Source organism: Macaca nemestrina, chromosome 8 (genome assembly GCF_043159975.1).
Source record: "Macaca nemestrina isolate mMacNem1 chromosome 8, mMacNem.hap1, whole genome shotgun sequence".
In the NCBI taxonomy this organism is placed as follows: Eukaryota; Metazoa; Chordata; class Mammalia; order Primates; family Cercopithecidae; genus Macaca; species Macaca nemestrina.
This window is the reverse complement of record NC_092132.1, coordinates 96,105,158-96,166,105: the sequence shown is the minus strand read 5'-3', so window position 1 is coordinate 96,166,105 and position 60,948 is coordinate 96,105,158. Positions and strand designations below refer to the sequence as shown.

Genomic DNA, 60,948 nt, shown 5'->3' with positions numbered 1-60,948 from the left:
CATGAAACAGAAGCTACTCCATGTATTTGAACACAGTTAAGACACAGGGAAATTTATACAGAGAATTAGTTTCGCTGGTAATGTAAGAAGTGAGAAGCCAAGCAGGGGATGCAGAGCTCAGCAACCTCACGCTGAAGTGACATAGGAAAGAGTCCCTGTCTGCAGCACCCAGGATTGGGGTCGCCTAGCAAAAATCAGGAACATAGAAGGCCTGTCAGAAGATTTGCAGGCATGGAGGGCACTCTCACATGGCAGGTTTTGCCATCTGTGACAGCGAGAGAGAAAGGAGACATGGCCTGGATTCTCCCTGTCCTTACCCTCCATTCAAACATTCTACTATGTAATAGAATGACAGAACTAGAATCTTACTGACTTAGGAGACAAGCAAACACAAGACTCAAAATAAGCCCTCAGAGATGCAGAGCAGGGCGGCAGAAGGACAAGCAAGATCTAAGGAAAGAGACCTAAGACCAGCAATACAAAGGGAATGCAAAAAATAGAGTGAATGCTTGATGGCAGGCTGCAATGCACACACCTGGACACTTGCTTGCGTGTGCCTGTAAGATGATTGGAGAACAAAATTCTAAGTGGTAGATTATTCAAAAGTGATTTAACTTTATGGGAACTTTAACTTTGCAAGTTTGACTTCCAAAATCTTAACATAATTGTTGATATTGATGAACTTCCTTTGATAAGACAAGATTTCACTAGACCATTTTTTATAAATTCTCATCACAGAAAAAAAAGACAAAATTTTCACTTAAAATATATTGTTGATACATAATAATTGTATATATCTATGGGGTAAAATGGGACATGTTGATGCATGTATGCATTGTGTAATTATCAACTTTAGGTAATTAACATATCCATCAGCTTAAAAATGATCATTTCTTTGCGATGAGAACATTCAAAGCCTCTCTTCTAGCTATTCTGAAATATATAATGCGTTAGTTTTAACTCTAGTAATCCTACTATGTCATACAATGACAGAACTTATTCTTCCTTGTCAACTGTACCTTTGGACCTATTGACTAATCTCTCCCCCGCTCCACTCTTCCCTCCCTTTCCCATCCTCTGGGAACCATTATTCTACTCTCTACTTCTATAAGACCAACTTTTAGATTCCACATAGGAATGGGATCATGCAGTGTTTGTCCTTCTGTTCCTGGATTATTTCACTCTCAGTAGGGGCTCTCCACTCCTAGAGGCCTCTTTCCACTCCTAGAGGCTGCCCTTCACTCCTACAGGTCACTCTCCACTCCAAGAGGCCACTCTTCATTCCTAGAGGTTGCCCTACACTACCAGAGGCCACCCTCCACTTCTGAAGGCCACCCTCCACTCTTAGAGGCCATAATTCATTTCTGGAGGCCTCCCTCCACTTGTAGAGGCCGCCCTTCACTCTTGGAGGCCACTCTCCATTCTTAGAGTTCATTCCAAGAGGTTGCCCTTCACACTTCATGGCTTTTCTCAACTACCAAAGGTTGCCCTTCTGTCCTTGCCACATAACTTTCTTAGCTGTTACCAACCTCACTGAGCCAGTAAGAAAGATCTCCAGACTTGGTGTTCTACAAGATGGAGTCTTATATAGGAACGTAATTCTGAGAGTGACATCTCACCTTTGCTGTATTCTCTTGGTAGGAAGCATGCACTCAAAGAGAGTAGATCCTACAAAGGTGTGAAAACTGGGAGCTGTGGATCATTCGGGGGTCAACTTAAAGTCTGTCTGCAATAGATCCCGTGGGTAAGATCTATATACACTATTTATGGCACAACTGTATAGCTAAAAAGGAAATTTATTCAAAATAGGTAGTCCTGAAAATAGAAAACCATAAGTAAGAACTTTTAAATATTTTGTCCTATGGCCCAAATGAACATCCCTCCGAGCCATATTAACTTAGAGTATTTTTTGGGAGGGTATTCTTAATTATAGCAGTAATCTAAAATAAAGTAATCTAAAATAAATAATTGACAGATAAAACAAAAACAAGTACCCCTCAACAAAATCCAACATTATTCCTCTCTCTCTCTCTCTCTTTTTCTTTTTTCTTTTTTCTTTTTTTTTTTTTTTTAGATAGAGTCTCGCTCTCTCACCCAGGCTGGAGAGCAGTGGGGCAATCTTGGCTCACTGCAACCTCCACCTCCTGGGTTCGAGCAATTTTCCTGCCTCAGTCTCCCGAGTAATTGGGATTACAGGCACATACCACCACACTTGACTAATTTTTGTATTTTTAGTAGAGACTGGGTTTCACCATGTTGGCCAGGCTGGCCTCAAATTCTTGACCTCAGGTGGTCCAGGCACCTCGGCCTTCAAAAGTGCTGGGATTTCAGGCGTGAGCCACCATGCCCAGCCTATTATTTCTCTTTTGACACACAGATATATTCCAAACTATGTAAGCATTTGCATAATTGCTGTAACAATTTCACAGTTATTTATTATGAAGTTAATGTTAATTAATTTATTCTGCCGTACCTATCTACATGATGCATCCACGAAGGGAAGAAAACCAAACAATTATCACACCAACCTTGACCACTTGTTATTTTAAATTTGTAATTGATTTTATTTTTTAGAGCAGTTGTAGATGCACAGGAAAATTAGGAGGAAATGCAGAGTTCTCACATGTCTCCAGCCCCACATGTGCATAGCCTTTCCAATAGTCAACTTCTCCCACAAAGGGGCACATTTGTCCCAGTCAATGTAACACATCATTATTACTCAGAGGCTGTAGTTTACATTTGAATTCACTCTTGGTGTTGTACATCCTATGGGTTTGGACAAATTACAATGCATAAAGACAATGCATAAATCATATGTTGACTTTTTCTTACCAAAAAAAATCCATAAAATGAATGCAGAAACTAAAAGGAAATGTTTTTGACTTACTATTATTATAATTTGCTTGCTTTTGATCCTTGAAAGAGAAAACACAATGTCAGGATCTTGAAAAAAATTGGCAGCTAAGAAGCTGTGTCCTTGGAACAGGAAGTGAACATTTATGAAGGAAAAAATAAAGAATAGTTATTTTTGTTAGTTATACTTTATCCTTGGAAATTAATCTATCATGTGTTTCATTTCTTCTTTATCTGTCCTTTTTTTATTTGACAAGTGTTCAGTTTTCTGTTGGTTGTTGTCATTTTTGCTGTTAGAATTGCAAATGCAAACAATTTTAATATTATATATATGTATATACATGTATGTCTGTGTGCATGTGTGTGCATGTCCTTGTATTCAAATGTTGGTAGAATCACCTTAAAAGAAGGGGGGATGTGTTAACCAAGCTAATAAAATTGAGAAACACAACTGAGTTTCTTGTATTTTTTTAATTCGGGAAATTTTGGTAATTTCCTTGTTAGTATTACTAGTTATTAAAAACATCAGCAACAGGGGGGCGGAGCAAGATGGCCACATAGGAACAGCTCCAGTCTCCAACTCCCAGCGCGAGCGACACAGAAGACCGGTGATTTCTGCATTTTCAACTGAGGTACTGGGTTCATCTCACTGGGGAGTGCCGGACGATCAGTGCTGGTCAGCTGCTGCAGCCCGACCAGCGAGAGCTGAAGCAGGGCGAGGCATTGCCTCACCTGGGAAGCGCAAGGGGGAAGGGAATCCCTTTTCCTAGCCAGGGGAACTGAGACACACAACACCTGGAAAATCGGGTAACTCCCACCCCAATACTGCGCTTTAAGCAAACAGGCACACCAGGAGATCACATCCCACACCTGGCCGGGAGGGTCCCACACCCACGGAGCCTCCCTCATTGCTAGCACAGTAGTCTGTGATCTACCGGCAAGGCAGCAGCGAGGCTGGGGGAGGGGCGCCTGCCATTGCTGAGGCTTAAGTAGGTAAACAAAGCTGCTGGGAAGCTCGAACTGGGTGGAGCTCACAGCAGCTCAAGGAAACCTGCCTGTCTCTGTAGACTCCACCTCTGGGGACAGGGCAATAACAAACACAGCCGAAACCTCTGCAGACGCAAACGACTCTGTCTGACAGCTTTGAAGAGAGCAGTGGATCTCCCAACACGGAGGCTGAGATCTGAGAAGGGACAGACTCCCTGCTCAAGTGGGTCCCTGACCCCTGAGTAGCCTAACTGGGAGACATCCCCCACTAGGGGCAGTCTGACACCCCACACCTCACAGGGTGGAGTACACCCCTGAGAGGAAGCTTCCAAAGCAAGAATCAGACAGGTACACTCGCTGTTCAGAAATATTCTATCTTCTGCAGCCTCTGCTGCTGATACCCAGGCAAACAGGGTCTGGAGTGGACCTCAAGCAATCTCCAACAGACCTACAGCTGAGGGTCCTGACTGTTAGAAGGAAAACTATCAAACAGGAAGGACACCTACACCAAAACCCCATCAGTACATCACCATCATCAAAGACCAGAGGCAGATAAAACCACAAAAATGGGGAAAAAGCAGGGCAGAAAAGCTGGAAATTCCAAAAATAAGAGCGCATCTCCCCCGGCAAAGGAGCGCAGCCCATCGCCAGCAACGGATCAAAGCTGGACGGAGAATGACTTTGACGAGATGAGAGAAGAAGGCTTCAGTCCATCAAACTTCTCAGAGCTAAAGGAGGAATTACGTACCCAGCGCAAAGAAACTAAAAATCTTGAAAAAAAAGTGGAAGAATTGATGGCTAGAGTAATTAATGCAGAGAAGGTCATAAACGAAATGAAAGAGATGAAAACCATGACACGAGAAATACGTGACAAATGCACAAGCTTCAGTAACCGACTCGATCAACTGGAAGAAAGAGTATCTGCGATTGAGGATCAAATGAATGAAATGAAGCGAGAAGAGAAACCAAAAGAAAAAAGAAGAAAAAGAAATGAACAAAGCCTGCAAGAAGTATGGGATTATGTAAAAAGACCAAATCTACGTCTGATTGGGGTGCCTGAAAGTGAAGAGGAAAATGGCACCAAGTTGGAAAACACTCTTCAGGATATCATCCAGGAGAACTTCCCCAACCTAGTAGGGCAGGCCAACATTCAAATCCAGGAAATACAGAGAACGCCACAAAGATACTCCTCAAGAAGAGCAACTCCAAGACACATAATTGCCAGATTCACCAAAGTTGAAATGAAGGAAAAAATCTTAAGGGCAGCCAGAGAGAAAGGTTGGGTTACCCACAAAGGGAAGCCCATCAGACTAACAGCAGATCTCTCGGCAGAAACTCTCCAAGCCAGAAGAGAGTGGGGGCCAATATTCAACATTCTTAAAGAAAAGAATTTTAAACCCAGAATTTCATATCCAGCCAAACTAAGTTTCATAAGTGAAGGAGAAATAAAATCCTTTACAGATAAGCAAATGCTTAGAGATTTTGTCACCACTAGGCCTGCCTTACAAGAGACCCTGAAGGAAGCACTCAACATGGAAAGGAACAACCAGTACCAGCCATTGCAAAAACATGCCAAAATGTAAAGACCATCGAGGCTAGGAAGAAACTGCATCAACTAACGAGCAAAATAACCAGTTAATATCATAATGACAGGATCAAGTTCACACATAACAATCTTAACCTTAAATGTAAATGGACTAAATGCTCCAATTAAAAGACACAGACTGGCAAACTGGATAAAGAGTCAAGACCCATCAGTCTGCTGTATTCAGGAGACCCATCTCACACGCAGAGACATACATAGGCTCAAAATAAAGGGATGGAGGAAGATTTACCAAGCAAATGGAGAACAAAAAAAAGCGGGGGTTGCAATACTAGTCTCTGATAAAACAGACTTTAAACCATCAAAGATCAAAAGAGACAAAGAAGGCCATTACATAATGGTAAAGGGATCAACACAACAGGAAGAGCTAACTATCCTAAACATATATGCACCCAATACAGGAGCACCCAGATTCATCAAGCAAGTCCTTAGAGACTTACAAAGAGACTTAGACTCCCATACAATAATAATGGGAGACTTCAACACTCCACTGTCAACATTAGACAGATCAACGAGACAGAAAGTTAACAAGGATATCCAGGAATTGAACTCATCTCTGCAGCAAGCAGACCTAATAGATATCTATAGAACTCTCCACCCCAAATCAACAGAATATACATTCTTCTCAGCACCACATCGTACTTACTCCAAAATCGACCACGTAATTGGAAGTAAAGCACTCCTGAGCAAATGTACAAGAACAGAAATTATAACAAACTGTCTCTCAGACCACAGTGCAATCAAACTACTACTCAGGACTAAGAAACTCAATCAAAACCGCTCAACTACATGGAAACTGAACAACCTGCTCCTGAATGACTACTGGGTACATAACGAAATGAAGGCAGAAATAAAGATGTTCTTTGAAACCAATGAGAACAAAGATACAACATACCAGAATCTCTGGGACACATTTAAAGCAGTGTGTAGAGGGAAATTTATAGCACTAAATGCCCACAAGAGAAAGCAGGAAAGATCTAAAATTGACACTCTAACATCACAATTAAAAGAACTAGAGAAGCAAGAGCAAACACATTCGAAAGCAAGCAGAAGGCAAGAAATAACTAAGATCAGAGCAGAACTGAAGGAGATAGAGACACAAAAAACTCTCCAAAAAATCAATGAATCCAGGAGTTGGTTTTTTGAAAAGATCAACAAAATTGACAGACCACTAGCAAGACTAATAAAGAAGAAAAGAGAGAAGAATCAAATCGACGCAATTAAAAATGATAAAGGGGATATCACCACCGACCCCACAGAAATACAAACTATCATCAGAGAATACTATAAACACCTCTACACAAATAAACTGGAAAATCTAGAAGAAATGGGTAATTTCCTGGACACTTACACTCTTCCAAGACTAAACCAGGAAGAAGTTGAATCCCTGAATAGACCAATAGTAGGCTCTGAAATTGAGGCAATAATTAATAGCCTACCAACCAAAAAAAGTCCAGGACCAGATGGATTCACAGCTGAATTCTACCAGAGGTACAAGGAGGAGTTGGTACCATTCCTTCTGAAACTATTCCAATCCATAGAAAAAGAGGGAATCCTCCCTAACTCATTTTATGAGGCCAACATCATCCTGATACCAAAGCCTGGCAGAGACACAACAAAAAAAGAGAATTTTAGACCAATATCCCTGATGAACATCGATGCAAAAATCCTCAATAAAATACTGGCAAACCGGATTCAGCAACACATCAAAAAGCTTATCCACCATGATCAAGTGGGCTTCATCCCTGGGATGCAAGGCTGGTTCAACATTCGCAAATCAATAAACATAATCCAGCATATAAACAGAACCAAAGACAAGAACCACATGATTATCTCAATTGATGCAGAAAAGGCTTTTGACAAAAGTCAACAGCCCTTCATGCTAAAAACGCTCAATAAATTCGGTATTGATGGAACGTACCTCAAAATAATAAGAGCTATTTATGACAAACCCACAGCCAATATCATACTGAATGGGCAAAAACTGGAAAAATTCCCTTTGAAAACTGGCACAAGACAGGGATGCCCTCTCTCACCACTCCTATTCAACATAGTGTTGGAAGTTCTGGCTAGGGCAATCAGGCAAGAGAAAGAAATCAAGGGTATTCAGTTAGGAAAAGAAGAAGTCAAACTGTCACTGTTTGCAGATGACATGATTGTATATTTAGACAACCCCATTGTCTCAGCCCAAAATCTCCTTAAGCTGATAAGCAACTTCAGCAAAGTCTCAGGATACAAAATTAATGTGCAAAAATCACAAGCATTCTTATACACCAGTAACAGACAAACAGAGAGCCAAATCAGGAATGAACTTCCATTCACAATTGCTTCAAAGAGAATAAAATACCTAGGAATCCAACTTACAAGGGATGTAAAGGACCTCTTCAAGGAGAACTACAAACCACTGCTCAGTGAAATAAAAGAGGACACAAACAAATGGAAGAACATACCATGCTCATGGATAGGAAGAATCAATATCGTGAAAATGGCCATACTGCCCAAGGTAATTTATAGATTCAATGCCATCCCCATCAAGCTACCAATGAGTTTCTTCACAGAATTGGAAAAAACTGCTTTAAAGTTCATATGGAACCAAAAAAGAGCCCGCATCTCCAAGACAATCCTAAGTCAAAAGAACAAAGCTGGAGGCATCACGCTACCTGACTTCAAACTATACTACAAGGCTACAGTAACCAAAACAGCATGGTACTGGTACCAAAACAGAGATATAGACCAATGGAACAGAACAGAGTCCTCAGAAATAATACCACACATCTACAGCCATCTGATCTTTGACAAACCTGAGAGAAACAAGAAATGGGGAAAGGATTCCCTATTTAATAAATGGTGCTGGGAAAATTGGCTAGCCATAAGTAGAAAGCTGAAACTGGATCCTTTCCTTACTCCTTATACGAAAATTAATTCAAGATGGATTAGAGAGTTAAATGTTAGACCTAATACCATAAAAATCCTAGAGGAAAACCTAGGTAGTACCATTCAGGACATAGGCATGGGCAAAGACTTCATGTCTAAAACACCAAAAGCAACGGCAGCAAAAGCCAAAATTGACAAATGGGATCTCATTAAACTAAAGAGCTTCTGCACAGCAAAAGAAACTACCATCAGAGTGAACAGGCAACCTACAGAATGGGAGAAAATTTTTGCAATCTACTCATCTGACAAAGGGCTAATATCCAGAACCTACAAAGAACTCAAACAAATTTACAAGAAAAAAACAAACAACCCCATCAAAAAGTGGGCAAAGGATATGAACAGACATTTCTCAAAAGAAGACATTCATACAGCCAACAGACACATGAAAAAATGTTCATCATCACTGGCCATCAGAGAAATGCAAATCAAAACCACAATGAGATACCATCTCACACCAGTTAGAATGGCGATCATTAAAAAGTCAGGAAACAACAGGTGCTGGAGAGGATGTGGAGAAATAGGAACACTTTTACACTGTTGGTGGGATTGTAAACTAGTTCAACCATTATGGAAAACAGTATGGTGATTCCTCAAGGATCTAGAACTAGATGTACCATATGACCCAGCCATCCCATTACTGGGTATATACCCAAAGGATTATAAATTATGCTGCTATAAAGACACATGCACACGTATGTTTATTGCAGCACTATTCACAATAGCAAAGACTTGGAATCAACCCAAATGTCCATCAGTGACAGATTGGATTAAGAAAATGTGGCACATATACACCATGGAATACTATGCAGCCATCAAAAGGGATGAGTTTGCGTCCTTTGTAGGGACATGGATGCAGCTGGAAACCATCATTCTTAGCAAGCTATCACAGGAACAGAAAACCAAACACCGCATGTTCTCACTCATAGGTGGGAACTGAACAATGAGATCACTTGGACTCAGGAAGGGGAACATCACACACAGGGGCCTATCATGGGGAGGGGGGAGGGGGGAGGGATTGCATTGGGAGTTATACCTGATGTAAATGATGAGTTGATGGGTGCAGCACACCAACATGGCACAAGTATACATATGTAACAAACCTGCACGTTATGCACATGTACCCTACAACTTAAAGTATAATAATAATAAATAAATTAAAAAAATAAAAAATAAATAAAAAAAAAATCAGCAAAATCGGTACCCATCCAGAAGTATGCGTTGCTTTCTGTATTCAGGAAAAACAGATAACATTTTTACGAAGTGAAAAGAGTGAAGAGTGGACAAGTATAATCTTTTGCTGAAGAAATTAGAAATAATGGTAAGCGACCAGAATGGCAATATCTGAAAGATCTTGTTAGAAAATTCCACTTGCCCCATCTCCCAACCAGTCACATACTGTATTATTGTCAAATATGTATGTATTGTGAATTGAATAACCAATATGGTTTAAAAGTGAATGAATGTGTGTGTGTGTATATATATATATATATATATATTTTGAATTGTTTTGAACTAAAATGAAGGCTAAGTAAGATATTAATAATTTCGGAATTGAGTGTAAAACATTGAGGAAATGAACTTATTTTTCAACATTTTAAGAACAATTGCAACAATTTACTTTATTAGCAAAATCTAATAGCAATTAATAATACTAGATAATGTGGAAGTACAGTATAAGAGAAACACCAGAAGAATTAGTGAATATCAATAGGTTTTCATTTCTGACTATCTCAATTACTACACAATTTTTTGTAAGTTACGTAAGTTTTCCAACTCCCAATTTTCTCTTCTATAAGATAAGAATAAGACTTTTAAATTTGATTCCAATGAGAATGGAATGACATAGCATGAATCTAATCAGTTGCAGTGTATGATGGAAAAATAGTTTTTAGATAAATTTTAGTTCCCCTTTAAATAATCAAGGAAAAGTTGTTTTTGAATATCACAGCCTATGTAAGACTTTATCTCTCTACTGACTTTAACTTCATTTGTTAACATAAAAATTCAGTCTTAATTTATTTTAGAAACAATTATGTACTATTACATTCTACACTTATATTTTAGAACTTATACGCTGACTAATTGTTTTTATACTGATGAATGCCCATGACACCTTCTGAAGATGATTACTTCAGTTTTACTTTTCTTATGAACATTTTAATTTTAAAACAGTGATAATAGTAATAGCTAATGTAGTTACAGATATTCACGCATTACATTTATTATCCTGTTTAATCCTCACAACAACCCAAGCAAGTGTCATTATTATTTTAATTTTATAGATCAATTAACTAAGATTTATGGAGACAAAGTAATTTACATTATATCCACTCAATTAGTAAGTGATAGAGCTGTCTAGAATCATGTTACTTTCCACCATCTTTTTCAATAAGGTCATGTTTAATTTAAATAAAAATAAAGGGACTACTACATGAGTAGATATGTGTGGTAATTCATTTTTAAGGGTAAATGACTGTTGGGTAAAATGCATGTATACATAGATAATTGGATGCATTAATATGACACAATTATTTTCAAATTTAACTGAAGCCTACAGTTTAGGCATGGTAAGGAAAGAGAACCTTACAAAAATCCGAAGATGGAAACAGCTTTCATTGTGCTTGAGAAATTGGGATAAAGCCAGTGTGCTCAGAGCATAATGCCTAATATGCGGGAGGTATTTTTAAGGCAGCTGTATAATGAGGGGCTCATGCAGGCTATGGTCAGCCTACATAAAATTTTGTTTGGAGGGAATAATGTATAATTTCAGAGGTGAATGACGTTTCTAGGCCAATGACAATGTCTTTTCATCTTTCTAATGATTCATCTAAGTTTGGTGCTGATTGGAATGAGGTGGTAGAGAGGGAGAGAGGGAGGGTTAGAAGACAACAAGGAGAGTGAAAGCCAGAGAGTGCATGCAACTGATCAGGAGACAAAAAAGATCCACGAAAGCAAAGCTCTGCAAACACCAGAAAAATATTCAAGCATGAGAGGAAGGTAAGTGCCTGACAGGAGGAAAACAAACCCTTCACTCTTATGCCAGGGAAGATGAAGAAAGCTGACAGTGGTTCAGACGGATCTGTAGAGTGATGCTGAGAAAATGAAAGAGGAATCCCTTTCATTTTACTAAGTGGTATGCAGTTACCTGTACACAAAGAGAAAAAGAGAGACGAGGGGTTTGGGATGGTGAAGAGAGAGAGAGAGAGAGAGAGAGAGAGAGAGAGAGAAAGAGAGAAAGAGAGAGAGAGAGTATGGGGATATGAAGAGACAGGGAAGGTTAGAAAGATTTGTTTCAGAGTGAGAAAGATATGTAGAGAAACATTCCCGGAATGGCAGATCAAAGACTTTCAAAATTCACCTTTATGGAAAAAGCACTGAGAACATTGTCAAAAGTTGTCAAATTCAACATGTTCAAAAATATTGAAATTAAAAGCTTAAAACAATGCAAGAAGCCTTTATTTAAAAACAAACAAACATTGAATCCAGATAAAAACAGCAAATTCTGTAGCCTCTTAACTTGTCCTATTCCCATTCAGTCTTTCTGCATAACCACAATCAACTTGAAGACCAACCTTACATTGACAGTAGCTGTGAAAACCAGCAGCCAGGGAAACACTGGAAGATGCACAATGAACTTGGAGCTTCCCAAAGGCTACACCTCACAGAATCTCAGGGCTTGTCTTTATTTGATGCAACTCAGAATTTAGTTTATGTAAACAAGTCTATCCTCAGAGCATTTGTCAAAAACAAGGAGTATCAAATGATTAATATTACAGATGCCTGAGGTGGCAATTCCAATTGGAGATACCAAAAGCCTGGCCAAAATCCTTTGGATGAAGACTAGGAATGAGATATCAATAGGATGCATGAAATAGGTCTGACATATTCATAGGACTCTAGAAAGTCATGTACACGTTGAGGGTTGTGAACATGTTTAAAAAAGACCCAAAAAGTCCCTAAGCTCTCACCTCTGACTGACTTTAAGGTCCTGTACAAACGTACAATATGACAGAATTATAAACTGTTTACTATAAAGTATTGAAAAACCCACATAACACACATACACAAAGCTATTTGACAAAAGCTGGGAGACATATTGATTCAAAGTGTTTAAGGAAATTTTTGCATTGTGATTAGTTAATTCCTTAACTCACTAAGAGAATTTAACAACCATACTGGAAAAAAGAATAGACACCCTACAAAATTATTTCAGGAATATAACTAAAAACAGCAGCAGTAATGACAGCAGCAAGCAATAGCAATACTAACAAACAGTAGCAGGAGGGTTCATTTCAAATGATACCACATTACAATATTTACAATTTTTGGTTTTAATGACAAGAATTATGGTGCATACAAAGAAACAGGAAAGTTTATCCTGCATACAGAAAAATAAAAACAAGTCAATAGAAACTGTTCCTGAGGAAACTCAGACATTGGACTTACTAGATGAAAGCTTTAAATCAATTATTACAAATATGTTTAATGAAGAAAGGGAGAATATGTTTACAAAATTGGAAGAATGTATGAGAATGATGTATTCATTAAATAGATAATATTGCTAAAGAGAAATACAAAGAAATGAGTTTTAAATGAATCTAACAGATACTCTGGAGTTGAAAAGTACAATAACTGAAATTAAAAATTCACTAGGAAAGCTTAATAACATATTTTAAAAAGTAAAACAGTCAGGTAATTTGAATATAGATCAATTGAAATCATCTAGTCTGAAGAACAGAAAGAAAAGATGAAGAAAAGTGAACAGAGCCTCAGCGACCTGTGTACCATAATAGGAGTCCAGGAAGAAGAAGTAGAGAGAGAAAGGGGCAAAAAGATGGCTAAAAATTTCCAAAATTTATGAAAGATATTAATCTACACATCAAAGAAGCTTAATTAACTCTAACTAGCACACATTCAAAGAGGTCCACATGCACATGTATCATAGTCAAACTGTTGAAATCCAAAGACAATAATAGAAGTGACTTACTGTGTAAAAGGGATTATCAGTAAAATTATCAGCTGAGTTCTCATCAGAAACCATGGAAATCATAAGGCAGAAAGATGACATGTTCAAAGTTCTAAATAATGTCAACCAATAACTTTACATCTAGTAAATCAATGCTTCAAAATGAATGATGTAGTAAGACATTCCCAGATAAACAAAAACAGGGAATTATCCCTGAGAAGACCTGGCAGATCTGTCATAAAAAACTTATAAAGGGAGTCCTTCATGCTGAAGTGAAAAGACACTAGACAATAATTAAAATCCACTTGATAAAATACAGAGTACCAGAAAGATAATCATGTAGGTAATTATTTTTTTAGGTACATTTTTGTTTGTAATTTTTTTCCTCTGCTATTTTTTTTAAAGCTGCACATGCGCCAAAAGGTGAAAATTCTCCCCCTCTACATGAAGCATCAGTGTTACCAAATCCGATAACATGCAAGCCATAAAGATATCCATATTGGGATGAATAAAGAGGTTCTGCTGGAAACCACTCCCCTGGAGAGCAGCAGGACAGGCATATTCTGTGGCCTGGAGATAGACAACCGTGTGTGTCTGAAAAGAAACTCATGAGCCCTGGGATAGAGGTGTGATAGGGAAACAGATAGTGCTCTGGTCTTTCTGGGAGGTGAAGCTAGTGCAGACCCCTTACCTCACCCAGAGACATAGGCCATTTCACCAGAAGCTGCCCGGGGCACTCTAGTCCATGCCTGTACCTGTGCTTGTCATTGAAATATCCATGGGCAAGCCAGGTGGTCCAGCTGTGCCCAGTTGTGTCTCACCTTCTCCTCTGCAAAAAGGAAGCTCAGGGCACTGGATGTTGTGCAGTCCAGCACATCATCTGAAATAGCAGAGAACACCTTACAATAAACAAAGATCAAGTACATACCCATCTGCTTTTGCCTCAGCTGTCTCTTACCCATAAGCGTCACCTACTGGCCTGTAGGTTAAACTGCACAACCCAATATAAAACTGGCTGATGGAAGAACACAGGGCTACAGAAGCAAAGCCAAAATACCCTCCATAAATCCTCTAGAGTAACACCCTTGTTAGGGGTTGAGGGCACAAGTAAATACATGAATAAAATTAGATAAAAAACCCAATCTAAATAAAAGTAAATTCTAAACCAAGAAGTGTCATCTTCTCCAGGTGACAAATAACTAGTGTCAGAATTCTGGTACAATGAAAAATCTGAATGTTGTGACACCACCAATGGATCACACTAGCTTTCTAGCAAAGAACTCTAACCAAAATGAAAACTCAGAAATGACAGATAAATAATTCAAAGTATAGATTGCAAGGAAGATCATTGAGATCCAAGAGAAGGTTGAAAGCCAACACAATGAACCACAGAAGCAATCCAGGAAATGAAGAAAGAGATAGATATATTTTTTAAAAAAAGAACTACTGGAAATAAAAAAATTCACTTAAGGAATTTAAAAATGCAGCTGAAAACTTTAGTAATAGAATAAACCAAGCAGAAGAAATAATTTCATAGCTTTAAGATCAGTCAGATCAGTCTTTCAAAGTAATCCAGTCAGACAAAACTAAAGAAAAAAATAAAACCACGCCTTTGAGAAATGTGAAATTATGTAAGTGATCAAACATATAATCTACAGAAATTCCTAAAGAAGAGGAAGAAAAATAAAGAAATTTGGAAAGCATACTTGAGGAAATAATGCAGGATTTTTTTTTTAAATTTTGCTAGAGATGTAGACATCCAGATACAATAAATTAGGCAACACCTGGGAGACACGACACAAAACAAATGTCAACAAGCATATAGACATCAGACTATCTTTCTCAGCTATGCCACTGAGAAGGAACATATCTTGAAATCATCTAGAGAAAAATGACAAATCTCCTATAAGTGGAATCCCATTATACTAACAGCAGACTTAACGGAAACCCTACAAGCCAGAAGAGACTGTGAGCCTGTTTTTTGCCCCCTTCAAAAAAAAATTGCCAGCCAAGAATTTTAAATCCTACCTAAGCTTCTTAATTGTAGGAGAGATAGTCTTTCCCAGACAAGCAAATACTAAGCAAATTTATCACCACCAAATTGGTCCTATAAGACATGCTCAAGGAAGTTCCGAACATGTAAGCAAGAGGATGCTACTCATCATCATAAAAAGACCTGCAAATAGAAAGCTCACAGATTTGACAAAGCAATTACACAACTGAAACTCCAGGGCAACCAGCTAACAACATTATGTCAGGAACAACACCTCACATATCAACACTAACCTTAAACATAAATGGCCTAAATGTTCCACTTAAAGCCCGCAGCTAAAAACATGCTTAATAGTGAAAGACTGAATGATTTCCCTTCAGATGAGGTAAAAGACAAGGAAGTCCACTCTCGCCATTTCTATTCAACATTTTACTGTAGTTTTTGCCAGAGTAATTAGGCAAGAGGAAAAAAAAGTTACCCAAATGGACAGAAAGAAGTAAAATTATCTCCATTCTCAAAGAACCTGATCTTGTACAGAGAAAACCTAAGAAATCTGAATTAAAACTATTGAGTTAGTAAATCAGTTCAGCAAAGTTGTGGGATACATAATCAACACACAAAAATAAAATGCATTTCTATACACTAACAATGTACAATGTGAAAATGAAGTTAAGAAAAACAATAGGATGAATACATAAATTTAACAATGAAGTACAGGACTTGTACACTGAATACTGTAAAGCATCATTGAAGAAAATTAAAACTTAAATAAATGTGAAGACACATTATGTTATCATATCAAAAGACTTAACATTGTTTCTGTGATGTTTTAGTCAGCTAGGTCAGCCATAAGAAAATATGATACACTTGATGTCTTAAACAACAGAAATTTATTTCTCACATATCTGGAGTCTTAGAAGTCCAAATTCAAGGGGCTGGCACAACAGGTTTCATTTGAGATCTCATCTATTGGCTTGTAGGTGACTGCCATTTCACTGTGTACTCTCAAGGTCTCTTCATTGTCCACCCAAGAGGAAAGTGAGTGATTTCTGTCTTTCTTCCTTTACTTATAGGACTATTAATCAGATCAAATTAGGGCTCCCATCCTTATGACTTCATTTAACCTTAATTACCTCCTTATAGACCCTATCTCCAAATAAGGGTCACACTGGGGATTAGGACTTCAACATGTGAATGGGGAGAGGTACATTTCTGTCCATAGCAGATGGCAATACTTCCTAATGAATCTACAGATCAGTGCAATTCACCTCAAATTTCCAGTTGCCTTTTTAAAGCTGTTTGTTTATTTTATTTCATCTTGCAGAAACTGGGAAATTGACCTAAAACTGTTTTGAAAATTAAAGGGACACAAAATAGCCAAAAAATCTTGAATAAAGAATAAGTCATAGAGGACTCAGAGTTTTTTATTTTAAAACTCACTGCAAGGCTTGAATGATCAAGACAACATAAGCGTAATATTGGCATAATAGACATATACATACACAATACAGGTAGGTCAGTGGAACAAAATTCAGAGTTCAGAAATAAATCCTTACATTTAGGGTCAATTGATTTCCAATAAGCATGTCATGGCAATTTACCCCTAAATAATAATACTTTAACAACACTTCTGGTTTCTTAAGGGAAATAAAAAATGTTCTAAAGTTAGTCATGATGGTTACACAATTGTGTGAATATATTAAATTACTGAATTGTACACTTTAAAAGAATGGATTTTAAGGTATGTGAATTATGTCATTAAATTGTTTTAGAAAGGAAGAAGGAAAGATACAAAAAAATCTATTAGTGAGATAAATAGTTCCAGACAATGTTAAATGTTTGATGTAATCTATCAGAAATTTAATACTAAGGGATTTGAAAAAGCTTCGTACTTTTTCAAAATATGTGTTCAAATATATTTGTGCTTCTTTGGAGAAGGCCACCTGCTGGGCTCAGCCACAATGTTCTTACATTTCATTTCTGGAAGTATAGCAAAATATAGGAAAAGTCTTCTGAGGTTATTTGCAAGCAATTTAGTGCAATAAAAACCATGACATCTAAGTAATTCTGGGAGAGAAAAGACAACAGGAAAGATTGCATGAATAATAGAAAAAGTTTGCATCAATGAACTAGAAATATGAAAGGAGGTGATGATTGGTTAGCAGAAGGGTTGGAATTGTGTTTTATTTTATTTTATTTTATTTTATTTTATTTTATTTTATTTTATTTTATTTTAAGACGGAGTCTCACACTGTCGCCAGGCTGGAGTGCAGTGGCATGATCTCAGCTTACTGCAACCTCCGTCTCCCAGGTTCAAGCAGTTCTCCTGCCTCGGCCTCCTGAGTAGCTGGGACTATAGGCACAAGCCACCACACCCAGCTAATTTTTGTATTTTTAGTAGAGATTGAGTTTCACCATGTTGGCCAGGATGGTATTTTAGTGCTGATGCCATTTCTGGCTGGTCTGTGTCCTGGATATGAGCATGAGAGTGGGTTTCTGATATAAAGTGAAGAGAAGACTACAGGGGATGAGAAAGCCAATGAACCAAGACACTGGGGTTTGGAATGGGTTGTCTTACGGCTGCGACTGATGACAATGTTGGCAGGAGTTGAAATGCAGTAGCCAGGTGCTAACATTTTTTAAAAAATAAAAAAGTGACAGTGATGAGTTATACAGATAGCAGCATGGGGAGCAAAGCATGACAGTAAGTTCTGAGAGAATGAGGCTGAAATAGCAGGTCATTTTGGAGGATTGTGGAGTGGGCAATGCTTCAAAGATATGGCAGGTAAATTTAAAAACAGAAAACAAAAAACAAAAAACACTATGTCACCTTAAGATCCTGAGATGAAAGGGCAATGAAGAGGGAAAGACTAAAGGTGTCTTGGGATAAGACCAGGTTTCCCACAAAGCAGTCGAGACAATGTTATGAGAAGGAGAGTAGATATAAGAGAGCTTGCAGTTTGTAAAGCGTGATTTCTGACAAATGTATCAAGATGTTTCTGATGAAAGAAGATGCAGTGGAGAATATCCAAAGGATTGTGTGTGGGCTGTAGGATGAAGCAGCACTATAGAAGATGAGCATGTGGATGATGATGGATGGCTACTGAGATTTGCACCTGAAGTATACAGAAGGTAAGGCATAATGCAATCATTCAGAAAATATCAACAGCAAAGTGAAACTCTAGTAAAAGAAGATGAGGTTTGAAAAATGTTCAGTCAGTTTAAATTCGGGTAGGTTATTGGTGATTGACAAAATCTTTTGAAATATACTCTTAAGATGTGAAATTATCCAAAGTATATCGGGGAAAATGTCATACTCAAATGAGTGTTAATTTACTGAAAGTATAACTAATTCTGGCTCCATTGACAATTTGATAACTGGTGGGTTTGCTTTGCATCAGGCTGTCCTTCCTCTGCTCCTGGGGTAGAGTGATGAGTGACACCCTGAGGCAGAGGAGAGGGGTCATCCTCCTTACCCCTGTTATCCTCACTGTAATTATGTTAAATTATGGTTAAATTATTCTTCTTACTAGCATCAGTTGAAATTAATTATTCTGATGTATTGTGATTATATCTGAGATGGCGAGAGCAGAGAATGTTGAGTTTTCCTACTGGCAACACCCTGAGAAATATGTATAAAGTAATTTTCTATATCTTCATTAATATTAAGTGTGGACAAAAGAAGCAAAGGACACACAAAGAATACATTTTAAATACCTGACACATGCACAGAAACATGTAGGCTTCTTTCTGTAAGGATGCAAATCATTTCTTCTTTCTGTAAGGATGTGAAGGTTTCTTTCTTGTCAATGAGTCAAGCATTCCTGATAGTTTTGTTGTCGGCATTATCATCAAGAGTTTGCTGGGTCTATTACCTGGTAGAAAAAAATTGAATTGTTTTGAAGCATGAGATTATAATGCCTGACATTATTTGTTTTAAATACATTGAAATAAATGTATTTTTTCTCTCTTGAAAATTTAAATTTCAGTGTTTCTGGAATAAGGATTGTAGATCCCCTACAAAACTTATTTTCCTGACTTCTGTTAACCCCTCTGAGAGAACACAGGAGCAGAGCCAGGATGAGATGCTGTGATTTCTCATGATCTGGAAATGTATTATGTTAATATTTGCCTAACAGACAAAATGTGTGTAGTTTGTGAAAAAGAAACTTTAGCAGAAGTGAAAGTGAGTAGATTTTAAAAGAACAGTTTTCAACATTATAAATCTGAATAACAAATGCTGTTGTGTTATTGAAAGAAACTCTTTTAGATGTGAATATGAGCTCCTATTTGCCTTGTCCACACAAAAAATAGATATGTATTTGTTTTTAAATAAACCAATATTTGGAGTTTGAACCTTGGGCCACCTCCCATGCATTTCTGCTGTATCCAAGGATAACATGTTAGAAATAAAGGAACAGTACAGGGGAGGCAAAGGGCCAGAGGCTCTCAGCTCAGAAGACCGTATTACCGGAGGGTAAGTGTAAGCTGTGATTTCATAGCTAAAGATCACCCGGGATGATGAAACTTAGCAGTCTGGGAGCTCTTGTGTTCTCAGAGTATCTCTAACAAGCAATCCTTGATAGCGAGTCTGCACTTCCAACCAGAGGTTACCACTGTTTAGGTGATGAATGGCAGCAGTGGTTTCTTGGTTCTGCCAAGAACAAGGTGAGCCAGCTGTTCTCTGGCATCGCAAGTCAGAAGGAATATTGTGCAAAGTAAAAACAATTTTCATTGTTTTGATTTTTACTTCCCTGTGATTTCTTTTTGCTAGTCTCATGACCACCATTTTTTCTTACTGCAAGAAGCAAACAAAAATAAATAGAAGTTATTGGAGAACTCGAGGGGCTTATGAAAGTCTCAGTAACTCAAGTATGATGGGAAATTTTCTTTTGAATCTTTTCTATAATTTTATGTTCAGTTTGTGTATACACGCAAACACACACAGACACACACACAGACACACACACACACACACACACACCATACAGTTGACCCTTGAACAATGCAGGGGTTAGCAGCATTGATGCCCCCTCCCACATAGTCAAAACTTGGTGTATAACTTTTGACTCCCCAAAATCTTAACTTACCAATTGCCTACTGTTTATCAGAATCCTTACTGAAAACAACCACTTGATTAACACATATTTTGTATGTGTTTTAAATATATATACTGTATTATTATAATAAAGTAAGCTAGAGAAAGTGGAATGCTTTTAACAGAATCATAAAAAAGAGAAAATATACTTACTATTCATTAACTGCAAGTGAATCATCATAAAATTTTTTTCCTTCATCATTTTCACAGTGAGTGGATTGAGAAGGAGCAGGGAGAGGAGGAGTTGGCCTCCCTGTCTGAGGGGTGGCAGAGACGGAAGAGGTGGAGGAGGTGGCAAGGGAGGTGGGAGAGGCAGGCGTACTCGGTGTATATTTTATTTTTAAAATTCCACATATAAGTGGACCCACACTTAGTGGACCACACAATAGTTCAATCCCCTATTGTTCAAGGGTCAACAGTATAATTGTTTAAACAATTTCTTGTTTCTTGGGCCTCACAGCCCTCAAGAATAAAGATCATAGTCAAATGATTACTTTACTCCAGCCTCTTCTAAAGCACCTGGAATTCCAAATCCGGTCGTCCTTCCTTCACTTTCCTGCTTGATATTCACATTTGACCTTTATGAAGGTCTCATTCTTCAATAACATGATCATGCTGAGTTTTCAGGAAAACAAATGGGGGACAATGCAAGATGGATTATATCTCTTGGGCCATGGCATCTCCTGGGCTTTAAACAAAATCCTGTAAGTCTCCTCTTTGATCCATAATCCTAGAGAAACATTGGTTCTTTTTCTCCAAGTGGACAGTAGCTTAAGAAGGGCATACATTTTAGTCAACTCCGTTTGCACCGAGACCTCCGTGTGACACTGCTCTTCCCCAGTGTGAGGGGGAACACAGGACCCTTCACAGTCTGGCTCTAACCTTTCTACCTCAGCCATTTCCAATCTATCCACATACCCAAGATTTCTCTCAGGCAACATTTCCCACCGTTCCCTAGTTATATAAGGGTCTTTGTTAACACTCTTTCTGGTCTTTCTGCCTAGGATGCCTTCTGTCCTGATCTTCGTTCAGCGACCCCTCACACATCTTTTTTATGCAGAAATCCTTCCTGGATTCCCTTTAGGGAAAACCAGCGAGGCAGAATATCCTTGTCACCAAATAAAAGCATTTCTATTCATTAGATTTCCCTGGAAAACAGCTTTTAAGGCAGATATTTAGATGCAAGAGGTTTCATGGATAGTGTTTTCTGGATGCCTATAAGGAAAAGATAAAGCTCAGCTGGGCAGATGTTGCAGTTGAGCTGCGACGGAGTTGCAGTAGAGTGCTTAGTTGCTCCTAGCAGGGGTCTGGAGCTGGGATGGCTTTTCAGAGTTGTCCGGAATAGAGGCAGAGACGGGGTCTACACATCAATAATTGAATGTTGGCTGCCCGCAGAGAGAAGCATGGTTTGTGTTGAGGCAGCGCTTTTTGACCAAGAAGCATAAGCAGGGGCCACACTGGGAGCATCAGCTGAAAATATTCCTGGCAGAAATTGTAGGAGGCAACACACTGCAGTCCTTTCATGTGTTGCTTTTTTCCATCTTCTCCCTCTTGGAAAATGGGTTTCCATTACCAGAGGAATTCTATTGAGATGAAGTATGCTCATTACTCTACTCCCATTCATCTTCTTGAAGTCATTTTCTGTCACTACTCTCACCATTTTCTATTGATGTCATCTTCAATGAGCATTTCTGCTGGGTTCGATGGGTTACCTGGCTGAGTGATCCAAACCCTTATCCCCAAGGGATCTGCAGCACGAGTCATGATGTCTTCTCAGAGTGTGGCTGCTTCACCTTTTCACTTATTGGCAAACATGGACCCAAGGGTACAAAAGTTGTTCTCGTGTTCTTCTCAGGCTTCATGTGTAATACCGGCTCTGTGTTCTCCTATGACAAGGTCTACTATGCCTGCCAGGGTGGGGACCTGTGTCCTTGCCTGCTCTTAACATGAAGAGCCTGAAGTGATTAAGTGGAAGCCAGAACTTTGAGTGCAGAGGGACTCTTCCTGTGTGCCCTAGAAGAAGCCGTCTCCATCCTGGGACAAACCTGCACTGCTCATGTCTTGAGAGTGTTATACATAAAGAGGTCCATTCCATAAACTTCTGAGGAAACCACGAAGTTCAGAGGGGAACATATTGTTATAATGAAAGGTACTTCAAAAGTGGATGGTAATTTCCTTTAACATGCATCAGGGACTACTTAAGTTCATAGCAAATTTTAAATACATTTCTTTCTCTTCATGTGGTACTCTTTGATGACATTGAGAGTATCTGACTAAATCTTCCATTCCTGTTTCATTTTCTCCCTTCGACTATGGCAACTAGAGACAGATTTTGTTTATGCTGGTGCTGGAAACAAATGGAGATGACTATAACACATAATTTCTTCTCTTTTTGTTGTTCTTCAGGTATCCTACGCATTAGGGAAGACATTTGAACCATATAATTGTCCATATAATTTTGACTATACGTGCACAGAAAATATAAATAAAACTAAAAGTTAAGCTTAAAATTTTCATTGATAGAATAATTGATTTTAGTCATACTAAAATCATACGTTTTTATATCATAGAGCTCTAAGTAGATATATCATTTGGGAGTCAAGTATCTTACTGCACATAGGAAAATAGAAATGGTTTTAATGAAGGTGGGACATACCTTGGTGTTAAACTGAAATTAGAGTTATTGGTATAAACACATTCTTTGAACACTAACTCCTTTGTGTCAGACTTTGTACATCACAACAGACAATGCTCTTGGTACAATAGTTAGATAAAACTGACTAAAATGCATAAATCACATTGTAATGACATTGCATGTGTGAAAAACAAAGATTGAGTAAATTAAAATTTGGTATTATGGTAATATCTAGCTGTTTTTCCTTTGTAGGCATTTTCTTGTATTTTGGGTAAGGACAACTTTGCTTGTATAAGACAGAAAGATTCTACTGGGAGAAAGAGAAATCAGTAGAGTGTTTTCAGTCATAAGGGATTGGAACTAAAAAATTGAAAACTTCCTGGGATTCAACACCATGGCTAGTTTTCCCTGGAATGAACAGGGGCTGCACAGGAGTCCAGGGAGCTAGAAACCAAAAACTTCTACATGTCCAAGTGAACCAAACTTGCCCCATATCAATTTCTCATTGGAATAAGATGATCAATCCCTCATCCTATCTATTTAGCACAGGAAAGGGGTGTGCATTATATTATCTGTGATCTCTAGAGTTCTTCTATGTATTAGGTATGATATACAATCAAAGGTGCTAGAAATATGTAGAGGCAGAACAACTAGGCAAAAAACAAAAGCAAAACAAAAAAGCTGTGGAGAGACTGGAATACAGACAACAGACAGACCACCCAAGACACTGGAACTCTGACCCACACATCTGCAGCAGCCAGCCCAGGATGACAACTCAGAAATCCTGCAGCAGCCAGTTTAGGAAAATCAACCACCAAACTCCATAGCTATCAGCTCCAATTGGTCAGGACTTGGTTAATGACTGCCAGCTTCCCTAATTTTATCCCTGCTTCTGTCTTAGGACTATCCAGGGAAAGCCAAATATGGATCCCTGGCCAATCACATAGAATGCTCCTTCAAGTTAGCCACCTCCAGCTTTCCCAGGCCAATAGACTCATCACAACACAAATTTTCTACTGTAAAACTTTCCCCCTTCTTTGCCTACCTGTGAGACTCTGTCAAAACACAGTGAGGCTGGCTGCCTTCCTTCCTGTAGCAATCTCTGCATTAACAAGTTTTTATTTTCTCATTTAGGTGGTCTTCATTTATTTATATTCCAATAATGTTACAATACAATAATTGATAAATGAAAACATAGTAAAGATATTAATACAAATATAAAAAGGCAAAAAAGGAGGAATAAAGAAGCAAACAACATATGGAACAAAGGGAAAAAAAGTAAGGATATAATATACAGAGCAGTAATTACATTAAATATAACGAGAAAAAAAATTCTAATTCAAAATCAAAACTTTATCAGAGGGGATTTTAAAAAGGAGGGACCCACCACTATGTTAATTACAAGTTAAATCCAATTACATTTTGAATAAAGGGCACACAACGTGATTGAATATAAAATGGTAGAAATATATATTATGCAAAACTAAGCAGAAGAAATATGATGTGGAGAAATTAATAGCAGTTAAAATATAACCTATGTTTAATAGAACCAAAAATATTGCTAGAAATAAAGAATTATAATTCATGATGGAAAAAAAGCCAATTTAACATAAAGACATCATGCCTCTAGATTTGTATGCATCTGATATGGTTTGGCTCTGTGACCCTACGCAAATCTCGTCTGGAATTGTAATCCTTATGTGTTGGGAGAAGGGCCTGGTAGGAGGTGTTTGGATCATGGGGATATTTTCCCCTTGCTGTTCTTGTGATAGTGCATGAGTTCTCACAAGGGCTGATGTTTTTAAAAGTGTTCAGCTATTCCCTCTTCACTCTCACTCTCTCCTGCTGCCACGTAAGATGTGCCTTTCTTCCTCATCAGCTTCTACCATGATTGTACCTTTCCTGAGGCCTCTCCACTCATAAAGAATTGAGAGTCAATTAAACCTCTTTTGTTTATAATTACCCAGTCTCAGGTAGTATCTTTATAGCAGTGTGAAAACAAACTAATACAGCATCTAATAATATATCTTCAAACATATATAAAACAAAATTGTCAAGAAAAGGAGAAATAGCCAAGTGCATTTGGAGATTTTAGCACCCCTTTCACCATAACCGATGTAACATACAGAGAAAATTATCTGTAAAGACATAAATTGAGCAATGTGATTAACTGTCTGGACCTAACTGACATACGTCTGTTATTGGAAAACACTGTAGAATTCACATTTATTCCAAGTGCAGTTGGAAGATTTTCCTGAGCCATAAAACAGGTAACAAATTTCAGATGATTTAATTCACAATGAGAATGTTTTTTGGCCGGAGTTGCATTAAACTGGAAATCAACATAAAGTAAGTAAATTTGGAAATTAAGCACACCAATTCTAAATAGGTTGTGAAAAACAAAAAGTACTCATGACAAAAATTTTCTAAATTTTTAACAGTATTAAAAAAGAATGCATGAAAACACATAGGGTATAGCCAAAGTAGGGATTAAAGGGATTATATTACTTTCAAAGCGTATGTTAAAAAGAAAGAAAAAAAGTTGCAAATTAGTGATCTAAACTTCATGTCATATGATTCTTTATGTCAAAAAGTAAGAAAAAAAGAGCAAAAAAATCCCCAAAACAGAAAAAAAGGAAATTATAGAGATAAGTATGTAAATAGAAGAAAGATAAAACATTTAAATAGAGAAAAACAACAAAGCCAAAGGTTTGTTCATAAATTATTAATAACATTGATGAAAAACTATTGAGACTAATCAAAGATAGAAAGCAAAAGCAGAAATGACCAATATCAGGAGTCATATATGATTATCATAACATATCCTATAGACGTGAAGAATATTTAAAAGATACTATGAACAAGTTTACATAAATTTGATGATGTAGATAAAGATTTTGAATCTATGAATTAAAACATATAGATGAAAGAAGAAAAAAATGAACAATTTAAAATTTCCTATGACAAATAAAGACATTTAATTTGAAAAAAAAGTTTTCTTTAATGGAAATATTAGACCCAGAATGGAAATATTAGACCAAGATGTTTTCACTGGTGAATTCTTTCAAAAATTTAAGAAAGAAATAGCTCTTATGTACAAAAATCTTTCCAAAATCTAGAAAGAATTACTTATTAATTTTCTTCATGTCATCAACATAATTTTTATTTCAAATCCAAAAATTATTGTAAGTAAATAAGAAAGGAAAACTGAGAGTGAGGGAGAGAGGGAAGAAGGAAGAAAGAGAGAAAGGCAAATATGTTATTAGGAACATAATGCTTAAAAAATCGAAAATACAGCAATATATAAAAATGATAGTACATACTAATCAAGAGTTGTTTATTCAAGAAATACAAAGTTGGTTGAACAGTTACAATACAAATTTTGCTTAACAGAATACTGATTAATGAAATTTGCCTCATTAAAAACATAATCATCTCAATAAATGAAGAAAAAACTAGACAAAATCAAATACCCATTAATAACAAAGACTTTAATAATCTAAGAAATGAAAGGAATTTTAAAAAACAGACTAAGAATATCATTAAGCACGTTTGCAATGAACCTGCAGCAAACGTGTTTAATGGTTGCAGTAGAGCCTGTGAACTTTCTTTCTTACCAAGCAGTAGTGGGTAGGTGTTAGTTGTAGAAAGTGATTTATTATTTGCCTGATATTTATAAAGATATAACTTATTTCCATTCTGGAAGAGTATATGCATTTTGAACTGAATGTTTCTCAGATGCTAATAGCTACACATGGTATCTCAGGAAAGATTAATAACTAATACAGTTTAGCTCCACTTAAGTTCATTTCACATCGAATTAGAAAGACAGACTTCCTCTTATGGTGGACACACACTCTACTAACAGCTCCACATCATTTTTAGGTAGAAATGAGAGTTGTGCAACATTTGTTGAAGTGACGGTGAAGGTAAGAATGCCAGCTGTTAATGAGGGGCATCAGTAGCTGATGCTGTAACCCAGTAAATATGGATGCTTCTCTAATCAAAGCCTGATATTACCTTCCATTCACATTCTCCACTTGTACCATAGCATCATCAAACATCATTATTAATTTTTTACAGTCAATTTCCTCTGATAGCATATGAAGTTTTTGAGGGCAGAAACTTCATGGCAACTAGTTTAATGCTTGGCACCAAATAGGAACTCAATGGAAATTGCTGAAATAATTGCAAACCTGTTGTTACTATGAGTCATACTGAAGAGAACTGTTTTCATGTATAGGAACCTTTTCTATGAAACCACAAAAACATGATAAACATATATTATTCTAATCACATGATCTTTGTTCCATATAGGAGATTACTTAGAAAACTTACTGCACTCTTTAAATATGTAATAAAGTATTATCATGCCACATTTTAGTCATAAGTTTGGCTAATAGAAAAAGATGATAGATACCTCACTCCAAAGAGATATTTGACACCACCATCAGCACTTCCAAGTGTAGGGAGATAAAACTAGATTTGTACTTTTAGCCCACAGCAGGAGGAGAAAGTCTGAGGCAAGAAGAGAGAGCTGTGGGTCTTATGTGATTCCATATATCCAAGGAGAAGGGATGGAGAACCTTGTTACTTTAGCTGCTTAGAGAAAGGGGCAGTAGTTGGTCCACTTCTGAAAGCTTGTGCAAAGTGGATGCCATGACAGATTTCTAACCTATACCTGAGAAAAGACCAAGAAGCTCTGGGATGGCAGGCCTAGGAGAGGAGACTGTGTGAGGATCTATCATCCTGTTCTCATGAAGATGGCTGGGCAGAGAATAAATGGGAAAGTTCTGTAGATCAGTGTGACCCATGTAGGCTGCTTGCACAAGAACTGGATGCAGTTACTCAGATTCCATCCAGGTGGTCGACCGGACTTGTGGAAAAGCACAGGTCACAGGGAATAAAGCAGGAGCCCAATAACAGGAGGTTGACAAACCCTTGTTATTTTCTCCCTGGACACAGAGAAAGACTACATTTCCTTGAATGCTTTGCAAATATATCTGACTTCTGAAAAATACATTTATGTATGTGTTATTGTATATATTTAAGATATACAGCATAATGTTTTGATATACACAGTGAAGTGATTACTATAGCCAAGTAAATTAACATCTTATCATCTCACATAGTTCCCTTCCCTTTTTGCTTGTCGTAAGAGTATGCAAAAATCTACTCTCTTACAATATTATGAACTATAATCCTTATGTTTTACATTAGATATCTAGACTTATGTATCCAATAATACTGCATCTTTCTACCCTTTGACTTATAACTCTCCATTTTCTCCATCCCCCACCCCTGATAAACACATTCTTCCCTCAGTTTTTATGTTTTTTATTATATATTTTAGAGTCCACATACAAGTGGACTCTAAAAATCATGCAGTATTTTTCTTTCTGCCTCTGGTTAATTCACTTAGCGTAATGTCCTCTAATTTCATCATCCCTTTTGTTACAAATGGAAGGATTTCCACATATGTATACATGTTATATGTGCATACATATGTGTATATATGTATATATACTTTATGCATATATATGTATATATGTATACACATTTTATATATGTAGACACATTATATACATATGTGTATACACACATATGCATGTATGTATACTAGTTTTATGTATATATACATACATATGTGTATATATGTGTGTATATACTTATATACACATAAATATATACAAATGTTTTTATATTTTATTTTATTTTTTGAGACAGAGTCTCACTCTGTCACTCAGGCTGCACAATCTCAGCTTACTGCAACCTCTGCCTCCTGGGTTCAAGTGATTCTTCTCCCTCAGCCTCCTGAATAGCTGGAATTACAGGTGTGTGCCACCACGCCCAGCTTAATTTTTGTATTTTTAGTAGAATCGGGATTTCACTATGTTGACCAGGCTGGTCTCAAACTCCTGACCTCAGGTGATTCATCCGATTCAGCCTCCCAAAGTGCTGGGATTACAGGCACGAGCCACCTTACCTGGCTTATTTATATGTGTACACATGCACACATATATATATATATTTTTTTCTATCCATTCACACACACACACACACATATGTGTATATATATATATATTTTTTTTTTTTCTATCCGTTCACCCATTGATGGACACTTAGGTTGTTGCTATATCTTGGCTACTGTGAATATGCTGCGATGAACATGGAAATGCAGATAGAATATGTTCCACTCAATCAAAGATGGACAGAAATGATAAAGGCTACTTTAAGACTTAGCTTTTAAAATATCCTACAAATGATTCTCCAGTCAAGGCCTTGAAGGGCAGATGCTTTAGGTGATGTTCTCACATAGGTGCCTGGGGACCTGAATTGAATGTGTGGAGTGGAGGCTGTTAATGTTCACATCTGATTTTTACACAATCACATAAAACTTGCGTGTGAGTGTGTGTGTATGTGTGTGTGTGTGTGTGTTAAGCCACTGAGATTTGATGTTTTTACAGAACATGACATCGATGATCAGCTGGAAGAGAGAGAATTCTTCTAACTAGGGAGTTGCAAGTGAGAGAACCCTAGTAATGGTGGTGGCGGAGAGAGTGAGTGTTGAAAATTCCATGAAAGAGTGCTAGGAGAGAATGTTAACATGAGATTAATGAGATCTGCAGATGCAAATGGAGAACTTTATTCTCTAAAAGCAATCTGCAGATTGTGGACATACAACTCTGGTGCAAAATAAAAGTGTGCTCTGAGTGGGGGTGGTAGTCAGAGAGTTAGAGTTTATAAAGGCAAAACCCTGCAAGGCAGGAAAGAGGAGTCAGTGGAGTAAGGACAGGGTCTGGATTAGATGGTCTTTTAACCTCAATCACCAATGTCTCTTAATTGGCTAGTTCTAGGTGTCTGTTGGTGGTCAGCTCAGAAATTTCCAGATGCAGTTGTTTTCAGAAACTCTTTTCTGATTGATTGCTGAAAAACAGGTTCTGCAACACTTTATAAGAACACAGAGTGTGGCCACTCCCTCACCCTTCCATGGCCTCTTGGGTTTGCTTTAACTTTTGAACCATAGGGAGTTCATATTTTCTACAACTGGGGGCATGATTTGACCAGAGTGAATCCATTTTTCATGCCTGTGAGTCCCAAAGAGCCTGGTCACAGCTCCTTGAGAATATAGCAGGAGGGACCAACCATGTACATGCCCTGAATGTTATCCAGGTTCCAGAGAAGAGCTCTTTAAAGAGAATATATTGGATGTGAGGGTGATCTGGTTGCAACATCTGTCACCCTATTGATTGCCAGGGTTATTTTGGCTGATCTGGTTGGCTAGGCAGCCTTCCTCCCTCACCGCTCCATGTGTGTCCCTCATGAAGTTGTGTGCTTGGTCGAAGAGGATGACCATCCCCAATAGAGGAGGACTGGTCTTCCGTCAAGGGTATACAAGTTACTGAGCTCCCCTGATAGAACCTCCAAACAAGCTCGCAGGAGAATATATTTAAGTGAACAGTTAGGGACAAAAATAAAGTTGCTTAATGATTTCATTACGTGGGTTTGGTTGCTCCCTATAGCGATTAGCAGTAATTTCTGTTGTTGCTTTGCAAATATCATTATATCCAGAAGACGAATAATTCACAACATTTGAAAGAAAAGTATTCAGTTGTTCAATACAAAAGAAAGCATATTTTCCATTTTAGTAAAGCCTCTAAAATAAATGCTAATTTATTAAAATTGAGTGTATTTTTCTTTGAAATCTTTTGGATTTCATTTACTTATGTTGTCTATAGGATTGTGGTAGCCCAGTCATATTGGAAAATAATTAGAACATTGATGCCATTAAAATCCAAGGTAGTGTTTTTCCTTTGAAGTGATGGTAATGATAAACATCAGCTTATTCCACAAGCTTTTTCACTGAAACTGTAGAAGACTCTAATAAAGCTGGCAACTTTTCAAAAAAGTGAAAATGTTATGAAATGTAATGTCAGGCATTTTATTTCTTCACAGTGCTTTCATCTCACTGCAACCCTCAAGTCTTCATAGCACACCTCATGGGTAAGGACACTTATTGCTGTTATTTGTTTTTATTTTATGTCTTCAAAGTTATTCTAGCAAAGTGTTGCTGGGACTAACACTTCACTACCATTGCTGTCATATTAAAAAATAGAAAAAAGGTTTTAGAGAGCAAATGTTTTTGAAAAATATAGATTACAATGCACCAATTTCTTATTTGCAGCCTAATATTAATATTTTTGATATTTCTTTGTTCTGTATTAGACTTCTCTAAATGTTTATAATAGTAATAACTTTCATTTACCGGGTTCTTCATATGTCAGGAATGAGCCTAGGAGCTTTGTGTATATAATAATATAAAAAGTCAGAGAACTCAAGTATCTTTCCTAACCATGAATTATGATGGAGCTGGGATTTGTATGGAACTCTTACTTCAAGGCTACTATTTCCATATCAATATTCACCTCACTTTGATGGTCAAGCTTAAGAATTTTACAGCATCAATTAATTAACTTACTTGAGATGTCTAAAAAAATTCTTTGAAGAGTATTTGGTCTATAGTAATTTAAGTTATGGGATAAACTTACAAAAAAATCAACTCACACTACAACTCAGTATAAGTCAGTTGTGTAGAGAAAACATAGGTTCCTCAGGAGGCATTATATGTTTAGTATCAATAAGAAAAGGAAAAAGAATGATGAGGAGAAGGAGAAAAGTTTATATAGTCCCACCTGGTAAACTTATTGGAATAAATATAATTCACACTTTTGTTTTAAGAGATTCAGTGCTGACTCTCAAATCTCTGCCTTGTCTGTCATCCAACCCACTTCCTAGTGAAAATCCCTCTTCCCCTTCTCCAAATAGGGACTTCAGTCCATGATCACATGACTGGTCTCAGGTCTGGGTTCTGTGTCTTGGATCCTAACTGAGCTATTGATTCTATGTAGCAAGTCCCCAAGTCATAGTTGAGGAGTACAGGAGGTAAAACAGCAGGTGGGTGGCCTGAGATAATACTTTAGAGAGTTGTAAATAGAGACTAGAGATCCAGAAGATTCTCCCAATTGCTTAATGTGACCCTCCTATATCTAACCCATTGTCCTTCTCTGTGTCCTTGAATATGTCATCATTTTTCATGACTAGATTATCAGGCTCTAAAGAGAAAAAACACCATGCATTTCTATGCAACAATCACTATTTCTCACAACACCTAGTACACAAATTTCTGATGCTAATACTACTTACATGTGCTTTAAAGTGATTAGTTTAATGGAGAAAATTAACTGAATTGGAGAATAATGAGAAATAAAGACTGAGAGGCCAAAACAAGAAATATTTAACAAATGACTTTTAACACAAACCAACAGACTTTATATGTTCATTTATTACCTAAAAAGAAAAAAAAACCTACCAAATGGTAGGATATTTTAGAGAACAATGCAGATAAATATTATTTTAATGGGAACTAAAACAATTCTCCCTTCCCCTCCCCTTCCCTCCCCTGTCCCTTCCCTCCCTCCCTCCCTCGTCTACCCTCTCTCCCCTCCCCTTCCTCCCTCCTTTCTTCCTTCCTTTTTTCAATTCAACTGACAATTTTTTTTTTTTTTTTTTTTTTTTTTGCCAAGATGCTGTTAACGTGCTACATATAATTCTAGGTGCTTGGAATAAGATGTTAAGAAGTCAGATTTAGTCTTCGGCATCTGTATAGTGAATAATTAACTTTACGCAAAGGGATATCTGCCTTATGTCCAGGCTCCTGGGAGGTGACTTGTAGCCCTTGAAATTTCCTGACATAGAAGTTTCACCCTATTCACGGTGGACCTCTCAGACCAAACTTAATCATTCATACTAACAAGATGACTCTGGGTGACCCCAACCAGAAAGACCAATCATGTGATTAAAAGTTGGGGCTTTGGGACAGGTGACATTGATTGGCCTTTGGGGGCTGGGGGACTGGAGATGGAGTTTATCCCTGTGGACAGGACCTGAGTCATCTACGCCTATGCAATGAAGTCCTAGTGGAAGCTCTGGAGCCTAGGAAGCCTGGGGGCTCCTGTGTGGTGGTCCTCAGTGCTGCTGCGCATTCACACAGGGAGGGGAGTACACGCTGAAGACTCGGGAGCATAGCAATGGAAACCCCTAGCCCCAGATTCTGCCCTATGCATCCCTTCTTTTGCCTGGTTCTGATTTATATTCTTATGGGATGATCAAATCTTAATTGTAGGTGTTGAGGCTTAGAAGATGATACACCAAAGTACAGCACCTTGATATGCTGAAAACTTTGAACTGAAGGAGACCAGAAGGGCCTCAGAAGCAAGTCTCTCTGACCTCCATCTCCCTGTCTTTTGTTGGTCTTTCTCCCCCAAAGCAAAAGACAGAAATTACCCAAGGCAGGTCATAGAAACTAGAACTCCTCTTCCCCAAGGTGAATCATAAAGCCCAGAAAAATCACTTTCTTCTTTCTCTCTTGAAGACCCTCATTGCAAAGAAGTTCTGCCCCACATCTGGGCGGGGGTGGAGGGGGAAGAGAAGCTATACACAGAGACCAAGAAGATTCTGACCATACAGACCTTGTTGGGTTTCCCCCTTCAGTTTATTACTGTGAGGTCATACCCTTTTGTCCAATAACATTTCCACATGGCTTTCCATTCTTTGTTGAATCTGAGCACATAAATAGATACTTTCCCCTGGGTCTTTGGGTCTTCATTTCACAGAATTCCCTCATCATGTATAACTTTGATTAAATAAATTTGTTATGCTTTTTCTTTTGTTAGCCTGTCTTTTGTTACAGGGCTGTTGGCTGTGACCCTTATGGTGGGTGAGGAAAGTTGTCATACCTTTCTGCCCCTACATAAATATAGCACGTTCTTGGGCTCTGGGTCATTCTAGAGAAGTATCAATCATCATGGACTCTGTGAGCTCCCCCACAGCTACAGCCACTTAGTCTGAAGTGAGGGTTGCCCTGGGGAACCCTGCACCTACAGCTAATGTCAGAAGAACTGCCCACACCTTACAGCCTGGAGGACTGTCTTTTAACCTTGAGTTGGGCTAGCTCTGGATACTTCACAGGTCTTATAAAGTAGTGAAAAACAGAAAGAATTGGTGCAACAATGACAGGATATTGGGTGAAACTGTGTAGTGATCACACAATGATGAATGCAACTCTTGTATTCTCTGCTAAGTGTCTTTTCCTCTTTTGAGTAGACTATTTATCCCCTTTCTCTATTTCATTAAACTTCAGGCCATAAATAAATTTACCTTGCCCAAGCATTTTAATGAATTATTGGAACCAATAGCCACAATTAGATGTGGTTTGACCTTTCTCAAATACTATCTTTACTTTGGAATAATTTGCCTTTGTGATTTATCAGGCTTCTACAGTATAATATTTAGTAATAGTATTATGTCTTGTCTTGAAATAGTTGTTAGTTTATTATAAGGTTAATGAATTAAATTAATAAATAGTGAATTGCAAATATGCAATGTTTTGATAAAATTTTATTTTAAAGTTTAATTCTTAAAGAAAACTCCAGTATGATAAATTCAATTAATTTTACATCTGATAACAGATAGCTAAGAAGATGCTTAATTTTTTTTTTTTTTTTTGAGATAGAGTCTCACTCTGTCTACCAGGCTGGAGTGCAGTGGTGCTATCTGGGCTCACTATAAGCTCTGCCTCCTGGGTTCACGCCATTCTCCTGCCTCAGCCTCCCCAGTAGCTAGGACTACAGGTGACCGCCACTACGCCTGGCTGATTTTTTGTACTTTTAGCAGAGATGAGATTTCACCATGTTAGCCAGGAGAAGATGCTTAATTTTTAAACTAAATGTTAACTAATTTTTGATGCCTTCTGTGGTTTCATTCTGTTAAAATGAAATGATTTGTTTATTGACTTAACATGATGTTTTAAATGCAATGAAATTTATAGAAAAGGTAAAGCTTTGAAGCTGCTGTAGAACTGAAGGGAAGAATTCCACTTTACCCTCTGAAGGATCACAGAAAATTAACTGGCAAAAGGCAGTTCAATAGGAGAAAAGGCATCTACATTTATTTGATCATAGTATTATGTGACACGAGAGCCTTCAGAATGAAGACCCCCACATACAGGGGAAACTGTGCATTTTTATGCTTAGGTTCGACAGAGTACATATAGCTGTATAGAAACCTGATGAGATAAAAGGGTAGGATCTAATGCAGATAGACTGAGTGGGGACACCTGGCAGGGCCTGTCTGTCTCAATTCTTCTTGGCCTCTCTGCGTAGCTTTCCTTCTGTCTGGGTGTGAGGCAAGTCTCTGTTTGGAAAGGGAGTCTTATGACCCACAATCAAACAAGGTAGGTCAGACTATATTTTTAAGGCCAGTTTTGACACAGAATTGGTAGGGAAAGCTAGAGTAATTTTTAGGTTTCATGGCTGACTTTGGGGAAAAGAAGCTCAGGTTTCCATGACCTGCCTTGAAGGAGAGAATTTCTAGTTTCTAGGGCTGGCCTCGGGGGAGAATGAGGGGCCAGACACAGGAGGGCAGGGAAGAAACCTCAGCTACTGAGGCTGCTTTTGAGGCCTTCATTCTGAGGTATTCTGGGCCCCAGCACTGCCTAAGAGGAATAGTCTTCAGAAGGTATGTGCGCCTGTGTTGTTCCATCCAAGATGGGGCTGTTGAAATAGTGAAGCCTGCCACTGAGTCACTACCACGGTGGAAGAGCTCCATTGCTATTAAAGAACAAAACCAAGCAGGTATATGAGCCCCACAATGAGCTCAGCTCTATAGATTAGTTTGTTAATATATTATTTTCAGGACCATAATGTGCAATCTGAATATATAGCAAGAAGAGCCCTGTTTGATAATACATGCCATTTCACAATGATTATCTTTTTCTTTTTGAGCTAACTAGAGGAATCATGCTAAACTATTCTTGGCATAAATAAGGTTTGTACTCAATTATAATTCAAGACAGTTCCACCTAAAATATTTTACATTTTGTGCACAAATACCTTTCTATTGCATCTCAGTTCGTCTGCTAAAGGTGCTTTCTTCATGCTAGTTAAGCACACTTTTTCGAGAAGTTAACCGAAAAGTTAACTGAAATAGTCAATGAATTTCTGAGATTTGGCATACTTTCCTCTTTGTGGACCTGTTTTCTCCTCCTGTACTTATGATGGCGGGTGGGACAGGGACAATCCGACAGGCTAACAATTAACATTAAAAAAAAAATTATGAGAACTTTGTTTAAAGCAAAATTTACTTACGTGTAGCATTGTCATTCGGCTTTACAGACTCTGTCGTCTACCAAATAAACATCACAAATGATTCTGCTTACGAAATAACCAACACTCAGGCTCAAATTTTTCTGTGACTTTCTCATTGCAATGGCTCCCAAAACCTTAATTTATTAATCTAAATATGCTAAATTGCACATATTTCAGTATGTTCATCAAATTTAGTATTTCTTATAGTTAATACTTAAAAAATTTCCTCCTGTGTTAAGTAAAAAACACCTTGATATTTCATTTTTCCTCATGGATCGTAATCTTTTTTTTTTTTTTTTTTTTTGAGACGGAGTCTTACTCTGTCGCCCAGGCTGGAGTGCAGTGGTGCGATCCCACCTTCCGGGTTCCAGCTATTCTCCTGCCTCAGCCTCCCGAGTAGCTGGCACCATAGGCGCCCGCCACCACACTAGCTAATTTTTGTATTTTTAGTAGAGACAAGGTTTCACCATATTGGCCAGGCTGGTCTTGTTCTCCTGACCTTGTGTTGCACCCCCCTTGGCCTCCCAAAGTGCTGGAATTACAGCCATTAGCCACCACGTTCAGCCATAATCTTTAGTGAACTAGTAAAATGGTTTGCCTAAAAATTAAAGCCCTGGTTTGTACCATTTTCCATTCTTCATGATGTAAATACGCCCACCAGGCAGATTTCAAACTGTATATGTAACATCAGGGAAGCTGAGAAGCTGAGAAGAGATGCTAACAATCACCTTTCTCAAGCCTCTTCAAGCCAGTTCCATGCCTCACTCACTGTAATTTAGTTACCATAGAACCGGGGATGGCAGAACTTCTAAGTTACAATTGAAAAAATATATACAGAAATAAAGGCATCTTGGGGAAATGTTAACCTTTCCTAAATCAATACGTTATATCCAGTTTATAAAATAGGGTGAATGCTACTTTGGTGACTGTGTCATTAAACAATCTATGTTAAATTAATTTTGTAGATGAAAGTAATTAAAAACAACCTTAACAGAGAAAGTCCTTCTAGAAGTTTTTATTAGTCACTAAAGAGAAACATTATGATCCCTGAGAATTAACATATAACTCCAGAATAAAATGCAGATTTATATTGTTAATTTTTTTATTCTTATTTTCTGGGAATTTGAGAATAAAATTACCAGTTGTGAGAAAATGTAAATTGAAATACAGTAAAAAGGTTATTGAAGGCTGCAATTTAATCCTATTAAATACAAAGTATGAAGGAATTGGCCATTATTATCTTTCTTGTCAGTCAACGAAAAACAACCTGTTGGTAGGCAGCTTATGTCTGACAAATGTGTAGGACATTTGTTTTATTTATGCTTAGATCCTGAAATAATCATTGCATAATCCATCAGAAAATAAAGCTTTTTATATTAATAAGGAATAAAAACTGGGGACAAATGCCATTATGAATGATATTTACTTATTAATTTTCAATAAATAATTAATTTATTGATTATGGAAATACTGTGTTTTAGAACCATAAGGAGGAGAGGTTTCTAGTTTTAGGACTAGGTAAACTTGCATTCAAATGCCTTTTCTTCCATTTCATAGGCAGACAACTACCTGATAACTCCGAGTTTGTGTCCTTATCTGTGAAATGGAAATAACGACTTCCATTTGTGGAGTTATTTTAAGGATTATAGAGAGTGTTTGTAGAGCTCTTGGACAAGGTGGAATAAAGTAGAGTTTCAATTAACAGCAGTTCATAATAATAATGTAGGTGATTAGAGCTGGAATAAGCAATTTGAAGTGAAAATAAAATAAAATTACTGAAACCATTGCTTGTCTCCTCCTTGACAACATATTTGTTCATTAATAAATGTCTGCTCTTTTAAATGATTTGTATCTTTAATTGAAATATAATATTTGATTTTTCTTATCTCTATGAAACAAAACAAAAAGAAGTATAATTCTTTTCAAAGGCTTAGAATATCAGCTTTTTTTTGAAATATGCACTACAGAAAGAGAAACACCTTGAACTTACTTGGGAGACTTCCACAGGCTTTATTAAAAAGAACTTGGTGGAAATAAATACCACAAGTCAAAGAGATGAAACGACCCCATGGTTCTGTAAGTGATCTGAGTATTGTACAATCTCCCCTGCACTGTGAAGTACTCTTTTGCTTTGGTGTTATGAATAATATTTTATGTGAAGAATATTTTATGCAAATACTTTTGTCATCTTTTTATGAAAGTAATCCCATTTTGCTAGGGTGTCCAGGAATCTGACTTTTGTTTATAATATTGCCTATAAGGAAAAATGAATCCATATAATCATATTCGCAATGTGCATTTAATGGCATATAATCCCTTTTAAACTTGAGCACTATGCATATTTGTTATTTATGGCTATAATAAATAACCTGAAAACATGGATTAAAACAATAGATTATTATTACCTAATGGTTTCCATTGGTAAAGGATGTGTTTAGCTACATGCTTCATGGCTTAATGAGATTGCAGACAAGCTGTCAGTTGGAGTTTCAGCCATCTGAAGGCTTGGAAGGGGCTGACAGATCTGCTTCCAAACTCATTCATTGGTTTCTGACAGAGTCAGACCCTCCCTAGCTGTTGGCTGGAGATACCAATTCGTTCTCACATGGGCTTCTCCATAAAGTTGCTCTCATTATGCCAGCTTGCTTCTCCTTTTGTAAGGTATTACAGAAAGTAAGACAATGAGTGTGCAGAGAAATTCAAGGCAAAAGCCACAGTCTTTTGATAACCTAACAAAATCAGTGGCATCCCAGCATTTCTGCCATTTTGTATTTTTCAGTAATGAGTCACTGGGTCCAGCCTACACTGAAGTGGAAATGATTACCCAAGGGCGTGGATTCTGGGAGACAGAATACTGTGGGCCATCTCAGAGGGTGTCTGCCTCAGGCACTGGCTATAATGATAAAATAGAACATTGAAGAAGGAATGAGTGTACTGGATGTCTGTCTTTTATCATACTAGTTTTATTTTAATATAACTCTTGGAAATTGAACTTTGGAGTCTAATACAGTTCAAAACTGAACTGCCAACTTGATTTAAATCTTCTGTTGCCTTACTCCCAAAGCAGGCTAGACGTGTCAAGGGCCTTCAGGTGAGGAGATGGGTGGGGCTTTCTTTCACTCCTCACTCCCTTATTATCTTGAGTCTAGCCCAGCCATCCACCCACTCCTCTGTTAAATGAGTTAAATTGAGGGCTATAAACAGTCATAGTAATAGTAAAAATTTTAGACTTATAATTTTAATTAAAAGCATATTCCCAAGATTACAGGCCTCAGTAAAAGAATTCCCTTTTCTTATTAGGGGCACACTGGCATTGAATCGATTACTGTCTCCTTATTAAGTGACTCCCAGAATCCCAGGAATTTTCATACCATTAAACATCTCCTTAAACCAAATTTGCTACTCTTTCACACATAGGTGGTTAGCAAACATTCTGCTTTTGTTATTTTCCTAAAAGCATATAATAAATCTTCTTCTATGGAAGAAAGGAAAAATAACAGAAAAAAAGGAAGGCTGTAACAAGCAAACAACTTCTATTATTTGAACTGCTTTCCAGTGGCATATTTTTCTTTCTTCATAAACATTTTCATTCTGGGGAAATCATGTTTTATATTCATAGAAGGCAGACTAAAGGCACTCAAGATGCCATATACTACTCCATGGATATTGTGAATATAAAGAAATTAACCCAGATGAGCTCAATATGATCACAAAGCTCCTGAAAGCAGAAGAGAAAGGGCATTTTAAGAACCAGAAAGGCCCCATGTACCAAGCCTGGCTTGATGATGAAGAGGCCACATGGAAAGTGTGGAAAGAAACTGAACTTTGACACAACCAAGAATTTTAGAAGAGGACCCCACACCTCAGATAAGAACAGCAGTCCATACTGACACCTTGATTTCAGCCCCGTGTAACCCTGGGAAGAGAATCCAACCATGCCATATGGGACTTTAGACCAGAGTAAGGCGAGCTAATGAATGAGTATTGTTTTAAGATAGTAAGTATGTGAGATTTTGTTAGGGGAGCAATAGAAAACCTATATCATGTTTTTGTTTGTTTTACTTGGATGGCTAAATATATTTATAACAGAGAGTGTGCACAGATTGAGGGGTATAGACCCTGGCTCCTTCTATGGGTGAAAATGTGAGATTGAGATAGATACTCCTTTGGTCCTGGGCAGTGGTTTGCACCTGTGCATGCATAAGAATCATAATCACTTTATAATCAGTTCTGCATTAATTGGCCTGTTCCATTGAGAAAATTATCCACTAAACTTTTTTTTTTACTTGACATAAATGTTTCATGTAATACAGCATGATCTCAGGCTTACTTCCTGTTTTCCTCTGCACATACCTGGCTCACCTAATGTGTCATAATCCCCCATTATACTAAGTGTGTTTAAATACTTAACACCATTTCCTGTTTATATATTTGTTCCTACAGATCCCTTAGCCTCCTGATCATACAATTCCTGAAAGTTAAGAGATGTGTATTTTGCTTACATTGATACCCAGCACTTTGCATAGGCGACTGTCATGTGTTCAATGCTTATTTAATGAATAGTTTACTTAATGAATAATTGGATCTTATTTTTATCAGCTATCAAGTGTGCTTTTTTATTTACTATCTGTCTATATAAATGCATTTACTTTTTTCTTTTTCAGTTCCTAATTTTGAGAAACCATGTTTTCACTAGACCGGCTGTTTCAAGTTGTTTCTATTTCAAATAGGAAACTTTAAAGTTTCAATGCCAGAAATAATAAATCTAGGTTATTATAATAAAAAACACCAGAAAAGTATTCACTTTTGATACAACATGTGGCTTTATAAAGTTTTCTTTTATAAGATTTGCACACTTAATACATGACAGATCTTTAGAGAATAGTAAATGAAATGATATAAATTTTTTTCAAAGAAAATAATTCTATAATGATAAGAGATAATTAAAATAATTAGTAAATGTTCCAAATTTATGCTGTTTAGCAGATGTAGTTCTAATAAAAAGAATTAGATATATGCAATTAGCATTAAAATTCTAAATTGTTTTCAAATATTAAAATAATTGCCAAGAGTTTATAGATATGCCAAGCCATGACAGCTTTTCTCTAATTGTGAAATTGTAATACATATGTCATTGCAACGTACGTTGTGCATACAAACATAAACCACAAGTAGTTGACATGGAAAACAGGTATAACAGCTGCTGGAGTAAAATTAATGTTTTCAAATTCTTAGAAGATGAATATTTCCTCTTGTGCACTCATAAAACCTGATGGAATTTAAGATCTCAGTTCTGGTAATTAATTTGGACAGACGTCAGAAAAAAAGGATCTAAGAGACATAATTGGGTGATGTCACAGAGCATAGCAATAAGCAGATGTGACAGTCAGAGTGAATCCCCGCCACCCCCGATAAGAAATACCATGGCTATCGGTGCTTGCACGGGAGAACTTGCCATGTGTGAGTCATGTGGACAACTGCTTACTCAAATGCTGCTAAAATTGTATGCATCATAGTTGCATGGAGAAATGCTAAAACACCTTTCTTATGAATATATATACTCATGTAATTATGTATGATATAAAATGATGTGTCATATACAACAAGCATGGAATACATTCTATTGATGTTACTATGCCTTCATCACTTATGTATCCACATGACATTGCAGTTTCCCCATAGAAGATGATGTATACTTCTCAGTTCCATAGACGTTTGATTGATCTTTGTCCAATGGGGTGTCAGCAGATGTGACGGGAGGAAAGGACCAGTTTACACTTGCCATCAGCTTGAGAACATGCATCAAGTAACCCAAGGTCTAAGATATGAGAGAGAAAGGTGGTGGAGGCACTCTATACCCAAGCTACAGCTTGGAGCCAAGCCCAGGCAATCCAATCCTAGGTCAGACAACCCCCAGCCAGCAGAGCTGGGTGAGCAAGAATAAATGATTGTTGACTGGGGCAATGAGCTTTGGGGTGGTGCATTACATGGTATTGTTATGATAACAAGGGACAGGATGCCTTCCAAAGTAACTAAACCCACACACAGAAGGATCCCCGAATATTCAATACATATCCAGTTAACCTTAATATAGTTAAAACATGTTGATAAGAATGCTTTCCTTCAAGTATTTCCACAGTGGCACTATTAAAGCCAATAGAAAGACTTTTCGGCAGTAACTGAAACCTCAAATGTTGATTTTCCTTTCTGTATTCTATTCCATTTTTCCCTTAGGTGAAAAAGCAAAAACAATTCTGGGAACAGCATGGGAAGAAAAACTCAGGCACAGTCTAGATTTTCTGACAAGTTCCCCATTATATTGAAAGCAAAATGCTGTATTTTATAGTCTTGTCACACCATGTAGTTACTAGCATGCACTCTGGACAACATTTGAGCAAAGAAAGCAGGAAAAGGCACATTGAACAACCTACTGTGAGGACTGCAGGAGTAGAAAACTCTCAGCTGTAGATATCGAATAAAGAAAGCCTAGTGTAAGGGCTGGAAAGAGTTTTCATTTTGTTTTGTGATGTTTGTAGACTATACTCTTGCAGGTGTTGTTAATACACCTGCACGTTTTACTAGTTCTGCCTGTTATGATTTCACATATCAAATATTTCTCTTCCAAAGGGTTTCATTATTTGTATTTTATTTCCCATGTATTAATCACTCAACTCAGATAAACAAATATAGCAAATCTAGTTAGATCAAATAAATCTAGTTTGCTAAAGACAAAGAGTATGGGATCTTTGACTCTAAACAAGTTAATAACATTCTGTTATTTCATGCCCCAAAAAGACAAGAAATGAGAACCCCTGAGGCCAAAGTATTAGGTAAAGGTTTATATTCATAGTTGTTGCTACGTGCAAAATATAAAAGGAAATTTTAAAATGAAAATGAGATCATTATTAATAAATAATAATTAATTAACCATTAGTAGTCACTGGTGCAACCACATAAGCTAATATTCTTCTAGAATTTCACTTTGTTTCTTTGCCTGTTCTTTTATAATTGTACAGGATATTTAATTTACGTTTTTCCTGGTATGATAACTTTTACCCACACTTGCACAATAGGGTGTATACGCATTTAAAAATGAAACAGCTGAAGTTGTTCTGAAAATGTCAATAAATGTTTTGCATTTGTACATACATTTAAAGACAAACTTGGAACTAAAAAAAAGCCTTTCATTTATTTTTTGTTGTTGTTTTGTTGTTGTGGCTTATTTATTTTTCTTTTTTGATTATTTGCTAATACCATATATTTAATTTAAAAACTCAATTTAAATGTGTCAGTGACTGTTCTAAGAATTTATAACTATACTGTATCATTTTTTTTCATGACTGAAATTAGCTTTGTTGTTTTCAAGTTATAAAATTAACACACAGTCGTGTAAAACATTTAGGATAATATTAAAACCCCAGGAGTAGAAATAGAAACAACTCCTGATGTTTTGATATATAGCCTTATAAAATACAGAAGTTTGGAACTTAATTTTAATGTGCTATGTACTTTTTAAATGGATTGCTATACCTAGGAAAAATAGTAAAATAGGCCAGGTTTTTTTTGATTCGTCTCAAGTCCTTTTCCCTTGATTTCTGGGATAGGCAGCACCGCCCTCTTTTAAAGGCATATGGTATCCTTCCTACAGATGTCACAGGCCCTCCACTGAGGGATTCTGACGTGTTAATGCCATAGCTTTTCTGTGTTCCAACCCCTTTCTCTTTTTTATAGTGATTTCTAATCAACAGGTTTTTTTGTTTTTTGTTTTTTTGGTTTTTTTCTTTTCTGAGATGGAGTCTTGCTCTGTCGCCCAGGCTGGAGTGCGGTGGCGCTATCTTGGCTCACTGCAAGCTCCGCCTCCCGGGTTCACGCCATTCTCCTGCCTCAGCCTCCTGAGTAACTGGGACTACAGGTACGGCCACCTCGCCCGGCTAGTTTTTTTGTATTTTTAGTAGAGACGGGGTTTCACGTTGTTAGCCAGGATGGTCTCAAGCTCCTGACCTCGCGATCCGCCCGTCTCGGCCTCCCAAAGTGCTGGGATTACAGGCGTGAGCCACCGCACCCAGCCTCAATAGGTTTTCTGAGTGCTTTTATTTTTTTATGCCACTGTTTGTAATAAAATAAATTATCATTTGTAATAATAATACAAATCAGAATATACACAATTTGTATAATTGTGATAACATGTCGATATATATAAGATAGTGTTTGCTCATTTACGTATTAAGTTTCTTACTTCAATTGAGACATTACTGAATCTAGGAAGTAAGTGATAATATGGGGTAGGAATTGAAAAGTTATTCTACAAAAACAAATTGTAGCAAAGAGGGTGGCTGTAGTTATACAAATGCATTTTGTTGATTAAAAGTCTTTACATTAAAAGAAAATCTAGCACAGATAATTTTTTCATAATTTTTGCAGCATTGTTTTGGTGAAAATGACCATAGAAAATCTGCAACTCTAAAAATATCTGTAGTCAATAAATGTTTACTGAATGCTAGTGAGCAATATAACACAAATGAGAGACTCCACTTTTTAGCCTGAAATATAAACATAAATTTTATCTTTTTAGATTGCCCCTCAGGAGATAAAATAAATATTAACTCAGAAGTAGACACTTATAGCTACTCTTCCAATATCCATTCTCCTCTCTCGCAGAATGCCAACTTTTTAAGGCAGTGCTGTGTCTTACCATAAAATGACCTTTACTGGCCTTCTATATAGATAGGAGTTGTCCTGGAAACAATTCAGGGGCCAATTAGAAATGAGTTGTTGGAGTCGGGTGTGGTGGCTCACGTCTGTAATCCCAGCACTTTGGTAGGCCTAAGCGGTCGGATCACATGAGGCCAGAAGTTCGAGAGCAGCCTGCCCAACATGGCAAAACCGTCTCTACTAAAAATACAAAAATTAGCTGGGCATGGTGGCGGGCCACTGTAATCTCAGGTATTTGGGAGTCTGAGGCAGGAGAATCGCTTGAGCCAGAGGGGACGAGGCTGCAGTGAGTCGAGATTGGATTATTGCACTCCAGTCTGGGCAATGAGAATGAAACTCTATCTCAAAAAAAAAAAAAAAAAAAAAAAGAAAGAAAACGAAAAAAAGAAAAAAAAGAAAAGAAAAAGAAGACAGAAAAGAAAAGAAATAAGCTGTTGGGAAAGGCTTCTTGAATGCTAATGCTATTTAAAAAGGAGTAGGCTTAAATAAAGTAAAGATGTCACTGGCCCTTTGCCCTTTTCCTTCCAGAATGTGGATGTGATGGTTTGGGAGACAATTCTCCCTGGGTCGGGTATTTCTGCCTGTCTTGCAAGCAAGGCTCCGACTACCATCTGTTCCAGAATATCCTTTCAAAGGCCTTTGTGAGCAAATTGCCTTGGAAGATATAGTATCTCTCTCCAGAGTAAAGGACAAGGCCTAATCACGGAGCACAGCTCAGAGCTCAGCTCCTGTAACATAACCCTGTGCACGTGCAGGCCTCCCTCTGGGTCCGTCTGCATGGTAGTCAAAGGCAACAGTGAGGATGCTCATGTTGCCTGTTGAGTCCTAAAGCACATTTTCATACACAAGAGTCTTGTGACTTCTACCAGCATCCATAAAATGATGGCAGGGTAAATTGTAATCTTGCAAGCAGGGTAGAAATCTCAGAACTCCAAGTTTTTAGCAGGTGGCTGGGGCAGATAAGAGTTTTATAGAGATAGCACTATGATTTGGTCTACAATCCATTTTGATTTAATTTTTAATTATGAAATGATGTAGCGTTCTTTTTTTTTTTTTTTGATGTGGATAGCCAGTTCTCTCAGCACTATGTTCAAAAAGACTGCTCTTTCCTCCATTGACCTTTGTTAAAAATCAGTTGACATTACATGAAAAAATTTATTCCAGGACTCTCAATTCTATTCCCTTGATCTATATGGTCATCCTAATAGTACCGTATTTCTTGATTATTTTTGCCTTATAGTAAGTTTTTAAACACAAAGGTGTATGCCCTCCAACTTTTGTTCTTTTTCTTCAAGATTGTTCTAGTTATTTTGAATCCCTTGTATTTTCATATGAATTTTAAGATAAATGTCATTTTCTGCCAAAAAGATCACTGGAATTTTAATAGGGGTTAGGTTGAATCTGTATATCAATGTGGTGTGTAATGACATCTTAAAAATATTGTGATTCAATCCATGAACATGTAATATCTTTCTATTTATTTGTCTTCTTTAATTCTTTTCAACATTTTGCTGTTTTCAGTTTAAAAATCTTCCGTTTATTTCTTAAAATTTATTCCTAAGTATATTTTTGATATTACTTAAGCGAAATTATTTTGTTTCATTTTTATATTTTATGACCAATATATGGAAATATAGTTTACCTTTAAAGTAAAGATTTAAAAATCGTATAGTATTTTTATTTGTGGATTCCTTAGAATTTTCTGTACATAATATTCTATCACCTGCAAATAAAATACGACTTTTTCCTTGTCAACTAATACATCTTTTATATCCTTTTCTTGCCTAATTGCCCTGGTTAGATTCACCAGTACAATGGTGAATAGAAGTGGCCAAAGCAATAATTCTTGGCTTATTGCTCATCTTAGGGAGTAAATATTCTGTGGATTACAATTAGGTAAGATGTTAGTTATGGGTTTTTCACAGATGTTATCAAGTGAAGAAATTTCCTTCTATTCTTTGTTTTAATCATGAAAGAAGGTTGGATTTTACAAATATTCTTTCTAAATATTGAGATTATCATGTGGTTTTGTCCTTTATTCTATTAATAGAGTATGCTTCATGTATGTATTTTTACAATAAAGCAATCTTACATTCTTGTGATAAATCCAGTTTTTCATGGTGTATCCTTTTTTACATATTGCTTTGTTTTGTTAGCATTTTATTGAGGATACAATTGTCTATATTTTTAAGGTATACTGGTCTGTGTACCTTTTCTTTTCCTATGGTGTCTTTATCTAAATGTTTAAAGAAGAATTAACATAAATCCTTCACAAAATTTTCCAAGAATATAAAGGGATTTAACACTGCCAAACACATTGTATGAGGCCATAGAATAAGATGCCAAAACTAGACAAATCATCACATATGAAAAACATTTTTTCATTGATTTTTTTTTCCCACTGTTTTCTAGTCTCTGTTTTGTTGTTTTAATGCTATGCTTTACTTTCTTCCTTCTGCTTGCTTTGGGTTTAGTTTGCTATTCTTTGACTATTTCTTAAAGTGAAAGTTTAGGCTGTTGATTTGAGAATATGAAGCTATTGATTACAATTAAATATGGCAGGTTTTCATTATACACGTATACCTAAGCCCTTATTTAGCAGTATTCCATAAATAAGTTTGTTGTATGTTCAATTTTCATTCATATCAAAGCATTTTCTAATTTCCATTATGATTTTTTTCATCAACGTGTTAGTTACTTGGAAGTGGAAGTACTTTAATTATTTGCTTAATTTCTCTATATCTGCAAATTTCTCAAATTTTCTCTTTTTGTAAATAGACATATTGGAGTGCAAAGGTACTAGAGAAACACATGTGAGATAATAGTAGTTTATGTTTGCTATTCAATCACATCTATGTAAATGTATTTTTTGTTTGATATAACAAATTATAATAAAAATTATAATTTAGACCAGGTGCTGTGGCTCATGCCTGTAATCCCAGGACTTTGAGAGGCCAAAGTGGGAGGATCATGAGGTCAGGAGATCGAGACCATCTTGGTTAACACGATGAAACCCCATCTCTACTAAAAATACAAACAATTAGCCAGCCATGGTAGTGGACACCTGTAGTCCCAGATACTCGGGAGGCTGAGGCAGGAGAATGATGTGAACCTGGGAGGCAGAGCTTGCAGTGAGCCGAGATCGCACCCCTGCACTCCAGCCTGGGCGACAGAGCAAGACTCTTTCTCAAAAAAAAAAAAAACTAGTTCTAGATCCTTGAGGAATCGCCATACTGTTTTCCATAATGGTTGAACTAGTTTACAATCCCACCAACAGTGTAAAAGTGTTCCTATTTCTCCACATCCCAGCCATCCCATTACTGGGTATATACCCAAAGGATTATAAATTATGCTGCTATAAAGACACATGCACTCGTATGTTTATTGCAGCACTATTCACAATAGCAAAGACTTGGAATCAACCCAAATGTCCATCAGTGACAGATTGGATTAAGAAAATGTGGCACATATACACCATGGAATACTATGCAGCCATAAAAAAGGATGAGTTTGTGTCCTTTGTAGGGACATGGATGCAGCTGGAAACCATCATTCTTAGCAATCTATCACAAGAACAGAAAACCAAACACCGCATGTTCTCACTCATAGGTGGGAACTGAACAATGAGATCACTTGGACTTAGGAAGGGGAACATCACACACAGGGGCCTGTCATGGGGAGGGGGGAGGGGGGAGTTATACCTGATGTAAATGACAAGTTGATGGGTGCAGCACACCAACATGGCACAAGTATACATATGTAACAAACCTGCACGTTATGAACATGTACCCTACAACTTAAAGTATAATAATAATAAATAAATTTTAAAAAAAAATTATAATTTAATAATACAAATATGGGATTCTAAATTAGTTCACTTAAGCCTAAGGACATTTAGGAGGGTCAAAACCATCACAATATATTCTCACAAGGACTAAATGGAAGAAAAATATTTTTAAAATGTAGTACCATAAATATTTTCATAAATCAAAATGAGCATTGCATAATTATTTCAGTTCTGTCTTTACAGGGAACTGTTTGCCTAGCCATAGATTATTTAAAAAACCAGGCAACATAAAGGGGATGAAATATCCTGTTCCTATTTAAAAATATATTTTTGTTATCACTAGAATGTATAAACTGAAGGCAAAATGATACTTCTTTGGTGGTATCCGGGAGAACACAGACGATCTAATGAAGAAGAGTTCGAGAGCTTCGGCCACCCATATGTGATTATCTCCACCTGCAGAACTTTATAAAAAGATATATTGAAAATATGAATAAAAGATAAAAACACGTTAAACCTTTTGAGAGTATTTAGCTATTGGACAACTACCTGATTGATAAAATTATTACAATGATAATGACAGGAAGGAAAGAACATTAATCAATATATAATTCCTTTAAGCTCAAATCTTTTCTAGAGCTTTCTCCCCATGTTTTTTATTGAATACAATCAAAGCCAGTTTCAAAAACTGTAGCAAACATATTGTGTGCTATGCTTTACCAATAACATTTCTTTCCTGGTGCAAGATCACAGCCCCTTTTGCTAGTGTCATCTGTTATCTAGGCATGACATGTTGCTGCAGTTTGTCTACTCCATCTCATTTCTACCATCATTTCTCTTAGGTGTCTACCACGTGGTAGGCACTATTCTAGATACAGAATTCTGAGCAAATATAGTTAGGATTTGAGTGGTTTTTGAGTTTAGAGTTAGTGAGTGGTATTTGAGAAGAAATAATTTTAAATGTAGGGACGAAATGCAGCTGAAAGGAATTCTTTCTCTTTATATCTCTCTTTCTTCGACATGCTTAGTTCTCATCACATGCCAGGCCCCACATGCCAGTCCTGCTGTCTCAAGCTTTGCTGGAGGTTGGACATTGTCATCTGCGCCACTGCCCTGGAAGCAGCGAGGCAGAGCAGCCACAGGTCACAGCATCAGAAAGCCTTCTACAGAGGAGTCTACAGACTCTTCTTGAACTTGGTATATCTTTAGCCAGCACAAGGACATAGAATAAAAATTTCAGTATGATTAATTCTAGGTGTTAGAATAAAAATTTCAGTATGATTAATTCTAGGTGTTGCTTTACTCCTAAACCTTAGGGTATGATAATATGAAGAAGATAAGGCCGGGTGCGGTGGCTCATGCTGTAATCCCAGCACTTTGGGAGGCTGAAGCGGGTGGATCACGAAGTCAGGAAATCAAGACCATCCTGGCTAACACGGTGGAACCCCATCTCCATTAAAAAAAAAAAAAAAAAAAAATTAGCGTGGCGTGGTGGTGGACGCCTGTAGTCCTAGCTACTCGGGAGGCTGAGGCAGGAGAATGGCGTGAACCAGGAGGCAGAGCTTGCAGTGAGCGGAGAGGCAGAGCTTGCAGTGAGCGGAGAGGCAGAGCTTGCAATGAGCCGAGATCGCACCGCTGCACTCCAGCCTGGGCTACAGAGTGACTCCGTCAAAAAAAAAAAAAAAAAAAAAAAAAAAGATTGAATAAGAGGTTTTGATTTGTACAACATGAAATCTGATAATTCAGGAATGATGTTGTAAACAATGTAGACATTTTTCAAACTGGCGGTTGATGAAAAGAAAGTTAATAGCAAACCAAAAAATAACAAAGAATGAAACGAAAGATGCGAAAGATGGAAGAAATATGAAAATAATTTGCTTTCTGGTAGTTTCTCTCTTTAAAAGATCTCCAAATTGCAATAAGCTCACTGTATTAAATTTCATCACATTCTGTTCTTTTGAGTAAATATCAAGAGTTTTCAGAGGTCCTGTGAGACTGGTGTAAAGGTAATGATTAGTTTGATTAATGTCACTAATTTATATAAAAATGCAAATATTGTAATACTTCCTAACACTCTCCAAAAGATTTCTCTTTGCTTTCATTATGTAACCATTCTTATTTTCAATTTTCTTTTGCCCCATCAAGCACGTTTTTCTCTCAATGTGTTATGTTATCACTCTAAATATAACTTTGTTTTATGAAAGTGCCACTGGGATTATTTTGAGAACACATTCACATTTTTTCATTCAACCTCTATTTTCCATTGTGGTAATTGTCATGAGACTTACATTTCTGGAGAGGAAGAATGGAAAGCACTCTATTATTACAGCCCAGAAAGAGTGTTGAAGTCGCTTTATACAGAGAAGCACAGCACAAATACATGGATTGCTTATGTTAAAGGGCAAAGCTTCAGCACATTGGGCACCTTCATAACTTTGTGATAATCTAAGTATTGTTAAATATGCTTACTTGGGCTTGGTAACTGAATGTTGTCATCAAAGTCTAGACAGAATTCATGTGTGGCGAAAGCAGTAGAGCAGAAATCTTAAAAATATTGTTTATAAGGCTTATTTTTATCCAGTTACAGTGAGTATAACATACAATATTACTCTTGAAATGCCACTTTCCTAAGGGCATGTCCATAAAATTGCTCCAAAAATATATTATCAGGTGTTAAAACATCAGAGGACATTACCTTAGTTTCTTGTGCCAATGTGGCATTGTGAACTTGAAATTTTGCAGTGTTTGAAATATAGAAAATGCAAAGGAAATCTATCAATCTTCAACAAGTTAATTCTAAATTGATATTGATATAATAGTTTCTGAAAAAAATTCTGAAGATTTTCTTCTTTACATTTGGAAAGATAAAGTTTTCTAAAGAATATTTCATATCCATGAAGAGAAGAATTTGCCCTGCAGAAATTAGACTAATTTTTATTTTAACTGGTCTCATATTCCATTCATTCTAAAGGGTTTCACACGTATGTCTTAATATTGTACTAATTATGTTATATTTAACATTTGTAGTTCTCCTTTAAAAACTACATGGTTTTCTAAATAAAAATTGTTTTTATTGTAATGAGGAATCTTTGAATCTCTGCGATACTCAACCCGGCTATTAGGTCACCTAGTGAGTCATAGGATGGAACAGATTCATGAAAGCCACCACAGAGGTCTTTTCTTACATTGTTTTAACTTTTTATCTATGGAAATGTTAAAGCTAACACAGAAGTACAAATAATATATAATGAATCCTTATGTGCTCAATATATAACTCTAACAATTATGTACATTTGACCAATGTTGTTTCATTTACACACCAACTAAATTTTTAAATATTTTGGCTCTGGAATTATTTGTTTATAATTCACAGATGATATCATGTTATTGATAAATAAGTATTCATCTATAAATATACTGTTTTTATTGAAACTAAGTTATTTTTTCTATAAAATTTTACATATTCTTGATCTGCCCCATTTCATCTCCATGGTGTCATTGTACATATTCCTTATACTCTACATTTATTTTTTTAAATTTGCTGATAAAGCTAGAGGCTTAATCACATATAGTTCTGATAGTTAAATTATTTTATAGGTGATCCTTATTCATTGCCTCCATCCATTTTTATTTTCCACTGGGGGCTGAAAAGACAGGGTATCCAAATGCAATCACTCCTTCTGCATGCAATAGCTCGAATTCTTCTATAAAGAACTTCCCATCATCAGCTATTTGGTTACCATGGCTACACTGCACACAGCTCTGCTGTGTCCTCACTGCAGGGAAGGCTCCTTCTGGCTTACAAGTTGAAGTTTAAAGAGTTCTTCAAGTCTTTACATTTTTCTAAAATCTGATTCTATATTTTTAAAAAAACAACATCATTTTCCGTTAATCCCCAGAACTTAATGTTTCAGTGAAGAAAGATCCCTCATACATATATGTTTTTCTACTTTTCTCAATTTTAACGATGCTGTTATATCCGTAAGAATTTAGTTTTCTTCCATATTCTGAACTTTTGCTAAATTCTGAACTTATTCATGAATATCCGCTGATATTTCTCTTGCTTGAAGTTGTCATATTCTTATGATCAATATTAGATCATCACTTCTCATTTATTTGATACATTAGCTATTTATTTGCTGCTGAATAAAGATTCTGAAAACGACCATGCTTTATAGACCTCAGCACTCCTATTACACTTCTTGTCCCATGGTTTTTAATAAAAACTTGTTATATTTATTTATTTATTTGTAGGGAGAAAAAAAGCAGCAATATTTTTGAGTTACAAATTTGATGATATCACTGTTTACATTATGCTATTTACATTATTTAGGTTTTTTTTTTACTCTTTCTGAGAGCATAGAACGTATTTATTGGAACAGAAATTTAAACATAAGACCCAAAAGATACTGTGACCATACTTAATCTTTGAAGTGTAATTTTTAAGTCTACTTACTTTGTATAAATAATTTATGAAATGTCCCATATTTTTGCGCTGTAACTTTGTACCAAGGAAAGGTTTTCAGATTTGAGCACAAAGTGATTTTCTCTAAATGTTTTTGTGGCTAGATGTTTATTCGTCCTGCTCAGGATTAACTGGAGGTTTGGTAGCGCTCAGATTCATTTCAGGATAGATAAGCAGGAAGCCTTGATCACCATTAATTGAATCTGAAGAAGCAAGAAATGGGTGCAGTGGCTCCATTGCTAATGTTATAAGAGAAAATGATAGCAATATCCAAATCCAGACAAACGTCTACTTGGAGTAACCAGAAGGTAGTTAAAGGCACATTACTGGCTCAGAGGAGCTTTTTATTTCTCAAAACCACAGTCCACAGCCAAGTTCTGAAGACAGCAGAACTTCCTCTTGTCAATTAACAGATTCTTTGCAAACACCCAGATCCCATGATTTGATTGTCCCCACATCCACCTCTCAGTAATGGTATCCAAAGGTGAACTGAGGGAAGCCTATTGACAATGACTGAATTACAAATATCTAATAATAATAGGGAAGGTACAGTTAAAACTGGCATAAAATTCATAAATCTTTGTGCATTAATATACTATTAATTTAGTTTCTATTCATGTTATTAAAACTGATATTATAATTTAGGAATAGAGAGACTTTAAAGTCCATTACAACTGTCATATCTAACTCCTTTTTAAAAATATAAATAAAGGCCAAAATCTGAACTTTTTTTTCTTCTGCTCATTTTTTGAAAAGATGCCTGGATAGGCATTGCAGAGCTGCACCATTGACTTATTTCATCTCTTGTGGTTAGGGTGACCAGTCTGGACAGCTGCTTTGGTGTTTACCTTATAAAACTATAGGCAACATTTGCTTGAAGTACAAAGTAGTTTAACTTTATAGTAGCATAATTTTGTCCAGTAATTGTGTCACAAAGAATATTTAAATGGAATAGTAATTTAAATGCCTAATATACTACTTAATGCCAATACAGTAAATCTCATTAAATTTAGGAAATTTTCTTAAACTTTTTTACCTTTCTGTATTAACTGAACAGAACTATCTTCTACTATATAAAGATGCTTGCATGTATCTGAAATAACAGATTATCTGAAGGTGAATTGTTCAGTATTACAGCAACAATGCATAGTTTCTAGTTTCTATTATTAAAAATAGAGAAGGTTAATTATTTAATTTCCATTTATACGGTTTTAATATATGATCATATATTCTGTTCAATTTATTTTAAGAAAGACTACAAGGAAAACATGACAAGAAAGGAGAGAAGGGCAGACTAAAAGGAAAACAGTTGCAGAAAAAAGGGAGGAATATCTCTAAAAAAAAAAATTGAAATATTATGGACCATACAGAAATACAAGAAAAAGTAATACAGAATGTATATGGTGCACAATTTAACACCAAAATCTTTATCACCAGAAATAAATACACAGAATTAATTTAAAAAATAAAGATTAAGGCACTACATTCGAGTCCATTTAAAAATAATAGTAATATTTAAATATTCTATGATACAGAAAGGTAAAAAAGTTTAGGAAGAGTTACCCTTTGTTATAAATTGTTAGATAGATAGATTCATGACTCAGAGATAACTCCGAGGTTGCTTATTTCCAAAATTTTAAATGCATCCCATTGCAATAATAAAAAATTGCAAAAAGGATAAATTGCAAACAAATGACAATACAATCATGAATTGTAAATAGCAATTGTTATATTTAAAGAAAAAGAACAAAATGGACACTAGATCAAACCTTTTAAACATGACTTATCCTAAATACACAAAGCAGTGCAAAAGGCTAAGAAATAAGAGTTACGACGATTTGAAAGAAAGAAACAAGACTCTCATTTTGTGCAAATGGTTTCTACCTAGAGAAACCTAGATGATGTGTAAGTTTTTGTTCATCTACAATGAGTGAATATTTCTCATGAAGGAGGTTAATAGAATTTAAGAATAGATACAAGGTGAACAAACTGCAATGTGATATTTTATTCAATCAAAGTATAACACTCATATAAAATATTAAAATTTATAAAAATTTGTGATTCGTATATTTTTATAATTTCCTTGCATTTTTGATCAGACTCTCTCATAATGTGAAAGAACAATTAATAATAATGAGTTGGAACTTTTCTGATGAGAATAACAATATAAAATTATATAATACTAGGAAATAAAACTTCAAGTTATTTACAAAGATAATTATGAAACTGTAATGAAAGTCATACAATGAAGCATTTAGCTGAATAGATATACCTTGAGTGTCAGAGGGAAATACTCAATATTTTAAATATTATCTTTCTGCAAATTACTCTTCAAACTCAAACAGAATTTCAAAAAATACTTACGGATCTTGGTAGTTGTTGCCACAGTTCATCACACCAGCCAAAAATTAAGAAAATTCAGTAAGTATGTGTCTGTTATTTCCTTACAAAGGAGAAAAGGTTAAAACTGCAATAGATTGTTTTCACATTGTTATATTTATAGCACATTAGTAGGATTAGGTAGGCTAAGATCAATAGTCTGTTGCAATTAATTCAGTTTACATTTTCCTTTTTTAGGGAGATTCAATAAGATAAAACTGGACTTTTGTAGGCTCTTTACTTAAATAGGATCTTGGCTGTACCTCTTTAAGATGTAAATGATAGCTCCTATTTTTGGGCAGGCTTTTAAATAATATCAAATTCTGACAGTATGATTAGAGTAGGCAGAATATTTATGAACTGTTTATGTTGATAATTATTTAAGACACCACATATTTCACAATATCTGACTTTATAAAAACAGACTAATTTTTTTGAAGCAGTTTTAGGTTCACAGCAAAATTGACCAAGAAATACAGAGGATTCCCATACGTGCACTGCCCTCACACACACACACACACACACACACACACACACACACACACACACACACAACCTCCATCGCCACCAACATCCCTCTCCAGGGCAGTACATTTGTTATAATCAGTAAACTGACACTGATACATGATTATTACTCAAAGTCCCTGGTTTACATTAGGGTTCACTCCTGGTCTGGTATATTCTATGAGATTTGATGAACGCATAATGACGTATATCCATCATTGTTGTATCATACAGAAAAGTTTTGATGACTTAAAAATCCCCTCTAACTATCCATTCCTTCTCTCCTTCAGGGCTAAAGCCCCTGGCACCCAATGACCCTTTTTTGTTTGTTTATTTGATTGGTTTTTTTGTTTTTTACATATCTGCATGCACCACAGTTTATTCACTGACTGAAGGACATTTTGGTTGCTTCCAAGGTTTGGCAATTATTAATTACCTGCTATAAACATCCACGTGTGGGTATTTGTGAGGAATACATTTTCAACTCATGTGGATAAATAAACGTAAAGAAGCACAATTGCTGAAATGTATGATAGAGTACATTTACTTTTGTAAGAAATTTGACTTGTTTTAAAAATTTATTTTCCCATTCTTTCAGAGACTAAATTCTGATACTCAACCAGTTGCAACTTAGATTTTATTGTCTCTGCAATGTTTTAATAAATGGCTTGTCTAATTATAAACATAAAAATAAAAGGTTGCTTTTCTGAAATTCATGTCTCACATTACGTATAAAATCATGTGATACATATCAAACATGTTAACTTTTTATCTAAGTTATTGAAATATGAGTGGTTGTATTTATAAAGTTAACATGGATTAAGAAACAAAAACAGTATTAAAGAAAAAGAAGAATAGTTTGGAATTCATAATAATTATAAAATTTATATCTCAATTACTATAACAAAAGGTAAATTACTACTGAAACACTGTAAGAATATATTTGAAAATTACTTAAGGTAAATTTGACAATTTCAGGTATGAGTTTGGATCAGTCTTGCCCCTTTTAGACAATTTCTACTGAGAAAAGCCCAGGAGAAGTATATCTGGGGATTGGAGGTATACTCAGTGGATACTTGGTTTCAGAATAATTGCATGTAATACCTGGTGCAGCAGCTCATTTCTAAAAGGGGCCAAGGGGCTTAATTCCTCATTCTATTTGTCTAACAAAGGGAAAGAAATGTCCTTTCCAGAGGAAGCCTCTGCAGTTACTTTAATTGCGATGTTCAGACTACAACAAAGGGTGTGTTGGGCCCTCAAGCATGCAATAAATATAATTATAGTCAAGAATTATTGGGAAATGCAATTAAGAGAACGAACCCACAAATTATTCTGATATTGCTGTTAACAAATACTTTAAAAGTCTGTGATTTTATTGATTAAAAAACAGAAAATAAATATGCAAAAGAAAAAATACAGATTTTCACCAGAGAATTGGAATCTATATAAAAAATAAAATTAGAAGTAGAAAATTAAAGTACCTAAAATCAAAAACTAAATGGAATAGTGAACAATAAAGCAGTTCAATGGAATGCAACTAATTTGAAACATAGAGAGACAAAATATGAAAAAAGTGAACAATGCATTAGAGATGTGGGAACAGTCAAAAGATACAACACATTTACAAGTGGATTCATAGATAAAAGGAGTAAGAGAAATGGGACACTAGCCACATTCAAAGAGGTGATGGTTGATGATTTTTGGAGGCTGATGAAATGCAATAACCCACAGATTTAAGTTATCTCAATTTATATAGTAAAGTAGGAAAACAAAGAACAATTAATGATCATTTTAACGGATGTAGAAAAATCATTTTATAAAATTCAGTAACTATTCATGATAAAACATTTAGCAAACTAGCAACAAAAGTGAAATTCTTTAATCTGATAGAGTATCCGTAAAACAGAACAACATATTTTCTTCATAATAAAATTTCTATTGCACTGGAAGTCTCATTTAATATTCAAAGTTATAGTCAATACAATTAGACAAATTATTTTTAAAGGCGTAAGGACTTGGAAAAGAAGAAATAGAATTATCATTACTTGCGGAAGACCTAATTGTATACACAGAACATTCAAGAAATCAATAGACATACTAGTGGAATTAATAGCTAAAAGCAAAATCTTCATTTTTGTAATCCATACAAATTAAAAAAAAAAAAAGAGCAGTTTTAACTTCACATCAACTCAAGAGGATGGTACAGAGATTTCCCATATACCTTTTATCCCCACATACACACAGTTTCATCCATTGTCAATATCTCCCATTAGAGCGATGCATTTTTTTACAATTAATGAAACTGCATTGGCACATCATACTAACCCAAAGTCCTTAGTTTACATTAGGATTCACTCTTGGTTTTGTGCATGCTATGGGTATGGACAAATGCATAATGATGTGTATCCATTGTTATAGTATGGTATGAAGTACTTTCATTGACCTAAAAGTCCTCTGTGCTTTTCCCACATCCCCATCCCCAATTCTTGGCAACCACTGATTTTTTTTTTTATTATTTAAATTTTTTTTTTTTTAGATGGAGTCTCGCCCTTGTTGCCCAGGCTGGAGTGCAATGGTGCCAACTTGGCTCACTGCAACCTCCGCCTCCTGGGTTCAAGCAATTCTCTTGCCTCAGCCTCCCGAGTAGCTGAGATTACAGGCATGCGCTACCATGCCTGGCTAATTTTGTATGTTTAGTGGAGATGGGGTTTCTCCCTGTCGGTCAGGCTGGTCTCCAACTGCCGATCTCAGGTGATCCACCCGCTTGGGCCTCCCAAAGTCCTGGAATTACAGGCGAGAGCCACCACGACTGGCCCCACTGATCTTTTTACTCTCTCCATAGTTTTGATGTTTCTAGAATGTCATATAGTTGATACCATACAGTGTATTGCCTTTTCAGATTGGCATCTTTTACTTAATATTATGCATTTAAGATTCCTCTTTGTGTTTCTGTGGCTTGATTGCTCACATAATTTTAGGGATGAATAATATTTCAATGTCTGGATGTACCAAAGTTTAACTGTTCACCTAATGAAAAGACATTTTGGTGATTTCCAAGTTTTGCAATTATGACTAGAGCTTCTGTCAACATTAGTGTGTAGGCTTTTTTGTGAAAAAGTTTTTTTTTGTTTTTTTTTTTTGAGATAATTTCTCAACTCCTTTGGGTAAATACTAAAGAGTACAATTGTATGGTAAGAATATGTTTAGTTTTATAAGAAACTGCCAAACTATCTTCCAAAGTGGCTACAGATTTTTACCTGAGTGTTTTATTTTGGGGAATCTTTATCTAAATGCTGTTGTCTTTTAATTTCAAATTCCACTTGTTCATTGCTGTTTAATAGTATACTAAACATTGACCAGCTTTGTATATTCACCTTGTATCCTTCAAACTTACTATATTCACTGATTAATTCAAGGAGTTGTTTTTTGATTCTTTCAGAATTTTTATGCAATTATGCCATCAGAGAACAAAAACAGTTTTATTTCTTCCTTCTCAATTTGTACACGTTTTGTTTTCTTTTCTTGTCTTATTGCATTAGCTATGCCTAAAAGTACGATTGTGAAAAGAAGTGGTGAAATGGGACTTCTTTGTCTTATTTTCATCATAAGTATGATGTTAGACATAGATTTTTGTAGATATTCTTTATCAAGTTAAGGAAGTCCCCCTACTATTCCTAGTTTACAAGAGAAGTTTTAATAGCTTTTAAAGGCATTATGTGTATTTTACCATATTGGTATATTTACCATTTTGGTAAAACATACATACCATAACATTTACTGTTTCAACCATTTTCAAGCATACAACTCCAGGCAATAAATACCTTTACATTATTGTGCTAAAATCACCGCTATCCAGTTCCAAAACAATTTCATCATCTTAACATAAACTATGTGCCCATTAAAAATAAATCACAATCACCTCTTCCCCCACCCTCTAATTGCCACTATTCTACATTCCGGCCTTAAAAATTTTTTGCCAATTAAAACATATAAGAGCAATAAAACAGTACTTGGCCTTGTAAGACTGGCTTATTTCACTTAGATAATGGTTTGTAAATTCACCCATATTATATCATGTATCAAATGTCACTCCTTGTTAAGACTTAATAGTATTGCACTGTATGTATGTGCCACATTTGGGTATACACATGGACATCGGGATTGTTTCTACCTTTGGAGCATTGTGAATAATGATGCTACAAACGCTCATGTACACATATCTGTTCAAATCCCTGCTTTCAATTATTTGGAGTGTATACCAAGAGATGGAATTTCTGGATCACATAATAATTCAATGTTTAAGGTTTGTGGAACCTCCATCCTGTTTGTTACAGCAGCTTTACCATTTTACAGTCTCATCAGTAATGCACAAAAGTTCCATTTTCTCCACATCCTTCTCAATATTGGTTACTGATTTGTTCATTCATTTTTTTTTAAATCATAGCCATCCTTACTTCTCTTTGTGGTTTTTATTTTCATTTCTCAACTGATGTTGAGCATCTTTTCATGTGCTTATTAGTGATTTGCATGCTGTCACTGGATAAATGTCTATTCATGTTTTTCGTCCATTTTTAATTGGGTTTTATCATTGTTTCTAGAAGTTGATACTTTAAACTAATTTATCAATATTTTCAATTATATATACTTATATTGTTTTTGTGTGTATTTTAATAGTATTTGCCTACTGCAACTATAGGAAATATTTTGCTCTAGTTTCTTCACTCATATTCATACCTATAATCCATCTAGAATTTATTGTTGTACATTGCAGCAGGTTTAGAAGCATTTTAAAAAATATTTGGATGTTAAATTGACCCAGCACACTTT

General features: G+C 36.2%; 1 long non-coding RNA gene across 2 annotated transcripts; it reads left to right on the top strand.

Moving 5' to 3' along the window:
• The first annotated feature begins 378 nt into the window (after positions 1–378).
• Positions 379–42,733, top strand: LOC105495670 (uncharacterized). 2 transcript variants are annotated; one of them, XR_011606525.1, is made up of 5 exons: positions 379–559; positions 1,642–1,744; positions 9,613–9,695; positions 31,026–31,073; positions 42,509–42,733. It is a non-coding gene; the product is annotated as an uncharacterized lncRNA (long non-coding RNA). The 2 variants fall into 2 exon arrangements; XR_011606526.1 differs by lacking the exon at positions 42,509–42,733 and adding an exon at positions 33,253–33,739.
• Positions 42,734–60,948: the final 18,215 nt, after the last annotated feature.